Here is a 65,649-nt window from a genome sequence, read left to right on the forward strand (position 1 = left end):
AATCCATAAATGTGTCAGTGTCACCCATGCCCGCCTATGCAGATCATCATTTTATATTTTTTCTCAATTAGAACAAAATAAATTATATAAATACATCTATCTCATTAGAGCTCTTTTTTAATTTTTTTTTATTATTATAAATAATCTACATACTCAGATAGAACTTTAGTCCTAAGTTTAAACTTTGGAAATATTCATAATAATATATTAGTAAATTATTGATGTCATTGTTAACAAAAAAAAAGTCATGCTTATTGAAACAAAAGTAATAATAATAAAGATCACTTTAACAAAAAAAAATAAAAAAAATAAGAAGTTAAACTTTTATTGTCTTTATAAAAAAAATGCAACACTTCAACAATAACTAAGATTAATCTATTTTAAACAATTTACTTCTAATTCTTAGTGATGCTTGATAGATGTCAACAATATGTTTTGCATATGATAGGTATGTCAGCGTACGATGGGTACATGACCAATGTGCTTTACCACCATAATAATAGCATGAATTCTCTTGTTCGTTATTCTGTCACTTTTCTCATTCTTCTTGTTAATTATTTTACCACTTCCTGTGGTAATTCATTTTGTTCATTATTTTTCCACTTCTAGTGGAATGATGCGCATTTTCTTCATTACCATGTTCATATAACAATAATTTATATTCATATGGCTTCAGGCCATTAACAATATAATCAGATGGCTTCAGACCATTTTATTAACATAATGTAATGTAAAAGATAATATATAAACTTAGAATATTTCTTGAATCTTTTTCGGAAAGATTACATCTTTAAAAAAAAATTCCACATCATATAAACCATATTGAAATCTTTTTCAAGAAGATATATTAAAATCTTCTCATATTAATCTTTGTGAGTTGCATAAATCTTCTTCAGGAAGATTACTTGAAATATATATATATATATATATATATATATATATAAATCTTCTTCCTTGGAATTTTCTTCAGGAAAATATCTTAAAATCTTCATGAACAAATTATATTTCTTAAAGATTAAAATTATTGATAAATAATATCAATATGAACATCATATAAATTTTGCGCATCAAAATTTCTCGAAATCTTCTTCAAGAAGAACTTCTTAATATCTCTTGAAATCTTTTTCAGGAAGCTAGGACCTTCTTAATATATTTTGAAATTTTTTCTTCGAGATGATTAAACTATTGAGAGAAAAAAAAACAAAAAAAACATCATACAAAATTTGTATATCATATAATTCTTCTTCAAAAAGATTTTTTAAAATCTTCTCAGATTAATTTCCTATATCATATATATTTTCTTCTCGAAGATTTCTTTAAATCTTCTTCTCGAAGATTTCTTTAAATCTTCTTCTCGAAGATTTCTTTAAATCTTCTTCTCGAAGATTTCTTTAAATCTTCTTCTCGAAGATTAAAAAAAAAATTGCATTTCATATAAAATTATATGAACCATACTAAAACTCTTAAAAATAAATGTAAATAAATTGATAATTTATTTTATTTAGCAATTACTAAGAAATATTATTTATATAAATTGAATTGAAATAAAATATATCAAAGTTATCTCGAATCTTCAACTAGTAGAGCTTTCGGGCTGATAACGTGTTATAAAATAAAGATAAATAAGCATAAACAATAATAAACAAGATAGAGAGAACATAAAAGATGACAATCTCTTATTCATATATTTCTTATGTGTGTACAATACAAAATTACAAAGCCTCTATTTATAAGCTACAAATTGTGAATAAAAAACTATCTAAATTAATTACAATACTAAATGGGAAAATGAATTCCAATAGTAGTGGGGTAGTGGAGAATGAATGTTGAGAGTTATGGACATCCACATTAATAATTTATTCATAACAGAAATTAATTAAATAAATATCCAAAATGAAGAACGAATCTGAGTTTTTTCGAGATATAGGGAAAACGTGATTGTGTATAACGTCATCTGGACGTTATCGACTATCACGGCCAGGATTAGCGATATTAATAAGCCTCTGGACTTGATTATCAATTACGGCCAAGATTTTTTTTAGTTAATTAATAAGTGCGGTGATTAGTATCACTAATCCTGGCCATGATAGTTTATAACGTCCAGGGGACGTTATAAACTATCACGTTTTCCCCATATCTCGAAATCTCAGATTCATTCTCCATTATGGATATTTATTTAATTAATTTCCTATTAATAAAAATTTCGGGTCAAACTAAAATGGTACATTGGTACTTCCTACTGGAATTCACATCCTCTCCAATACCTGATAAGGGAATCTTTTACAATTACTAGATCTGAACCGTTCTTTTTAACTTGGCATGAATCTCAAATCCCAATATATTGTCCCTATGGTGACTCGAATCCCAAACCGATTGAGATTTAATCTCAAACCGATTTTTCTCTTCTTTTGGTATGCAATCAATTATCGGTTCATCTTTTAAATTACGTTTATTATGGTGGGCAAGTTTCTAATTTTTTCATTGGAAAAAATCAGCTGATGGAAAAATATCAATTTTGTTTGAGTATATTCTATTTTAATTATTTTTTATAGTTTTCTTTTACTTTACTTGGGTACGTTTGGGTGACACATGAATAGTGCTAACTCAGAAATAGCTGTTATTCCTGGCGAGCTATTCTCAACACAACACGTTTGGGTGAAAAAAAATGCTATTCTCAAAAAAGAAATAGCTTGGGTTAGCTGCTATTCCGCTATTCTTATGAAAAATATTGGGTTAGCGGCTCTTCCGAACCCAGAAATAGTTGTTATTCCGAGCTATTCTTTGATTCATTCAAACGCATTGCGTAGGATATTTTTTATCTATGACTTTTGCGGTACAGTTAGGGCTGCTAATGAGTCGAGCCAGCTCGCGAATCAATGAGTTGAGCAGCTCAATTTCATAACGAATCAAACTCGAAACTAAAAAAAGTCCAAACTCGTCTCAGTTCAATTTTGAAAGAAAAAACTCGGTTTGACTCGACTCATATAAACACTTAGCTCATTCACGAGCCGGCTCGTGAGCGGACTCATATTTTTAAATTATTAACTAATTTTTTTCAAATAGCTTGGCTCGGCCCAGTGCGGCGTAATATTGTTAGATGCTATCAGTCGAGGAAATATGTTGCCAGTCAAAAACGTGGGTCCCGCAATAATACTTCTTCTATGAGAAAATTGATATGGCTTTTAGAGTTTCTTAATTTTGTCAAAATTTTAGCCGGGACCGTCGTTAGTTAAAAAGTGAAATAGAGAGTTCCATTCTAGTTTGAAATAGAGTGAGAAACTGAGAATAAATGATATTCGGGTATCCGCTTCCTGTGAGAAGTTGAAAGATGACTTGACCGTTGACAACTGTTTTCGGTGTGAAATTATTATTCTTCATGAAAAAGAATAATCCAGGTCAGCTAATTCCAAGAGTGAGAATAAATGATATTAAGTTTGACCGGCAACATATTTCCTTGACTGATAGCATCTAAATTTAAATAAGCTTAATATCATATTATCATTTATTCTCACTCTATTTCAAATTTACCGAATTTAATTAATTGTATGGAATAGAATGGAACTCTCTATTTGACTTTTTAACCATTTCACTTTTTAACCAACGACGGTCCCGGCTAAAATTTGGACAGAAGAAACTCTAAGCCATATCAACTTTCTTATAGAAGAAGTATTATTGCGGACCCACTGGCAACATATTTCCTTCTGATAGCATCTAACAATATTACGCCGCGCCGCGCTGGACCGAGCCGAGCGATTTGACAAAATTTAATTAATAGTTTAAAAATATGAGTTGGCTTGCGAGCCAGCTCGTGAACTCACGAGAGTTCATGAGTTGAACCGAGTTGAGTCAAGTGTTTACATGAATTGAACCGAGCCGATTTTTTTTTTTTTAAATTGAACCGAGTCAAGTTGGCACTTTTTTCAGTTTCGAGTCTGATTCGTTATGAAATATTGAACTGCTCAACTCATTGATTCGCGAGCCGGCTCGACTCATTGGCAGCCCTAACTGTACGCAAAAATCATGAAAAAAAAATATCCTATGCGCATTTAATTTTTAATATTAAGTAAAGTAACAGAAAACTATAAAAAATAATTAAAATAGAATATAGTCAAACAAAATTGATATTTTTTCCAAAGTTGATTTTCTCCAATGAAAAAATTAGAAACTTGCCCACCATAATAAATACAATTTTAAAGATGAACCGATAATTGATTGCATATTAAAAGAAGAGAAAAATCGACAATTGATTGGCTATTAAATTGAAATTAATTTTTTTAATTAATTGCCATTAAGAACAATAGTAGTAGTTGAAATTTGAAATATTAATGAGATCGAATAATTAGAGATTATAGGAGAAAATTAAGAATACTTAATTCTAAAAATTACTAAAAAATTTGACAGAGCGATAACTCTAAAAACAAATTTATAGTATGTGATGTTTGTATATGTAAACATGTTAAAAATATCAGAGATATAGTCGAATAAAAATATGTAGACTATTCGGTTCATTATAAGATATAGTCATATAAAAATAGTTGAGCAGCTCAGTGTTAATTTGACATATTTGCTGTTATGTAGGCTATTTGATGTTTTGTATCTGTAAACATGATAAAAATATAAGATATAGTTGTATAAAAATATACCTTGCTACTTGGTTTAAAGTAAATATGAAGTACACTACTTGAAAACATCAATTAAAAATATGAGTCGGTTTGCGAGTTCGTGAGCCGAGCCAAGTCGAGCTAAGTATTTACATGAACCAAGCCGAGCTTTTTCTTTCAAAATCGAGCCGAGTTAAGAGCCGAATCATTTTGCTTCTCTCATTGAGTCGAGCCGAGTTTGAGCCGAACCTTAATCAATAACAGCCCTAAGCTAATCATACTTGAGCGAAGAATTTCTTATTATACAAGAATGCATGAAACCTCAGCCCAAGAAACTGGACAGAGCCTTGTCCAAAAACCAGATTAATTATCAGCAGATAAAAGAATGGATTCTGATAACAATCCCTGCAGCTTTATTCCTGCACAAACTGCCAAAAAAATCATGGAGGGACCGCTCAGTCATTAATAAGCGTTTTGTAAACTGTTAATATTTAATTTGAAGTATCAAAGTATTTATCTTGAATTTGCAAAGTATTAATCCTTATGCAATGTTATCTATTTATGAAAGAATAAATCAATTCATCAATTGTCCCTGCACAATTTTTTTTTTAAGTGGTAAGGACATAACTTCTATACAAACATTATATTGGACATTGAGCGGTATATGTTATGTTTTATAACATGAGATTGCATGTGTACAAAATGCAATATGTATATATGTTGCATGAATTGAAATCTATTATGATTTTATATGAATTCATATATAATAATCGGCCCAACAAAAGTTTAATGTATATTTTTCATATAAATAATTTAAACCATATAACATTATTTTTTTTTAATAATCGGTTGTTATCAATTTTTATCAACTTTAAATTGCAATTTTCAGTAAAATATATGTATGTCAAAGACAACGATAAATATTTTTCAGAAGCAATGATAAATATTTTATGTTACATGGATAAATACTTCTCAGACATAATTGTAATTTTTAGTAAAACATATGTACGTCAAAGACAATGATAAATACTTCTTAGATATAATGATAAATACTTGTCAGAACAATAATAAATACGTTATTGAACTTTGTTCTTTAACTTGTCAATAAGTAATGTTTAATCAAATCAAAGTATTTTCATGTCAGGGACAACGATAAATACTTATGAGACATAATAATAAATACTTATCAGAACAATGGTAAATACTTTATTGAACATCAATAAACAGATAAATAATTGTTAGCGGAAATTATTATTTAAGGACAGTATAATTAATGTGGGGATTGTTATTAGAAAACAATATAATTAATGCGATGATGGTTATTAAAAGGACAGTATAATTAATGCAGAAATTGTTATTAAAAGACAGTAATTAATGCGGAGATAAATAGAAATTCTTAGCAGAATTAATGGGGGGATAAAATGTAGTTAAGGAAGTTAATTTGGAGAGAGAGAGAGAGTGGGGGATAAATAGAGGAACAAGGATGAGGGAAATGATATAAGAGGAGGGTTCAAATGCACCAATATTTTCTGCTCCAAATTCGCTCCAAATTTTTGACCGTCCAACTCATTTCAGATTAATGACTGAGATTTTTCTTTGCCCTCCGACTTTTCATTTCCAAAAACGCACGATCAATCCTCTCCAGTGAACACTCCCACCCCCCTCCCTTTATCTGTTTCGCTCTCTCCTCACCCCTCAACCTTGATGCTGAGCTTTCCCCTCGTTCTCCTCAAGCTCTCTCTCCCTTCCGTCGATCCAGCACTTATTTTGGAGCCTTCGTTCCCCTCTCCTCTCTCCATTTCTTGGGCGATCCAGCCCTCATTTTGAGGATTCTGTGCCCCTCTCCTCGTTTCCTTGCTTGCCCTTTAAAAGAGAAATCGACCTCCGGCTTGGCCTTCGTGGCCCTCTCCTCTCTCTGTCTCTCCGTCAAATTAAAGCATGCAAATTCATGAACATTATTTTGCATAGTATTAATCAAGAAAGAAACAATGCTTCCAGTATGATCTAGGACTTTCTATCTGCATCCATAAGAAGCACACAATTTGATTATTTCTTAGCTAGCAAAAAGAAGGAAAAGAATCACATAATCGTTTTTTTGGTTGAACCCAAATTGATTTGATTATTTCTCAGCTATAAAAAAAAAGAATTGAAAACCGTGTGAAATTCTTCATCGTGAAAGGAGAGAAATTTATTTCTTTCACTGGAGAGGAAAGAAATTTAATAGGAACTTAAATAAAGTACGTCAGAGAATGAAGATGAGGGCTCGATGGAGGTTGAAGGCATGGCTGGTTCACTGCTAGGCATGGTAGAGGCCGGGGAGCAAGTGCATCGATAATTTCGTATACTGAAGAAGGATAAATGTTAATTATTTCATCGTGGGAAGGAGAAAGAGCCATGGCGACTTCATTCACAAGAGGGAATCGGAAGTGATCTCCACTGGAGAGGACAATAGGTCGTTCCTGCCTATTTTGTTCATTGGAGAGGAAAGAAAAGAGTTCAACACACATTTTTAGAAATGAAAAGTCAAGGGCGGAGAAAAATCTGAGCCGTTAATCTGAAATGAGTTAGACGGTCAAAAATTTGGAGCAAATTTGGAGCAGGAAATATTGGTGCATTTGAACCCTCCTCATGATATAATTATTTTAAAAGAATAGATATATCATATTCCTATGGTCTTGAGTATTGAGATGTCCAAAAATTATAAGTATCGAGATGTCATTTTTTTGTGTGTAGTCAATTAGCCAAATCGGACTGAAGTGTTTCACAGAGATTTTAGATTTAAAATGATGTAGCTATACCAAACATAGGCTCATTTTCAGAATGATCATCTTGTGTTAGCATGTAAAAATATATATCAGGTACTAATCTATATTAGGCCCTTCTTCATGAATCTCGTAACTGATAGGACCACTGAATTTGTTTCTCGTAACGCGTATGTGCCGAAATGGCATAATTTGGCTGTGTTTTTCTTATGTGCTGAAATGAAAATTCGGCTCGGGTTTTTTTTAATTTAATTTTTAATTTTTAAAAATAAATGGAGAAACTACAATTTGAATATTCTAAAAAAGAATATCAAATAAAATAGATAAAATATCTTAAATTATTTAGATCTATTAAAAATACTACAAAATACTACTTAAAAATACTAAAAAAAAAAAGTAAATGTCAGAAATAATTACAATAAAATACCAAATACTGGTCGTAGCAAACACAAAATTTAAAGAATAAGAACCTCCAAAAAAAAAAAATAGTAAGACCAGAGATCATACGACACATGAAATATCGAGTTTACTAATAAAACTTGCATTATAATATTTAAATACCAACAAACTACAAATATGCAATGTTGATCTCTCAGATCAAAACAACGTAAGTAGCTAGATTGACCTGGTTATTGCACACAAACATATATATAACAAAAATAAAGTAACCTAACACTTAACAAATTACAACTAAATTAAGGTAGATCGACTTTAAATGCCACATTTTAATTATAAGGTGGAGAGAACATCCATCATGACTTGGCGCGGACGATACATGGCTTCAAGTGGAACAGCCTTTGGAAGAGTCAAACCAGAACCTTCACTTGTGTCTATGAGTTCATCTCCAATCCTTTTCCAATCAAAACACTGAATGAAGGTCCCTAATATAAGTCCGACTTCGCGTATCGCTAGGCCTTCACCCGGGCACCTCCTCCTTCCCATTCCAAACGGTATTATCTTCTTGGCACCTTCATTATCGCTTTCAAATCTCTCAGGCATGAACTTGGTCGGCTTGTCCCACAGACTCGGGTCTCTGTGAATGTGATAAGCGTTGACCAAAAGCATTGTACCTTGCGGAATTTCGTACCCTCCGATAGAAACACTTTCCCGAGATTCATGCGGTACGAGAAGCGGGCCACCAGGATAGAGGCGGAGCACCTCATTGAGGATGCAATGAAGATATGGCAGGTTGGGCATATCAGATTCTTGAACGAGCCGCTTGGTACCGACATGTGCATCGATTTCAGCTGATGCCTTCTTGAGTACGTCAGGATTGTTTAATAGAAGGGTGATCGCCCATTCTACTGTATTGGACGAGGTATCAGTTCCTGCTTCCAATAAGCTCTGTAAAAGAAATGGTCTTTCATTTAGCAAACGATAAAAATCATAATAAATCATATTTAAGTTGCAGGAATTTAATATGTAAATTTGAAGTTCTAACTTCTAACTATATATAAAAGTGAGAACGACAATCCATTATTACTCACCAGTGCAATTATCTGGATATTTGTATCGTTGTATTTTTCTGGATTCTCCTTCTGCAGCTCGAGCATCTTTGCGATCATGGTGCCTTTCTTCTGGGCTCCTGGTTTTCGATGCTCGTCGATGAGCTTCTGCGTCATTTCTTTGTTCACCTCAGCCACATGATTCAGCTTTTTTGCTGCTTTTGCCATGCCGAGAAATTTGAGAATTGGCAGGAAGTCCTCTGCATTTGAAGCGCCACCCAAGGAAAAGAAGTCCTCCACTGCCTCTCTAAATTTTTTCGTGTCTTCCAAATCCTCAATGTTGTCTCCGTAGAACCTTTTGCCAGCAATCATTGTCATCAACACATTAAGGGACAGCTCAAAGAGCTTTGCCTTAAGGTCAACTTTCTCAAAATAACTCAACCCCATTGAACCAGCAGAAGCTTTCCAGGAACGGAATAGTCGGCGGGCCATGTCAAGAACCTCCCCGACTCTGACATCTGAGGATGCGAGCAGCTGCTGCGCAGAGAGAAGCTCTGTAGCTGCAATCTGACGAATATTACGCCAATGTGGTCCGTAATTGGCTAAACCGATGTCATTGTAGTCGAAGCTAGCCTCTTTGATAGATGGCAAATGTACTCGGTTGGCGAATGCCATGTCATTGGTGGTGAAACACTGCTCGGCCAAGGAGTAAGAGGAGATGACAAGGGCGTTGCGGGAACCGAATTTGAGAAATGTTGCAGGGCCGTATTTTTCAGATATGGAAACCAGTGTTTGGTGGAGGGGTTTCTTTAAGAGATGGAGGTGACCGATTAACGGAAGTGCCGGTGGGCTTGGTGGGAGCTTTTTGTTGTTGTTATCTTTAGTACGAGAAAGAAGCAGTTTGATGAAGAGAAGAACAGCAATGGAGAGGAGAATGCTTTGGTAAACGAAAAGTGCCATGTTTTTGGCTTTTTGGCTAGCTTAGTAAGTGGTTTAAGGTATGAGTTTGTATGAGTTTGATGATAGATTTGTATCAGGAAGGAGTATTTATAGGAGGGGAGAGAGTAGGGGTGGGATCAAGTGAGAGTGAGACTGGTCATGACTAGGGGTGTCAATGGGTACGGTACGGATCGGGTGGAGACATTTTCATACCCATACCCATTAAAATTGACCTTACCCATACCCTATCCATACCCATTAAAAATTGATCTTACCCTACCCTACCCTTACCCGTTAATATTTTCAGGTAACGAAATGATAGCAGGTGAATAACGGATAATACTAGTATAATAATTAGTTTTATTATATTTTACAAATTAAACATCAAAAACTCATTCATTTTAACACATATATAATTGCATTTCTAATAAAAAATAAAATAAATGTGCAATCAATTCCAACTAAATTATTTTTTATAAAGAATAAAAATTCAAAAACACGAATATACATTTAAGTGGGTTGGAAATTGAATTAAATATACATTTAAGTGGGTTGAAAATTGAATTGAATATATATTTGGATTTTATAATTACCCTATAGGGTAACATAACGGGTACGAAATAGTCATTACCCATACCCTTACCCATTTATTTAACGAAAAAAAATTCTTACACATACCCATACCCAATAAACTAACGAAAAAAAAATCTTACCCATACTCGCCTTATCGAATACGATACGGATCGGGTAAACGGCTAAAAAGGTACCATTGACACCCCTAGTCATGACTCATGAACCTTCCTTCCTGGAGATCAGAGTCAACAAAACTTTTTTTTTTTATTAACAAATAAGAAAATGCTGTTGTAAGCATTTGGGATTTGGCCATCTGTTATCCAGAATTAATTATGATTACTTAGAACGTCAGCTTCCTTCATGCATCTAGAAGCACACACTGATTCTGAAATCATTTGGTTAATTATGTTATCATTTAACTATATATGGTATTTGTAAGGGTATCCTCTAACTGGACAAAAAATAAATGTCAACAATTTAATATGCATTCTAGTTTCAGAATAAAATAGTTGATTTTTAAATAATAGAAAAATTTATTAATAATATCAGATAAAGTTTCTTTTATATAATTTTTTATCACAATTTCATTAATTATGTAGTAAAAATGTTATTTAAATACAATTTATTTTCATCCCCAAAATGTATAGCAAGTTGACAAAAATCCTCGTTTCCAAGAAAAATAATTAAAATTAAATCTTAATTATTAAATGCACTCTAAAATAGACATATGTTAAGATTTTGAATGTGTCCTAGAAGTACTGACCCCAAACCAAATTATATAATTCATGCGGTTCGGTCTAATGGGCTTCTAACTCAGATTCAGTGGGGTGTGCAGTATCATAGGGATTAAATTTTAAGTGGATTTAAGTACTTGCTCTGTTGAATTGAATTAAGAAAAATGTGCTAAGTAGGCAACAAAGATGTTAAGGAGGCTTAATCCAAGAGAAATGAAGCCTTAAGAATTGAAGAAAGAGGGACTTAAGCTTAGGAATTTGAGCAAAATAAGCAAAAGTTAATCCTCACTAAGGAGAGATTGTTCGGACAGACTAAGTTTCTAAGGAGTCTTAAGGAGAGGTTCCGAACACCCACAATGTTGTTAAAAATGGTCATTTAAAATGATTAATTGTCCGTTTAGTTGTTGGTGGCGATCAAATTGTTACAGATTTTTCTGACTACTTGACATATTATTTTTAAATATGACTAATTATTTTTAATTATTCTCAATTAATCACTTAGCAATATGATATCTATTTGACGAATATATACCGTTATTTACAACACTTTCTCTCTGACAAAAGGCCTCCTCCCGGAAACATGAGCAAAAGAGGACGTGTTTGCATTCGTCACACAAATTGTCTCACACAAATTCCGCTTTAAGTCAATGGTATAGATGAGACAAAAGGTAATCAACTTGATCACATCTATAAGAAATTTGAGAGAGAAATGGTTCGCTTTTTCTCTAGCCAATAGCCACCGGTCTAAAAGGAGGGTTTAGTTACAGTAATTCCATTTGTGCTTGAAATTCAATAATATTCTGATTATTATTTTGCAAAATATGTCAATAGCTTTGAATTTTTTTTTTTTTTACGTACATCTAACTCTTATAATACATATATTTAAAAAATATTATAAAATGGTAAATATTTTCTTAATTATTAATTATTAGATAAATAGTGTAACAAATTTGTCAATATTTTAAGTAATTAGTTATTCAACATAAAGTCATTAAAACTCTTATTTGATGGAAGACTAACATCGTTAAATTAATTGATTAAAATTTGGTACACGACAAAATAAAATAAGAGTAAGACTCAGGTGCTATGGATAGTATAAGACCTTTCATGCTACGGTCTAAAAAAATCTACCATATAAGGTTTAAACTTTGATCTAAGTAGCTTAATAAATTAGTTATAAAATGAATTTGTAGAATACCAACTTTTACGATTTTTGTAATTTTTTTTACTATTTTTTATAATTTATGAAAGATGACAAAAAATAACTTAAAACATTGACAATTTTCTTTTATTTTAAACATTTTTTTCATCTTTTATCAATCATAAAAGACAGTAAAAATTGGTATTCTACAAATTCATTATATAACCAATTTACTGATTTACTTAGATCGAAGTTTGAAATTTATATAATAGATTTTTGAGATCGTAGCACGGACATCCTTATGCTTTCCATAGCACCCAAGCCTTGCTCTTTAAATAATTAAGAATATATCTACAATTTTATTTTTGTAATTTGTTTTTTAAATAGATGTACCGTGAGAATTGGACGCTTGATTATCCTTTGAAAATTTGAATATTGATTGATGATACTGCATTGGATTGAACACCTTCTATGTAAAGGTCAAGCTTGAGTCTTACTTAATTTAATTTAGCAATAGTATTGTTCTGTTGTATATTGCTCCTACGTACATGTTTTTTTTGTCATAATTTCCAATTGATTCCATCAAATAATATATCCAGGCAACAGAACTTTGCGTCACATAATAATCATACGAAAAAAATAAATAAAAAATGAAAATTATTTGGAAATGGTATCTATCTATCAAACTCCAATGAAGAGACGTTCTAGAATCCCCATTTTATAGATGCTTTATGCATATAGTAAGCCATCTTGTTTGAATCCTTACAGCATTTCCATTTAGAAAATTAGTTGTTGGCAACACATCAACATCTGCATCTTCTAGATGCTCCGAAATCAATTTGAAATAAAATATGTCTACTTGATCAGTAATTAAAGTCCCGCTTCATAAAAAAATGCAATTACATTACTATTGGCATTTGCTGGTTTCAGCTGAAAGCCGAATTCAAGTCTGGTTCATCATTTTTGTTAGTTGTTACCATGCTCTATCTTCAGTCTTTAATCGGAAGATAAGGTGCTCTACGCGATATGAGATATCTAGTGTACCAGTGTTTAAAAATCTTGGGACATTACATTCATATTTTTCTTGTACGCTCCAAGCCACTGTATTACAACAAATCAAAAAGAACTTGAAGGAAAAGACTGTAAAATTCATAAATTTAGGATGTCCTTCCACACCAGCTGATACAACAGCTGTAGCAGTAAATATAAAGGGCTGCTAATTGAACTGAACAGTCCGTGAACAAACGGGCTGAACAGATAACCAATAAATATTGAACAGGCTATAATCTGAACAAAGCCCGAAGTCCAGTTCAAGTTCAAATTAATTACTACAAACTGAACGGGCCTAAACAATAACTGAGCAGCCCATTGGACCAGCCCATTACCTTGTCCAGTGAACAAACCGGTTCTTGACCATTGAACAGTCCAGTGAACAAACGGCTCCATCTTTCCTGTTTGAGCAGCCTCTAGATTACGAACTTACGCCTCTCTCTCTGCCTCTCTCCGCCTCTCTCTGCACCACTCCGCCTCTCTCTCCGCCACTCCGCCTCTCTACCCTCTTCACCGCCTCTCCTTTTTAAACTCAAATTAATTAAGGGTAAATTTCTTTGTTAGTACTGTGATTTCTATGTATTGTCTCCACCATTTTGCAATTTGATGATTTTATTTATTTGGGACTTGCCAATAGAACCTATATATCTTGGTTAATTGGTACTGGTACAATACTGAAATGAGGAAAGACGTAATGAATGCTGAATTTCATTATTTCTCAATTTCTGACTTTCTGACTGGAATTCTCAATTTCTGACTTTCATTATTTCTCAATTTATGTTAGTTATCTTATTTCTAATAATTTTGTTTGATGGTTGCTTAATTTTCATTTTTCTTGTATGAGGTTGGTATAATTGGAAGATGAATATATAATCAGTTGTATTCTATTTTAGGGTGAATTTGTGAAATATAAAAAGAAGGTACTGGTATTGGATATCTCTGGTACCATGTCCTTGTATTTGACATTACTAAATGAAAACAAAAGAATTAGAAACAATTCATCTTTAAAGTATGTAAAATTACTTCACTTTATTATGTGACTGGTATATATATAGTGATGATTATTGAAATTACTTGGAGCTTACAGATCAGTTAATGGATGGTTTAATTTACTTTAGTAGAAATTGGTACCAACAAAAACATGATTTAATTTTACCAATTTAATTGTTTGCTTATATCCTATCGTGGTTGTAGGGAATAAATGACATATATAGGTTTTTAATTTACTTTTACCCATGGTACTGGTAGGTTTCAGATCAGTAATATATTCTACAGTACCAGTAATATAGATATTCATGGTTTCAGATCAGTAATATATTTTACAGTACCAGTATTATGATGGCTAGAGATGGTCCCAAATAGGTACTTATTGAATTCTAATTAAATACTTGTTCTGGTAAAGACAAAAAAAAGATGCTGATAATGATTTCCTTATTTATTTATATATATATATATATAGAAAAAGTGACAGATATACAGTGGGAAAAAAATTTGTTACAAATTAATTATGTATAAATGTACTTTCATAAAGTTTATGTACCAAGAATTTTTTTGCACTGTAGAGTGGACTCCATTTATTTGTTATATCCTGTCACACACTCAACAATTTGAAATCTAGATAGATATTATTATTGCAAATGATTAACTACGAAATCTCTGACCTTGCTGTACGTAACTGCTTATTAGGTAGTTGCAATTGTTTTTAGGGAAATTTAATTAAGGGAGAAAAGTGCAGAGTATTATAAAATATATCAGTGTGCTTCACTTTGCTGAAGTTGCAATTCAACAATTTTTCCATGAACTACGAGTGCCAACAGGTAAAATATCAAATTGGTCCTTGCAGAAACAAATAGTTCTTCATAATTCTCTTAATTTTTTTTCCAAAGTTCAAGAACTTGGTTCTTTTTCAAAATTTAAAGGATTGATTTCTGCAAATGAATGTCTATGGACTGTTGATTTTATTCTTTTAATGAGTTTGGAGAAACCTGATTATTCCCTTTTTTTTGAGCAGCAACTAGTTGGTTAAGGTGTTATGAGAGGATGATTTTACAAATAACCATCATGTTTCTATTAACAAAAACTTCTTGTTACAAAACATTAGATCAGAATAAATGATTAATTGCTTGCTCTTTTTCTTAGGATTTTGACAAACAAGGCAGTAGAGGCCAATGATGACAAACAAGGCAATAGAAGATTGCTTCAACTTATAAGCATTTTTTTGTTTTTTGTAATTTTAGTAGAGTGCAGGGCTTTTTTTCTGGAAAAATTAGAGGCATCTGCATACCAGCTGTGGGTTTTCTGGTAAAGTGCAGGGTTTTCTCTTACCAGTGCATTTTGATTTTTGTCCGAACAAGGTAAATTGCAAAGATATGTAATGATAACTTTTTCAGTTCACATGGTGCTTTTATTTTATCGGAAAAAAATTGCTGCCAATTATTATAAAGAGAGATATGTAATGATCCAACATTCATACTGTGCAATGTGCATCATTAAAACCGGTTATTGTCCATACAAAACCCGTTGGTTGTCGAATGAATATTCATTGGTTGTCCATCTATTTTTGTCCGAACAGGGTCGGTTATGAACTGGAGTATGTAATGATCCAAGTTGGACGAGCTGAACATGGTCAAAAGCTCCTCAAGTTCGGGCCGGTTATGGACTGGACATTTATCATTCAAATTTCAATACGGGCCGGTTATGAATTGAAACCCGCCCATTAGCAGGTGTCCATGCGAAAATGGACCAAATGTAAAGCCCAATATGGGCAATATACAGTAACGATTAATATAGAAATTCAACAGAACAGCTGTTCACTTTAGCCCTAACTATGCTAAAAATTGAATTGTTGTTCTTATCAGAGATACTATGAACCAAACCCGATCCAATTAGTTTCCTTGCAAGTACTTCCATTAATATATGATACAACACAATGCACAGAACTCATACTAGCAAAAAGTCAAAAAATAAATCCGAATAAATATCATTACAAAAAATAATGTTTTATATAGAACCTTCACATTAAACCTGAAACAAGTGGGGCGTCACTATTAATATTTAAATACTGAGTTGTAATAAAATACCAGTAGTTCTTTTACCAATAATGGTGCCAAGCCAATCTTCTAAATTTTTAAAAATTGTTCTGACCAGCTAATATCAATTGGCCAGGCAATATGTTGTTTTAATACCTATTTCATCCTACTCCGGGTCTCAGTATAGGGGCATACCAATTACCAAGTTGCTACCAGGTGGTTCTCATGTTTTCCTCGGTTATCAATTCTTCCTCTCTTTTAAATTATTGAGATTTAGAGACATAAATTAGCAAATTCTTATTTCCATAAGACTATTTTTAACTACTAATGTATAGTAATTACGGTGAAAACGGATCAGACAGTGGCTAGACCATATCCGTATGCCTTTTTGTTTTTTTTTATTCATTTGTCGAATATAGAAACAATTGAACACAAGATATATATGGATTCAGAAGATATATATTAAATGGATAGAATACAATTATGTATATAATTTGGATGTTAAAGTAAAATTTATTCAAATCTTATGCAATGAATGGAAATTATTGTGAAATAATTATTTGGTAGTACAATATATAAAAAAAATATAAATATTATAAATAAACTAGCATCCATATCAGGTATCCAATCATGATAGTGAGCCACCTAACTGTTTTCCGTTAGAAGTTATTAGTTAGATAAAACATATATCTTGCTAATTAGATATCCAAATATTCTGAATGTCGAAATTATGTCGGTATCCATTTTAACCTGTATTCACATCCTTATCAGTATCCACAAATGTTCGGATAATGGATATTCTATTCGTAAATATTCGAATAATATGGATGACTAATATCATTTTAGAGTTTCTTTTGTCCAAATTTTAGCCGGGACCTTCGTTGGTTAAAAAGTCAAATAGAGAGTTCCATTCTATTCCATACAATTAATTAAATTCGGTAAGTTTGAAATAGAGTGAGAATAAATGACATTAAGCTTATTTAAATTTATAAAAAAAATCACACTTTTATTATTAACTTAATTATTCGTAGAATATTAGAGTGAAATAAAATGAATTCAGATGCAAAAACTAATATTTTCAAATAAAATATGCAGATTATGTTGAATAGTTTGAATCGATTCCTTGGAATTAAAAAAAATAAAACCAAACTATGGGTCACTTTACAACATATCTTATTCACTGCATATTAGTTTTACTTGAATTTACTTTTAGATTCAAATCTTCACTTTTTTAAGAAAATAAACTGATTATTGTTGTCACTATTTAGCAGTGTATACATTTTCATTCAATCCATATAAGATATTTTAATGATATATTTTTATCATAATGTGTAATTTTTTTACAGCTATCTTATGTAATCAAAGTTTTTAATAGTGATTATTTCTGTACCGCAAAAGTCATGAAAAAAAAAATCCGACAACATTTAATTTTTAATATTAAATAAAGTAACAGAAAACTATAAAAAATAATTAAAATAGAATATACTCAAACAAAATTGATATTTTCCCTCAGTTGATTTTCTCCAATGAAAAAATTAGAAACTTGCCCACCATAATAAACACAATTTAAAAGATGAACCAACAATTGATTGCATACCAAAAGAAGAGAAAAATCGACAATTGATTGGCTATTAAATTGTAACTTTTTTTTAATTAATTACCGGTAAGAACAATATTAGTAGTTGGAATTTGAAATATTAATGAGATCAAATAATTAGAGATTATAAGAGAAAATTAAGAATACTTAATTCTAAAAATTACTAAAAAATTTGACAGAGCGATAATTCTAAAATCAAATTTAGAGTATGTGATGTTTTGTATATGTAAACATGTTAAAAATATAAGATATAGTCGAATAAAAATATGTAGACTATTCGGCTCATTATAAGATATAGTCGTATAAAAATAGTTGAGCAGCTTAGTGTTAATTTCACATATTTCACATATTTGCTGTTATGTAGACTATTTGATGTTTTGTATCTGTAAACATGCTAAAAATATAAGATATAGTTGTATAAAAATATACCTTGCTACTGTAAACTCGAGGTAGCCGCACAATAACACAACACGATACCGAGATAAGCAAGAGAGAGAGAGAAAAAAATAATAGAACACTAGAATTGTGGAAAACTAGACGGGTGGTGAAAAACCACAAACTTCGCTGGCCTAATATTGTTTATAGAGGAAAAATAAATTATAAGCTTAAGAAAGCTATTCTGTAAGTGATAATCACAAAAGTTAGTAACTGTACATGACCCACAAATTGACAACTTTTGAAAACTCAAGAACCACAAATTGAATTTACTTAAAACAAGACTTAGCGGTACAGATTAACTGTACATGACCCACAAGCCTACAACACCACACAACAGGAATCAATCTGAAGAGGATACCGAACAATGACCTGCATGTCTGCTCCACATATTTGTAAAAATGCAAATAAAGCAGCCCTAACTGTACGCAAAAGTCATGAAAAAAAATATCATACGCGACAACATTTAATTTTTAATATTAAGTAACAAAAAACTATAAAAAATAATTAAAATAGAATATAGTCAAACAAAATTGATATTTTTTCCTCAGTTGATTTTCTCCAATGAAAAAATTAGAAACTTGCCCACCATAATAAACACAATTTTAAAGATGAACCGATAGTTGATTGCATATCAAAAGAAGAGAAAAATCGACAATTGATTGGCTATTAAATTGAAACTAATTTTTTTAATTAATTACCGGTAAGAACAATAGTAGTTGTTGGAATTTGAAATATCAATGAGATCGAATAATTAGAGATTATAAGAGAAAATTAAGAATGCTTAATTCTAAAAATTACTTAAAAAATTGACAGAATGATAACTCTAAAAGCAAATTTAGAGTATTTGATGTTTTGTATATGTAAACATGTTAAAAATATAAGATATAGTCGAATAAAAATATGTAGACTATTCAGCTCATTATAAAATAAACTATTTGACTCATTATAAGATATAGTCGTATAAAAATAGTTGATGAGCAGCTCAGAGTTAATTTCACACATTTCACATATTTGTTGTTATGTAGACTATTTGATGTCTTGTATCTGTAAACATGCTAAAAATATAAGATATAGTTGTATAAAAATATGCCTTGCTACTTGGTTTAGTAAATATGAAGTACACTATTTAAGTAGGTGAAAACATCAATTAAAAATATGAGTCGGCTCATGAGCTCTTGAGCCGAGTCGAGTCGAGCCAAGTGTTTACATGAGCTGAGCTGAGTCGAGCCGAGCTTTTTCTTTCAAAATCGAGCCGAGTTAAGAGCCAAATCATTTTGCTTTTCTCATTGAGCCGAACCGAGTTTGAGCCAAACCTTAATCATCAGCTGCCCTAAGTACAGTAATAATCACTATTAAAAACTTTGAATACATAAGGTGACTGTACAAAAAGTTACATATTATGATAAAAGATATATCATTTAAATATCTTATATGGACTGAATGAACATATATACACTGCTAAGTAGTGATAACAATAATCAGTTTATTTTCTTAAAAAGTGAAGATTTGCCTCTAAAAGAAAATTCAAAGCTAATATGCAGTGACTAAGATATGTTGTAAAGTGACTCATACTTTGGTTTCATTTTTTTTAATTCTAGGGAATCGATTCAAACTATTCAACACAATCTGCATATTTTATTTGAAAATATTAATTTTTGCATCTGAATTCATTTTATTTCACTCTAATATTCTACGAATAATTAAGTTAAATAATAAAAGTGTGATTTTTTTTTTATAAATTTAAATAAGCTTAATATCATTTATTCTCACTCTATTTCAAACTTACCGAATTTAATTAATTGTATGGAATAGAATGGAACTCTATTTGACTTTTTGACCATTTCACTTTCTAACTAACGACGGTCCCGGCTAAAATTTGGACAAAATTAAGAAACTTAAAGCCATATCAATTTTCTTATAGAAGAAGTATTATTGTGGGACCCACGTTCTTGACTGGCAATATATTTCCTTGTCTGATAGCATCTAACAATTTTACGCCGCGCTGGCCGAGCCGAGCGATTTGACAAAATTTAATTAATAGTTTAAAAATACGAGTCGGCTCGCGAGCTAGCTCGTGAATTCGTGAGAGTTCACGAGCCAAATCGAGTGGAGCCAAGTATTTACATGAATCAAACTGAGTCAATTTTTTTTTTTCAAAATCGAGCCGAGACAAATTTGGATTTTTTTTTCAGTTTCGAGTCCGATTTATTATGAAATATTGAGCCGCTTAATTCATTGATTCGCGAATCGGCTCGACTCATTAGCAGCCCTAACTGTACTGCAAAAGTCATGAAAAAAAAAATCCTACGCGGCAACATTTAATTTGAATATTAAGCAAAGTAACAGAAAACTATAAAAAATAATTAAAATAGAATAGAATCAAACAAAATTGATATTTTTCCTTCAGTTAATTTTCTCCAATTGATTTTCTCCAATGAATAAATTAGAAACTTGCCCACCATGATAAACACAATTTAAAAGATGAACCGATAATTGATTGCATATCAAAAGAAGAGCGATAATTGACTGGCTATTAAATTGAAACTAATTTTTTTTAATTAATCACCAGTAAGAACAATAGTAGTAGTTGGAATTTGAAATATTAATGAGATCGAATAATTAGAGATTATAAGAGAAAATTAAGAATGCTTAATTCTAAAAATTACTAAAAAAATTGACAGAGCGATAACTCTAAAAGCAAATTTAGAGTATTTGATGTTTTGTATATGTAAACATGTTAAAAATATAAGATATAGTCAAATAAAAATATGTAGACTACTCGGCTCATTATAAGATATAGTCATATAAAAATAGTTAAGCAGCTCAGTGTTAATTTCACATATTTCACATATTTGCTATTATGTAGACTATTTGATGTTTTGTATATGTAAACATGCTAAAAAAATATAAGATATAGTTGTATAAAAATATGTCTTGCTACTTGGTTTAAAGTAAATATGAAGTACACTGTTTAAGTAGGTGAAAATATCAATTAAAAATATGAGTCGGCTCTCGAGCACGTGAGTCGAGCCGAATCGAACTAAGTGTTTACATGAGTCGAGCCGAGAAATTCTCATGAATCTCGTAACTGATAGGACCATTGAATTTGTTTGTCGTAACGCATATGTGCCGAAACGGCATAATTTGGCTGTGTTTTTCTTATGTGCTGAAATGACAATTAGGCTTGGGTTTTTATTTTATTTAATTTTTAATTTTTAAAAATAAATGGAAAAACTACGATTTGAATATTCTAAAAAAGAATATCAAATAAAATAAATAAAATATCTTATAATTTAGATCTATTAAAAATACTACAAAATACTACTTAAAATACTAAAAAAAAGTAAATGTCAGAAATAATTACAATAAAATACCAAATACTGATCGCAGCAAACACAAAATTTAAAGAATAAGAGCCTCCAAAGCAAAAAAAGAAGAAGTAAGACCAGAGATCATACCACACATGAAATATCGAGTTTACTAATAAAACTTACATTATAATATTTAAATACTAACAAACTACAAATATGCAATGTTGATCTCTAAGATCAAAACAACGTAAGTAGCTAGATTGACCTGGTTATTGCACACAAACATAACAAAAATAAAGTAAGCTAACACTTAAACAAATTACAACTAAAGGTAGATCGACTTTAACTGCCACATTTTAATTATAAGGTGGAGAGAACATCCATCATGACTTGGCGTGGACGATACATGGCTTCAAGTGGAACAGCCTTTGGAAGACTCAAACCAGAACCTTCACTTGTGTCTATGAGTTCATCTCCAATCCTTTTCCAATCAAAGCACTGAATGAAGGTCCCTAATATAAGTCCGACTACGCGTATCGCTAGGCCTTCACCCGGGCACCTCCTCCTCCCCATTCCAAACGGTATCATCTTGTTGGCATCTGCATTATCGCTTTCAAATCTCTCAGGCATGAACTTGGTCGGCTCGTCCCACAGACTCGGGTCTCTGTGAATGTGATAAACGTTGACCAAAAGCATTGTACCTTGTGGAATTTCATACCCTCCGATAGAAACACTTTCCCGAGATTCATGTGGTACGAGAAGCGGGCCAGCGGGATAGAGGCGGAGCACCTCATTGAGGATGCAATGAAGATATGGCAGGTTGGGCATATCAGATTCTTGTACGAGCCGCTTGGTACCGACATGTGCATCGATTTCAGCTGATGCCTTCTTGAGTACGTCAGGATTGTTTAATAGAAGAGTGATCGCCCACTCTACTGTATTGGACGAGGTATCAGTTCCTGCTTGGAATAAGCTCTGTAAAAGAAGTGGTGAAAAGTCATTTAGCAAACAACAACAAAAAAATCAGATAGAATAAATCATATTTATGTTGCAGGAATTTAACATTTTTAAATTTGAAGTTCTAACTTCTAACTATATATAAAAGTGAGAACGACCATCTTACTCACCACTGCAATTAGCTGGATAATTGTATCGTTGTATTTTTCTGGGTTCTCCTTCTGCAGCTCGAGCATATTTGCGATCATGGTCCCTTTCTTCTGGGCTCCTGGTTTCCGATGATCGTCTATGAGCTTCTGCGTCATTTCTTTGTTCAACTCAGCCAAATGATTCAACTTCTTTGCTGCTTTTGCCATGCCGAGAAACTTGAGAATTGGCAGGAAGTCCTCTGCATTAGCGCCAGCCAAGGAAAAGAACTCTTCCACTGCCTCTCTAAATTTTTTCATCTCTTCCAAATCCTCAATGTTGTCTCCATAGAACCTTTTACCGGCTATCATTGTCATCAACACATTAAGGGACAGCCCAAAGATCTTCGCCTTAAGGTCAACTTTTTCAAAATAACTCAACCCCATTGAACCAGCAGAAGCATTCCAGGAACAGAATAGTCGGCGGGCCATGTCAAGAACCTCCCTGACTCTGACATCTGAGGATGCGTGCAGCCGCTGTGCAGAGAGAAGCTCTGTAGCTGCAATCTGACGAACATTACGCCAATGTGGTCCGTAATTGGCTGCACCGATGTGATTGTAGTCGAAGCTGATCTGTTTGACAGATGGTAAATGTGCTCGGTTGGCGAATGCCATGTCATTGGTGGTGAAACACTGCTCGGCCAAGGAGCGCGAGGAGATGACAAGGACGTTGCGGGAACCGAATTTGAGAAATGTTGCAGGGCCGTATTTTTCAGATATGGAAGCCAGAGTTTGGTGGAGGGGTTTCTTGAAGAGATGGAGGTGGCCGATTAACGGAAGTGCCGGTGGGCCTGGTGGGAGCTTTTTTTTGTTGTTATCTTTAGTACGAGAAAGAAGCAGTTTGATGAAGAGAAGAACAGCAAAGGAGAGGAGAACGCTTTGGTAAACGAAAATTGCCATGGTTTTTTTTTGCTTTTAGGCTAGCTTAGTAATTAAGTGGTTTAAGGTATGAGTTTGTATGGGTTTGATAATACATTTGTATCAGGAAGGAGTGTTTATTGGAGGGGAGAGAGTAGGGGTCGGATCAAGTGAGACTGGTCAGGAACCTTCCTGGAGAGAGTCAACCAATTTTTTTTTTTTTTTAATAATAACAAATAAGAAAACCGAATTTTTTATTAATAGAAATAAAATAAAATAAATATTTAAAAAGAACATAACTTTAATTTTTTTGTCAAAACTAGGTAGATCGGGTTGTAACAACCCGTCCCACCGGACGGATCCAAATACCCCATCCCGTTAATCATCTTACCCTTAATCACGGAAAAAAAAAAAAAATTCTGGACGGGTTTACTGGTCCCGTCCCGCTGCGTAAAAAAAAAAAAAAAAAAAGACCGGACGGGAGTACACAACCCGTCCCGGGTTTTTTAAAAAAAAAATGTGGACGGTCTGCTTTAACCCGTCCCGGGTTTAAAAAAAAAATTTAATACCCGGACGGTTTTGTTAAACCCGTCCCGTTCATTTATTAACTCCATGCAGAGAGCTCCCATTTTCAGTTATCGCTCTTCCTCCACGGCTCCCTCATTTTCAGTCAGATAGCATAAGACGTTCAGACAGAGACAGAAGCTCATCACACTCACACAGAAAGAAGTAATTGTTGGTAATTGCAAAATCAAATTTCAAACAGGTAACTCAATTATATTTTGTGTTATATCATTCAGTAATTTTTATAAAATAATTTAATTAATATTAGTTTTTATTAACATAATAATAATAATATGTAATTTATTCATTATTGTGTAGGTTATGTAATTTTTATTTAATTAATATTAATTACGAATATATTTCAATAGGTAAATTTTGTAATGGTATCACTAAAATGTTATCAAACTTAATTTGTTTTTACGTAACTATTGAACTTTATGTTTGTTCAATTAAATGATTTTGTTATTTTCTGCTATGTCATTCAGTAATTTTTGTAAAATAATTTAATTAATATTAGTTATTATTATTATAATAATAATAATATGTGATTTATTTATTATTGTGCAGGTTAATTTATAAAATTAATTAATCATGTTGATGTTGAGGATTTATTTTGGTGGTGAAATACGACAGGGTCGTAAAGGAGTAGAGTATAGTATTTGTTACATTCCGAAATTTTAAAACTTGATTAAAATTGATAAATCGATCAATTTTGCTTAAATAAAAAGTTTAATTAACTTAACGATCGTTCCGAATTTTTCTGACCGACTAAAACGAAACTAAAATTTCGAAATATAAATAACGTATGACATTATGTATAATGGAATTTAGAGATTTAGAAATCAAATAAAATATAGCTCTAGGAATAAAATTATAATTATTCGGTAAATTAGAAACTTAGAAAATTCGTTAAAAATTCCTTTTAATTGTTAGGAAAGAAGAAATTGATTTAATTAGATTCGTGTGAACAAATAGATAATTGAATTCTGAATAAGTGTATAATTATACGAAATTATTCGTACAAATAAATTATAGAAATTATAAAACTCGTTCATTCAGGATGTTTAGAGATTTAATCGAATATATATAATTATATAAAAAGGAGATCGAATTGTTCGAATCTGGAATTTAGAATTTAGAATTTAACATCTGAAATATTATGAACCTTCGATTCGAATTTATAAAAGAAACGTAATTCTTAGATCAAACGCTCAAGTCATATAACTTCTGAAATTTATAACCCTTTGATCTAATCTTGCACGAATCCTGATATTTATTCATTCCTTTGATTTTTGAATAGAATTGAAAATGATGACTTAATCACATTTAATTAAATTTACGGGTCCATGGAATTCACACCATCTGACTTATCTCATATTTGCGTGACTTTTTGGAAAATCTCAAACCGTTTAGATATGTTCAGCACGAATCTTAAAGCAGTACAAATAATAAAACCCTTCTCTCTTTCTCTCCTCTCCCTCCCTGTCCGTGAGCCCTCCCCTCTCTACGCCAAAAAAAGAGAAGAAGAAAAAAAACAGAGGGGCTCCGCCCCCTCTTCCGTCGCCGGCGAACCCCACCGAACCCGCCTCTGATCTCTCCTCTCTTCCTCTCTACCCGTGAGAGCCCAGGCCGCCCCCTCTCTCTCTCGGTTTCTGCCCTCCCCTCCCCTCCCTTGAAACCCTAGAAACTAGGGTTTAGGTTTGGTGCTGCCTTGGTGCTGCTATGGTGATTGCTAGTGCTCAAGTTAGACGGCTGCAAGGCGGAGCGAGATGAAACCCTCGAAATCGACCGTTCTCCTTTGACATCCTCTCTTTCGGTTAATTTTTAAATTAAATTATAAACTTCTTGAATTGTGTCTGGATGAATTGATAAATGTCGTAGGATGTGAATTTGTTAGTTTTCGAGTACGGGTTGTTGATTTTCCCAACTCGATCGAATTGCTCGAATAAATTAAGTATAAGGGGTTATATTGTAAAATGATTTTATTAATGGTCGGAATTGTAAAATATAGAACCATGGTGATTTGTATGAATTAAAGGGGCTAAAATGTAAGAAATGATTTGTTTGAAATGGTGGCCGGCCATATGTGAAATTATATTGAATTGGTATTGAACACCTTAACTATTCTAAGTGTTGGTATCAGTTTAATTGTGTTATTAGTTTATTAATTATTTGAAGTTACATGGACTGAATTGTTGAAATTGAAATATAACATAGTTCAAAAATGAATTATGAATCTCAAAATTTAGATTAGAGTTGGACTGTTTTAATTTAAAATGATGTGGACTGTACATATATGGATTGTTAGAGTGAATATGAATTGGAGTGGATTTATTGGACGTGATTTTAGACTATTAGATTTAAATAAATATAAAGGAAACAAATAAAATAATAATTGATAAACCGTGTTCTTATTTATAATGATGAATTGTTGTTAAATTAAATCCAGATTGAGGGTGATTATAGGTGTGACATATTATATGCATGGCTTGATATTATGAAGTCCTATATGGCTCTAAAATGTAAATAAATTAAATTGAGGGTTGTTTTGTGCAAAATACAAGCCTTGGGATATACTTGAATCGAATTGAAATGATTGATTGTTTTGGGCCTTAGTAAATTGGACTTGAATTAAAATGATTATAAATGTGCCGAAAGGTATAAAAGAATTGACGAATTGAAAGACGGCTTTTGGAAATTAAGTTTTGAGAATGTAACCGAACTAAACCAAGTAATCGTATAATATAGGTGTAGGCTCAGTCGAGCCAGATTTCGCGAGGCAATTCGAGACGCCTGATCTTTAAATTAAGCGGTACGCTCGTCATAATAAGGTGCGGGATTCTTGGACTTGTTTGATACTTTATTTTCAGGAATTAAACTGTGTTTTCGTTTGTCATGTTGAATATCATTGATTGCATCACTGAATTGCGTAGAGCATTTGCATAGCCCAATTAAATTAAACTCGAATTGATCTGAATTGAATGATTTGCATGCTGGTATGGTTATAGGTTATGTTGATCTATTGTGATCTGATTTTGATTGAAAGTCACCACGAGCTGTGTATGTGAATGTATGTGAATGGATTTACGAAGTTAAGCACTTGGATCCAATGAATTTGCCAAGTCGGGCTGTATGCTGACTTGGATTCCCAGGATCCTAAATGGCCTTAGGTGAACGGCCCTCGATATTCCCAGTACCGGTTGGGACGAGGGAGGGTGATTATGTTATGAGATGTGATTGGAAATTGTGGGTGACATGTGTAACGTCTATGGATCTGTGGCATTTTCCTACGTGTTAATGCATTTGAACGGTCGATTGAATATGACGAATATTGGAAACGATTCTAAAAAGGATTTTCTTTATGTGATTCGAACCAGACCTTAATAAACGGTTAAGCCAAGTGATTACAGATGGGTGTCAGATAAAAGGTCCAGCGGTTGGCCTTCTGTAGGTGTCTGTAACCCTACAGATGTGGGTTTGATAATGGTTCAGCTCGAGAGAACATCTGTAATTGCTACAAGCCCTATTGAATTGAGTTAAGCCAAAATATATATGTTGTGTTTGAAATTCATCTTGGAAATTCCGTAAACTGTGTTGCAGGTTGATTTAACTGTTGTCGTGCATTGGCATTCTGTTATTTATGTTATTTATGAAAATATATCTGTTTGAACTACTATTGTTTGGGTTTCAATTTTGAATATAGAGTTTGATTGCAAGTCCAATAATTCAACTGTGGCAAATTCGCACTGAGAATTTATTCTCACCCCCACCCTCCCGATTATTTTCAGGTTCGTTATGCGGACGCAGCGAATGAGGATATTGGTAATGCATATAAAAGATCCACTGCCTTGCGTGTATATGTGACGCTTGATTTATACACGCGGCAGGCTGTCAGACCCGCGGGATTTGGGGTGTGACAGTATTAGTCCTCAATTTTCATTGAGTGTGACTGATGAACACGGTTGGTATGATGTGAAAGGTGAAATTTATCGCCAACTTGGATATTCCGAGAATGAGTATAACCTAAAAGCACATACACGGGTTAATGTTGGTACAACAACCCGACGTTATTATGAGAAAATTGAAATCGTGTGCGATCAGAGTTGGAGAGGTATTTATATCCAAAGTATACGTGCCCAAACCCAGTATACTTTTCTTGATTTATACATTGAGTTGGTTCCAATCATCGGTGAAATACAACCGCAGTTATTTGTTAATAGTATGGTACCAGAACCAAATCCAGAACCTCGACAGACCCAACATAGTGATAACTATGCGGGTCTCAATTTCTTTGAACCCTATCAGACACAACAAACACCGAGGCAAGACCCTCAACAGACCCAATATAGTGGTAACTATGCGGGTCCCAGTTTCTTCGAACCCTATCCAACACAACAAACACCCAGGCGAGACCTTTATCTGCATCCTTATCCCAATATGAACGAGTTGTCACCGTCTGTTCAGACAGAATACAGTAATCATAATAGCCCATGGATCGATCCATCGGAGGCAGCTGATCCTAATACTGATTTTGATGATGTGCCGCAAAGTGATGATGAAGATGACGCTGACTCATGCGAGGATGACGCTGACTGGGATAATGAAGATGATTCAGAAGGGGATGTCCGGGATGATACCTCAACACAATCACACCAAACACCACGCGTTCAGGCTGAACATTTTCCCATAAGTGACCGCGGTGTAAGTCACCCTGTGGCAAGCTTCAATGATACCTCAGCATTTCAACCCGCAGATGTCAACTTCTTCAGTAGGTCGAAACATGTTCATGATACACTTGCTGTAGGTAATGAGTTCTCTTCAAAAGAGGCTCTACAATTGAAAATAAATAGTTATCACATCAAAAAGAATATTGAAGTAAAAATTACGGGGAGCAATAGAACTAGCATGGTAGTCAATTGCAAGGACACCAGGTGTACGTGGCGTTTGTATGCTAAGTCTGGATTATTTTCATCTAAGTGAGAAATTAGAACAATTTCAGGACCACATACATGCCATGCCGATGCTTCTCGTACCGATCATGCACAATTAACTGCAAAAATTGTCGCCGATGTTATACGAGAAGATATTAAGGAGAATGTTGCCTTAACCATTAAAAGCGTTAAAGGGCTAGTCCGTAAAAAATACAAGAGAATCATTCCCAAATATAACAAGTTGTGGCGTGGTCGAGAGCTGGCAATCGCACAACTATTCGGTAGTTGGGAAAAATCTTACGACCTTCTCACTCCATTGTTGGAAGCAACTAAAAAAGACAATCCAGGAACAAAATTCAGAGTTGCGCACGAACCCACAGGAGATCCAACAGAAAGGTTGTTTAAGGCAGCTGCGTGGGCTTATGGTCCGTGCATTGCTGCAGTGCCTCATCTCAGGCCAATCATTAGTATTGATGCATGCTTCCTTTCTAAGTAGTTTATTTTTGTAGTTTATTTTTGTTATTTGGTTTGTTATTGGAGATTATGTTTGTAGTTTGTATTATGCGTTGAATTTTTTTCTATGTTGTAAGTAATATATCCATGTTTACATCATAATAATCCTTATTTGCATTAAAAAAACTATTTTGGCATTTCAAGAAACATAAATCATAATATTCTCAAGTAGCATTCATGAAGCTAAGTATCATTCATACAAATAACAACAACTAAATTAAAGTAACATTTAAATTTCAAGAAACAGTCCATTTATTACAGTCCATTTAAATACCTAGTCAAAAGTGAACAAGTCTGGTGCTCGGTGCTCTCGTCGTGGGTATCTTCGTTCAGGTCTTGCTTCCTGTTGGTCTACTCTCCTACGCCTGACGTAAACATTATTGTACGACGGGAAAAAGTGATTCACTGCTTGTGTACGTGGCGTAACGACCGGACTAGGTCCTGTGTTGTCTTCTGCACCAGTAACATCTAGCGGGGCCAGCCTGATATGATCCGAATCCTACAACAATCATTTTAGTATTCAGTACACATGATCGATTACTGTTTAAATAAAACTTAAAATTTTGAAATTACTACCTGATATACCGGACTAGGTCCTGTGTCACCCGTGTATTGCGCATCCTGATGATAGGCCTGATCGTATGTCTGGTCCCAATTGACAAACACGTTCACTCCCTGTAATAAATATTTTATTATTTGTAAGAAACATAATAAACAATTATTTAATAATTATTTCAAGAGAGATAAAATTACCTGATAGACCTGACTAGGTCCTGTGTTGTCTTGAGCGAACGTGATAGGAACCTCTGATTCCTACAATAATTATTTTAGTATTCAATAAACCATTACAAAAATAATTAAAATTGAACATCATAAGTGATGAAATTATTACCTGATGGACCTGACTAGGTCCTGTGTGATAAACTGGGGCTTGCTGGTACACCGAGCTGTCTAACAACTCTGACATGAACTGCCCAACGTCATCCGTTCTCTATAAAAATAATGTAGTATTGTAATAAACAAACTCGACGATTATTTGTAATTTCTTGGAGTATTAAATAATTACCTGATAGGACTGGTCAGATCCCGTGTTGCCTTGTGTGGACGTGCCATGATCTTCCGCTCCCTACAATTAATATTTTGCTATCTTAATAAACATAATCGACAACTAATTACAGTATTTTTTTTTATACTTACCAGATCAACCTGACTAGGTCCAGTTTGAAAGCTTCTGAGATATTCATTTAATCCGTCATTTGTTTCTATCCATCTCTCATGATAGTTGGGATTTATGTCTTGTGGCAATTCAGGGATGTGTTCTGGATTATCACCATCTGAGATGTCATCGATATTGTCTGGAAGATCGGCCGCTCTCAACATACTTTGCAATTTAGCATCCATACTGTTGTCTCTGAGAAGGCCACAACTTGCTTTCAGAAAAAATTTCCCTATTTTCTTGAGTGCCCTCGATTTTGTCAATCTCATAGCTGCTGATATTATCTTTATCCCTCGTAATGTCTATAAAAAAAAGTGATAAGTAAATTGAAAGAATAATAACATCTCATAAATTTTTATAATTTATAAAACTTACATCACGTGTCGATTTCGGGGCACCAGGAATGTACCCTACTTCGCCAATCTCATCTCATAAATTTCCTAAGAAGATATTGAACATGCCATTTTCCTGGAACCAACTTCGATATGGCAATATGTCGTAATGACTCCAATACCCGGTTGGAACAACCAAGTGGTCTCCTGGATTAGATACCTCATTTACGTAATTCTGGTGCACATTAGACCAATTTATTACTCCCACATTGGAACTGTGAACAAATTTATGTAACCGACGTACCTCATCCTCGGGGAGCGGCAGTGGTGGCGGGAGCGGCTGTGTATACCCAAATTGCCTCATCACACGATCTGGATAATAATGCTCAATTATCCAAAAATGCACAAGTGGCACACGAGCTAGCCATACACCCCTTTCGTCATTAACTCATGATGGCAGCTTACACGGTATCTGATTTAACAATGCGTTGTAGGGCTCCCAATTTACCATGTAATCTTCGAGCTTCTGCAGTTCGTTGCGGAAGTAACTAACTCCACTCCGATTGTGACCTTGGCGATAATCATGGAGACAACACCACTTATCTCCGAATGCTGGACACTCTTGCTCATTTGGATTGGCCCAATTTGGACTCCAATCATTGAAGGGACGAGGACGGCCGGTCGGTAAATGAGACCAACACCAATGTTGTAGAAGCACAGTTGGCCCTGACATGAGCTTTGTTTTACGCTGAACCGCAACACAAAGGCTTCTGTAGAGATAAGCTAGAACAGCCCCACCCCAGTTGTACTGTTCCGGGGAATCAAGATCTTGTAGAAATTGCAAATACATTGCTGGAACCGAATCTCCCGACGAATCAGCAAAAAACATAGACCCGAACAAATCGAGTACATACGCCCTTGTGTACTGCCGTATCTGCTCCTCTGTCGGCTCACCCGGGTTCGTATTTGGCATTGCAGCAAATCAAATACGCAACTCCTTCAAACTTATAGCATACCCAGAAATTGTTCGAACCTCTTGCGTTTCGTTTGGCCCCGATCTCTTTTTCTTTTTAAGCACCGCACTTGCGGTCCCATTTCCAAGAAGTTGATCCACTAAGATAGACCAAGTACGGTCTGAAGGACCTGTCACCGGTAACCCTACGATCGGCAGCGCCCAGAGACAAGAAACATCCTGCAGAGTAATTGTCATCTCTCCTACGGGAAGATGAAAACTGTGGGTCTCTGGCCTCCATCGCTCCACGAGACCAGCGAGGAGTGCTGGATCAATTTTTATGTGAGTCATTTGAGAAATCTGATACAAACCGAGTCTAAGCAAGAATGGTTTGCAAAGGTCGTTGTACTTAATCCCAGTCCAGATACCTCGAGGGTCCACTCCTACATCTCTGTAATCCTGTCAATGTTATACAATTTAATTAAAGTAAAATATTGTAATTCAAATAGTTATATCATTCTATAAAAAAAACAAAATTATATGATTCATGGAGTAACTTACATCATCATGGATTCGTGAGACCTTATGTTGGTCATGCGGCATCCATAATAATTTGCTAAAATTATTTGCTGACCATGCCGATTCAAAACCAAAATCATCATGTGCAGCTGCAGCATGTGAAGGGCCACCCTGATCACGACTGCTTGACATTCTGCATGCATGCATGATATTTAAAAAAAAATTAATAAAAATCTAAATTTACTAACCACTAATATTATTAAATAAATTACTAAATTAAGAATAGAACCGAACCGAACCAAACCGAACTTGGCAAACCACTAATAAAAATTAAGAATATTATTAAATAAATTACTAAAATTACTAACCACTAATAAAAATTAATGACATTCTGCATGCATGATATTCTTGAAACCGAACCGAACTTGGCAAACCACTAATAAAAATTAAGAATATTATTAAATAAATTACTAAAATTACTAACCACTAATAAAAATTAATGACATTCTGCATGCATGATATTCTTGAAACCGAACCGAACTTGGCAAACCAAAGTTATCATTCAGTTTTAAAAATAGAACCGAACTGACCCGAATTAGCATTGCAACCAAACCGAACCAAAGTTTTATTTCGGTTTGCTCGGTTTGTTCGATTTAATTTCGGTTTTAAATTTTTTTCAAACCGAACCGAACCCAAGTTATAATTCGATTTTGAAAAACCAACCGAATTGATCTAATAAACTGAAATAACCGAACCGATCCAATAAACCGAAATAACCGAACTAATTCGGTTTGATCCAAAACCGAACCGTTTGAACACTCCTAATTAATTCTTTTAAAATGCATTTCTATACTAATTACTATAATCAATAGTTTGATAACAAATCAAATCAGAAATTAACACATTTCTATACTAATTTAATTTGATTATATTTAAAACAAACCTGAAATAATCAATGACAGAGACGGTTTGAGATGACAGAGATGGTGCGGTGGAAAATTTTAAAAAAATCCGGACGGGTTGCGTTAATCCGTCCCAGCGCCGATCTGCTGAGGAGCGGAGCGAAGAGAAGCAGAAGCAAGCCGCTGCGGAAGAAGGGGGGAAGTAAAAAAAGAGTGGGGGACGGGTTAAGAGGACCCGTCCAGGTTTTTTTTTTTTTTTTTTCCGGGTTGGGACGGGACCAGTAAACCCGTCCAGAGTTTTTTTTTTTTTTTTACGCAGCGGGACGGGACCAGTAAACCCGTCCAGAATTTTTTTTTTTTTCCGTGATTAAGGGTAAGATGATTAACGGGACGGGGTATTTGGATCCGTCCGGTGGGACGGGTTGTTACAACCCGATCTACCTAGTTTTGACAAAAAAATTAAAGTAATGTTCTTTTTAAATATTTATTTTATTTTATTTCTATTAATAAAAAATTCGGAATAAGAAAATGCTGTTGTAAGCATTTGGGATTTGGCCCTCTGTTATCTAGAATTAATTATGATTACTTAGAACGTGAGCGTCCTTCATGCATCTAGAAGCACACACTGATTTTGGAATTAATCATTTCGTTAATTAATTATGTTATCACTTATCACTATATAATTAAGTTGTAGCTCATAATTATCGAGAGATGCATTTAACCATCGTATTTGTTCGGGTCTCCTCTAACTGGACAAAAAATAAATATCAACAATTTAATATGCATTCTAATTTCAGAATAAAATACTTGATTTTTAAATAATAGAAAATTTTATTAATAATATCAAATTAAGTATCTTTTATAAAATTTTATATCACAATTTCATTAATTATCTAGTAAAAAATGTTATGTAATGCATACAATTTATTTTCATCCCCAAAATATATAGCAAGTTGACAAAAATGCTCGTTTCTGACAAAAATAATTAAAATTAAATCTTAATTATTAAATGCACGCTAAAATAGATATTTGTTAAGATTTTGAATGTGTGCTAGAAGTACTGACCCCAAACCAAATTATAGAATTCATGCGGTTCGGCCTAATGGGATTTTAACTCAGACTCAGTGTTGTTAAAAACGGCCGTTTAAAATGATTAATTGGCCGTTTTTTGTTACTGATTTTTTTTTTACTATTTGACTTGTTATTTCTGAATATGATTAATTATTTTCAATTATTCTCAATTAATTACTTAGTAATATACTATCTATTTGAGTAAAAGAGGCCTCATCCCGTTATTTACAATACTTTATCTCTAACAAAAGGCCTCATTCCGAAAACATGAGTAAAAGAAGACGTCTTTGCATTCGTCACACAAATTTTCGCTTTAAATCAATGATGTAGATGAGACAAGAACATAAAAAAGGTAATCAACTTGATCACAGCTTAAGACCGATTTTTTTTTTTAATACCATAATAAAAAATTTAAAAAAAAAAACAAAACACCTCTGTTTTGGGGATTTCGATTTTTACCCGAGCCGCACAGCCAATTTGTGATTCATTTATGGGGGACTGCAGATTAGCTTAGAGGTCCCCAAAAGCACAAAAAATGCAATGTAATATTAAATATATTTATGTTTAGGGACTTCTAAGCCAATCTGCGGTTCCCATAAATGGGCCGCAGATTGACTGTACGGCCTGAGTAAATGTGAAAATTTCTCAAAACGGAGGTGTTTTGGTTTTCTTTTTTTTAATATGGTAAGAATAAAAATTTCGGTAGCTAAGAGATTCGAGAGATAAATGGTTCGCTTTTTCTCTAGCCATCGATCTAAAAGAAGGGTTTAGTTACAGTAATTCCATTTGTGTTTGAAATTTAATAATATTCTAATTATTCTTTTGCAAAATATGGACTGTTGTAAAATCAATAGCTTTAAAAAAAGAGTAATTTTCACGTACATCTAACTCTTATATATAGGAATATGCTAGCATGCTATGCATAGCATAGAGCCCCTCCATGTAACGCTTTGGATTTCGACTTTTTAAAATTCTAACGGTCGATCCGAACCGTTTATCTTGTTCTCCATATTAATATGTGTTTGGGGACCAAATTATATATTTTTTTGAATTTTTTTACTATTTCTTTAGATTTATTGAAAATCACTGTTTTCAGCAAATCTGGACCATAAAAAATAGCGATTTTCAATAAATCTAAAGAAATAGTAAAAAAATTCCAAAAAATGTAAAATTTGGTCCCCAAACACATAATATGGAGAACAAGATGAACGGTTCGGATCGACCGTTAGGATTTTGAAAAGTCAAAATCCAAGGCGTTGCATGGAGGGACTCTATGTTATGCATAGCATGCTAGCATATTCCCTTATATATAATACACTAGCACAGCAACACAGTATTATGTTTTTCTCTGTTGCTCCTCAGCCCCTAAGATGGGGCACTAAATGCACTGTTTGTAGCTATTGTAAAAGATCAAGGAGTTTGAAAGGTAAAGGATACCTTTCGTGTGAGAATCAATGGTGGCTAATAATGAGTAGAACTACGGTGTTCTTAAGTTCATCAAGCTCTTTGGTGAATTCAAATAAAAAATTCGTCAAATCAGTTTTAAATGACGAATCTGAACCGTTGAAATCCACCTTACGATTGATGCGTCTACATGTGAAAATTTATTACTTTTAGTAAAGATAACCAACACTCACTTTTAGTATAACGCTCAGAAAAGTATAACTAATAATAGAAATCAATGAAAGAAATGAAATTGATATTTTTGAATGATTGGAAACGAGTTAAAAATCCTTAAAATCCGATGGAAGGGAAGGTCGGATGGGCGCAAGACTTGTTAAAATCCTAAAAATCGGGTGGAAGGGAAGGTTTGTCAAACTAAGACTCGTCAAATCGGATGGAAGAGAATTGAATGGGATGTGAGTAAATTGGATTTAATTGAGATGTGCCAACTAATGAACAAAGTCAAAGCTTATAGATTTTTCTGATTATACTTTTCATTTATATAATATCCCGATTTGACAAGTCCAGTCTTATCTAAATTAAGTCTTGTCAAATAAAAATATATTCATCAAGTTTTTACCGTCATCAAAAATTTTATATTGTTTGTAGTATTAAATTGAAGTAGACGAATTATATATAATTGATTAATTAATTATATGAACCATATATTAATATGAGTCAAATTAACTTTAATTTATTCGGTTGAAACTTTTTAGGTAATACATGGTTTGCAATATATTATAAAAAATATATATATGTACGGATTTAAATGTGAATCTGGTATGTTTTTAAGGTCGAACTTTGTACGTATTTAAATGTGAATCTTATAGAAATTTTATTTTATTGGTATTACATATCTGGTTTGCACTTTATATAAATTTAATTTCTTCAAACGGTTACACTAATTGTCACAAATTCTGAATTTAATTAGAAGAACCATGCATGTATAACTATATACATATAAATTTAATTCCAAAAAAGGGTAAATCATACAGGAATATGTGATGTCTTATATAAATTAAATCTCACTAGTATCGTGTTCGTGCGTTGCAACGGGAAATCCATACACTAATTTTTATTTGACATTCACACAAAATAAAGTAGAAATATTTAAATGAAAATAAAAGAGAAATAAAAAAAGTGGAAATCCAAATAATAAATAACAATAAAAGAAACAACAACAAATGAAAAAAAAGAATCAAATATAACATAAATAATTTTTTTTGAAGTATCATTGGGATTTAATATCTAATTTTTCCCACAAACAAGACATGTCATTAAACGATTTAGAGGAGAAAGAATATGTAAAGAAACAAAATTGGAAAATATATAATTAAATGATTCAAATAAGGATTTTCTCTACGTATATATTCTTGATGAAATTTTTTTTTAACAATGAAAATTTCTCTAAATATCATTTTTTCTACACGAAAGTTCTAGATATTCTTTATTTTCTCTTCAAATTAGAAAGATATGATTGTTTTCATCTGCACAAGATTTGTAATTAATCTATTCACAAAGACAAAATTCGAAAAGATATGATTATTTTCATTTTCATTGTCGAAACTATAAAGGAAGAGGAGAAATGAAATGGAGGAAATAGAGAAATAGAGAAATAAGGAAATAATTTAATTGTAAGAATTGAAGGAAATAATTTAATTGTAAGGAGTAATAAAGAAACTGATTGCTAGGGATTTAATCAATTTTAATGTGATATACCATGTAGCAGTTTATGTGGCGAGTATATTTTTAACTAAATTTAGACTTCTACACATAAAATAGATGTATTTAATAAAAAAAGACAAATTATGTGATTGGAGGGTTGATATTCAATTCGAAAATTCATTTTTCAATCTCAGCCGTTGGTGGATTAGAACAACTATGTGCATAATATAAGAATGGAAATATATTTAAAAAATATTATAAAATGGTAAATATTTTCTTAATTATTAGATAAATAGTGTAACAAATTTGAATCAATTAAAATAATTAGTTATTTAACATAAAGTCATTAAAACTCTTATTTGATGAAAGACTTGATACACGACAAAATAAAATAAGAGTAAGGCTCAGGTGATATGGGTAGTATAAGGTCTTTCGTGCTACGATCTCAAAAATCTATCGTATAAGATTCAAACTTCGATCTAAGTAGCTTAGTAAGGCTACCATGTTTTGGAAATTAAAGTTGGCGTTTTAATTTGCGCTCATATCTTTAGTTTTAAAGTTCAAATAGTCAATTCGAACTTTTTAACATGTTCTTCATATTTAAATGTGCTTGGAGACCAAATTTTACTATTTTTTTAGAATTTTTTAAAATCAGTGTTTTTCAGAAAATTCCGGACCATCAAAAACAATAATTTTCAAAAAAAATTAAAAAATAGTAAAAAATTTCCAAAAAATATAAAATTTGGTTTCCAAGCACAATTTAATATGGATATCAACTTGAATGGTTCGGATTGATGTTTTGAACTTTGACACTAGAGATATGAGCGCAAATTAAAACACCCACTTTAATTTGCAAAGCACGGTAGCCTTACTCCTTAGTAAATTAGTTATATAATGAATTTGTATAATACCAAATTTTACGATTTTTGTAATTTTTTACTATTTTTTTATGATTTACGAAAGATGACAAAAAATGACCTAAAATATTGACAATTTTCTTTTTTGTTAAACCATTTTTTTTATCTTTTATAAATCATAAAAAAATAGTAAAAATTGGTATTCTACAAGTTCATTATATAAACCAATTTACTGATCTACATAGATCGAAGTTTAAAATTTATATGATAGATTTTTGAGATTGTAACACAGAATGTCTTATGATATCCATAGCACCTAAGTCTTACTCTTTAAATAATTAAGAATATATCTACAATTTTATTTTTGTAATTTTTTTTTAAAAGTAGATGAACCGTGAGAATTGGACGCTTGATTAACTGTCCTTTGAAAATTTGAATATTGATTGAACACCTTCAATGTAAAGGTCAAGCTTGAGTCTACTTAATTTAATTTAGCAATAGTATTATACTGTTGTATATTGCTCCTACATACATGTTCTTTTGTCATAATTTCCAATTGATTCCATCAAATAATATATCCAGACAACAGAACTTTGCATCACATAATAATCATACGAAAAAAATTGAAAATTATTTGGAAAAGGTACCTATCAAACTCCAATGAAGAGACGTTATAGAATCCCCATTTTATAGATGCTTTATGCATATAGTAAGCCATCTTGTTTGACCCGAGGGAGAGAACCATAATAATATCATTACTCAGTGCTTCCGCATGATCCGTACAGCATTTCCATATAGAAAATTAGTTGTTGGCAACACATCAACATCTGCATCTTCTAGAAGCTCCGAAATCAATTTGATATAAAATAAGTTTACTTGATCAGTAATTAAAGTCCCGCTTCATAAAAAAAATGCAATTACATTACTCTCGGGCTCTCGGCATATCCTGGTTTCAGCTGAAAGCTGAATTCAAGTCTGGTTCATTATTTTTGTTAGTTGTTACCATGCTCTATAACCATCTTCAGTCTTTAATCTGAAGATAAGGTACTGCACTATGGGATATGAGATATCTTGTGTACCCAAGGTTCTAAATAGCGATTGTAGTGGCATAGCGGGGAGACCAAAAAAAAAAGTTATTGCGAATAGCGTAGCTATAGTGGAAGCTATCACACATAGCGATTTTCCCTTTTTAAACTTTATATTCTATATTTCTACTAATTATCAACATAATAAATATTAGAGAATTGATGTAACAACTAAATGACAACTAATCTAAGTCTATACTTTTTATCAATTACGCAAATAAGAAGGAAAAAAAATCTAAAAAATAACATTATTTAATAGTTTGTACTTCATGGTATTACATATTATAATAGACAAAGAGCAATTAATTTTATAAGGTAAATAAAGTCAATATACATATTTAAACATTTTATAATTATAATAATAATCAAAATCAGCTTTCAATTGAAACTAATGATAATAATTTTACAAATGAATACTATAAAAAGAGTAATCAAAATGAAGAATTAGTATTTGAATATTTCTTGATATAGAATGATAGAATAAATCACAAATAAAATAGAAGCATATAGTTTGATTTAGTATACTTATCGTAGAAGACCATGTAGCATTAGAAATAAGAATAGAAGTACAGAAATTCGTATAAATTGCAAAAAAAAAATCATGTAGCTATAGCGGGTCTCATATAGCAGTAATAGCGGTCAGCTATTATAGCTATAGCGGTCGTAGCTGAGTTAGCGCAATTTTATCTCATAGCTTAGCATTTATGGTCCGAAAAAACTACAGCGTAGCTATAGCGCCGCTATAGCTAGCTATTTAGAACCCTGAGTGTACCAGTGTTTAAAAATCTTGGGACATTACATTCATATTTTTCTTCTACGCTCCAAGCCACTGTATTACAACAAATAAAAAAGAACTTGAAGGAAAAGACTGTAAAATTCATAAATTTAGGCAGTGTTTTAAAATGCGGCCGCATGGGCCGCATATGCGTATGCAGTCGGCAGCCGTGCTCAGAATGCCCATGCGGTTTTTTCATGCGGTTTTTTCATGCGGCCGCATATGCGGTCCGAATATGCAGTCATGCAGATTAAAAATGTGCTCATGTGGTCCGAATATGCGTCCATGCGGTCTGAATATGCGGCCATGCGGACTGAAATATGCGGCCATGCAGTCTTCCCATGCGGTTTTGATAATTTGATTGTATTTTAATTAAAATTTATATTAAAAAAATTAAAAAATTATTGTTAGTTATGTTATTATGTAAAAATAAATTCAAATATATGAATATGAATATATATATATATATATATATATATATATAGAGATGGGCTATGGTGCATTGCAATGCATAGGCCAAGGTGTGCATTGGACCATAAATCACCGATTCAAAGTCCAAATGACCGATCCAAACCGTTCATCTTGTTCTCCATATTAATATGTGCTTCGAGACCAAATTTTATATTTTTTGGAATTTTTTTACTATTTATTAAGGTACTTTGAAAATCGCTGATCCAACGGTGGCTTCTGATTTTACTGTTCCAAACAGTCACCGTTGGATCAGCGATTTTCAAAGTGGCTTAATAAATAGTAAAAGAATTCCAAAAAATATAAAATTTGGTCTCCAAGCACATATTAATATGGAGAACAAGATGAACGGTTTGGATCGGTCATTTGGACTTTGAATCGGTGATTTATGGTCCAATGCACACCATGGCCTATGCATTGCAATGCACCATAGCCCATCTCTATATATATATATATATATATATATATATACGTGAATTTTTATTTTAAAATCCGCATGAAAATCCGCATATGCGTCCGCATACCGCATATGCGGTATGCAGTGGCCTTCCGCATGCATGAACAAAACCGCATTTTAAAACACTGAATTTAGGATATCCTTCCACACCAGCTGATACAACAGCTGTAACAGTAATAGGTGTCCATGCGAAAATGGCCCAAATTTAAAGCCCAAGATGGGCAATGTATAGTAACGATTAATATAGAAATTCAACAAAACAGAAATGCTAACAAAACAGCTTTCCACTTAGCGCTAACTATGCTAAAAAATGAATTTTTGTTCTTATCAGAGATACTACGAACCAAACCCGATCCAATTAGTTTCCTTGCAAGTACTTGCATTAATATATGATACAACACAATGCACAGAACTCATACTAGCAAAAAGTCAGCAAATAAATCCGAATAAATATCATTACAAAAATTGATGTTTTATATAGAACCTTCACATTAAACCTGAAACTAAGTGGGGGTCACTATTAATATTTAAATATTGAGTTGTAATAAAATGCCAGTAGTTCTTTTACCAATTATGGTGCCAAGCCAATCTTCTAAATTTTAAAAAATTGTTCTGACCAGCTAATATCAATAGGCCATGCATGTAATATATTGTTTTAGTACCTATTTCATCCTACTCCGGGTCTCAGTATAGGGGCTTACCAATTGAACTGAGAGCATACCCAAGTTGCTACCAGGTGGTTCTCATGTTTTCCTCTCTTTTAAATTATTGAGATTTAGAGACACAAATTAGCAAATTCTTATTTCCATAAGACTATTTTTAACTACTCATGTATAGTAAATTACAGTGAAAACGGATCAGATAGCGGTTAGACCATTATCTGTATGCCTTTTTTTTTCTCATTTGTCGCATACAGAAACAATTGAACACAAGATATATATGGATTCAGAAGATATATATTAAATGGATAGAATACAATTATGTATATAATTTGGATGTTAAAGTAAAATTTATTCAAATCTTATGCAATGAATGGAAATTATTGTGAAAAAATTATTTGGTAGTAAAATATATAAACAAATATAAATATTATAAATAAACTAACATCCATATCATGTATCCAATCATGATAATGAGCCACCTAACTGTTTTCCGTTAGAAGTTATTAGTTAGATAAAACATATATCTTGCTAATTAGATATCCAAATATTCTGAATATCGAAATTATGTCTGTATCCATTTTAACCTGTATTCACATCCTTATCAGTATCCACAAATATTCGGATAATGGATATTTTATTCGTAAATATTCGAATATGGATGACTAATATCATTTTCACCCTTATTAAATTAACATCATATTTGGCTAAGAAAGAAGCAATTTAAAATTTACTTTTATTTATGCTTCTAATCAAGTTTGTCAGCAGTAATAATTTGCTCGTAGGAATTCTGGACTCAAGAAGAATTCTGATTTTCTGAACTATCCAGAGCCCAATAAAAAAAATAACAACATACTTTTACAGGGACTTCTTCCTTTTAATATAATAGAATTTTAAATAGATGATATTGCTATAATTATATTTTAAATAACTTACAGCCTGCTCCACGAAGTGTGTAGAGGAGGGAAGGATTGGGTCTGGGAAGGGTGACTGATGCTTCCCAAAATCAAATCACCTTTGCTCAACAAAATAAATTTGAATATTTGCACCAGGCAAACTCTATAGCCTTTCTACCCCCAGTTAGTAGGTCTTCATTTTTTTCTAAAAAGTTTCAAGTTAGCTCTCAATTGGATAAAAAAAATATATTGTGAAGTTTCAACACAGGTGACAGGACATTAATAATTCCCTTCATGCAATGTCAATCTCCAACTTAGCCAAAATTGATCCTACTGTGAATTATTTCCTAACCAACTGAATATGGCTAGTTAATCCCAGGGCAGAACCATAAAACTTACATTGGAAGGATTGAAATGCAAAATGTATAACGTGGTGGCATCTAGGAGTTGAACTCAAGCCCCCATATAAACACTTTTAAAAACTATAAAGGATAAAATTGCTAATTTGAAATAAAAATTGAAATTTTTTTTTTTTGAAAAAACAATTTGAAAAAAAAATTGAATTTTTTTTTTCATTTTTACATATATTTAAAGTGGTCCTAGTTAATTATTAGTTTTAAAAAACTATTAGAGATCTTCTAGATGTGGTCCTGATCAAAAGTCTAAAAGTGAACCTGATCAAAACAGTTAAAATGGAAGTTATTGGAGACCACACAGAAATGAAAATTTTTTATGTGGATAGAATTCGTTGAATTGATTTACAAAATTTAGTATTGAAAATATCTAAATTTTTTTGGAGAATTGAAGTCCGGAGACTATTAGCTGCTTCCATATTCAAATACCAACAAACTACAAATATGCAATGCATTCTACATCAAACGAATTTCTCAGATCAAAACAACGTAAGTACCTAGATTGACCTGGTTATTGCGCATAACTCATAACAATCGGTGGGGTAATCGTGTGAAGATCAGTAAATGGTCTATAACATACCTTAGACTTGGGTTTTCTTATTTTCAATTTTTCCATACGGAAGAGGAGCTATCTCTCTCAGACACCCTCTCAAGTATATTTACCTTTATTTACCATTTTCGCAATTTTATTTTAACAATGAGCTATGTAACACTACTCATGTAACATCTCATTCTTCGGTCAAATAGAGGCTAGACCTCTGTTTCACTCAAAAAAAACAAATAAACCTAACCTGACTTAAACAAATTACAACACAATCCTTACACCAAACATGAGCAAAAAAAAAAAAGGAATAAACTATCTAAAGGTAGATCGACTTTAACTGCCACATTTTAATTATAAGGTGGAGAGAACATCCATCATGACTTGGCGCGGACGATACATGGCTTCAAGTGGAACAGCCTTTGGAAGAGTCAAACCAGAACCTTCACCTGTGTCTATGAGTTCATCTCCAATCCTTTTCCAATCAAAACACTGAATGAAGGTCCCTAATATAAGTCCGACTTCGCGTATCGCTAGGCCTTCACCCGGGCACCTCCTCCTCCCCATTCCAAACGGTATCATCTTCTTGGCATCTGCATTATCGCTTTCAAATCTCTCAGGCATGAACTTGGTCGGCTTGTCCCACAGACTCGGGTCTCTGTGAATGTGATAAGCATTGACCAAAAGCATTGTACCTTGCGGAATTTCGTACCCTCCGATAGAAACACTTTCCCGAGATTCATGCGGTACGAGAAGCGGGCCACCAGGATAGAGGCGGAGCACCTCATTGAGGATGCAATGAAGATATGGCAGGTTGGGCATATCAGATTCTTGAACGAGCCGCTTGGTACCGACATGTGCATCGATTTCTGCTGATGCCTTCTTGAGTACGTCAGGATTGTTTAATAGAAGGGTGATCGCCCATTCTACTGTATTGGACGAGGTATCAGTTCCTGCTTCCAATAAGCTCTGTAAAAGAAATGGTCTTTCATTTAGCAAACGATAACAAAAAAAAAAAAAAAAGTCATAATAAATCATATTTAAGTTGCAGGAATTTAATATGTAAATTTGAAGTTCTAACTTCTAACTATATATAAAAGTGAGAACGACAATCCATTATTACTCACCAGTGCAATTATCTGGATATTTGTATCGTTGTATTTTTCTGGGTTCTCCTTCTGCAGCTCGAGCATCTTTGCGATCATGGTCCCTTTCTTCTGGGCTCCTGGTTTTCGATGCTCGTCGATGAGCTTCTGTGTCATTTCTTTGTTCACCTCAGCTACATGATTCAGCTTTTTTGCCGCTTTTGCCATGCCGAGAAATTTGAGAATTGGCAGGAAGTCCTCTGCATTTGAAGCGCCACCCAAGGAAAAGAAGTCCTCCACTGCCTCTCTAAATTTTTTCGTGTCTTCCAAATCCTCAATGTTGTCTCCGTAGAACCTTTTGCCAGCAATCATTGTCATCAACACATTAAGGGACAGCTCAAAGAGCTTTGCCTTAAGGTCAACTTTCTCAAAATAACTCAACCCCATTGAACCAGCAGAAGCTTTCCAGGAACGGAATAGTCGGCGGGCCATGTCAAGAACCTCCCTGACTCTGACATCTGAGGATGCGAGCAGCTGCTGCGCAGAGAGAAGCTCTGTAGCTGCAATCTGACGAATATTACGCCAATGTGGTCCGTAATTGGCTAAACCGATGTCATTGTAGTCGAAGCTAGCCTCTTTGATAGATGGCAAATGTACTCGGTTGGCGAATGCCATGTCATTGGTGGTGAAACACTGCTCGGCCAAGGAGTAAGAGGAGATGACAAGGGCGTTGCGGGAACCGAATTTGAGAAATGTTGCAGGGCCGTATTTTTCAGATATGGAAACCAGTGTTTGGTGGAGGGGTTTCTTTAAGAGATGGAGGTGACCGATTAACGGAAGTGCCGGTGGGCTTGGTGGGAGCTTTTTGTTGTTGTTATCTTTAGTACGAGAAAGAAGCAGTTTGATGAAGAGAAGAACAGCAATGGAGAGGAGAATGCTTTGGTAAACGAAAAGTGCCATGTTTTTTGCTTTTAGGCTAGCTTAGTAAGTGGTTTAAGGTATGAGTTTGTATGGGTTAATTTGATGATAGATTTATATCAGGAAGGAGTATTTATTTATAGGAGGGGAGAGAGTAGAGGTGGGATCAACTGATCAAGTGAGAAAATGCTGTTGTAAGCATTTGGGATTTGGCCATCTGTTATCCAGAATGAATTATGATTACTTAGAACGTCAGCTTCCTTCATGCATCTAGAAGCACACACTGATTTTGGAATCATTTGGTTAATTATGTTATCATTTAACTATGGTATTTGTACCGAATTTTATATAAATATATAAAAAAAAAATTAAATTTCAAAAAATAACCAAAGTTGAGCAGGATTTCGAAATCTACTCAAACCGGAATTTTTTTTCAAAAATTTAAGTTGTTTAATAATTGTTATTAAAAATAATTTAATAACAATCATTAAATAACTTAATTTTTTTTCCAAAAATAGATACCACTTTTTACAAATTAAATGTACTAGAAAGATGACAATATTTTATGCATTTACTTAGAAGTGACTTTTGAACCGGGATCAATAACTGAGAATCCAAACATTTTTTTTTCCAATAACACATAAATAAATATATTAATTTTTCTTACAACCGCAAAAAATCCAGCATGAAAAATGTTGATCTGGGTTATTTGTAGTAGCATTTCTAATAAATCAAATTATATAGTATTCAATCTATTTTTAAAGAAATATATTAAATATTTTTAATATTTCAATACAAAAAATAAATAAATTATAAATATTTCTATTTCAATAAAAAAAATCTTAAAAAAGAAAAAAATATTGAAACCGGAAAATTTTTACGGTATCTTTTTTTTTTAGAAGCTGGCTTTGGAATACTAAAACCGGAATTTTTTTTCCCGGTTTTAGACTGAATTACCAGAATTTTTTTTTTCCGGTTTGAGTAGATTTTGAAATCTTGTCCAATTTTGGTTATTTTTTGAAATTTAATTATTTTTTTGAATATTTATAAAAAAATCGGGTATTTGTACGGGTCTCCTCTAACTGGACAAAAAATAAGTGTCAACAATATGCATTCTAATTTCAGATTAAAATAGTTGATTTTTAAATAATAGAAAATTTTATTAATAATATCAGATAAAGTTTCTTTTATATAATTTTTTATCACAATTTCATTAATTATCTAGTAAAAATGTTATTTAAATACAATTTATTTTCATCCCCAAAATGTATAGCAAGTTGACAAAAATGATCGTTTCCAAGAAAAATAATTAAAATTAAATCTTAATTATTAAATGCACTCTAAAATAGACATTTGTTAAGATTTTGAATGTGTGCTAGAAGTACTGACCCCAAACCAAATTATATAATTCATGCGGTTCGGTCTAATGGGCTTCTAACTGATCAGACTCAGTCGGGTGTGCAGCATCATAAGAGGGATTAAATTTTAAGTGGATTTTAAGTAGCACTTGCTATGTAAAATTGAATTAAGAAAAAGGTGCTAAGTAGACAACAAAGGTGTTAAGGAGGCTTAATTCAAGAGAAATGAAGTATTAAAAATTGGAGTAAGAGGAACTTAAGCTTAGGAATTTGAACAAAAGGAGCAAAAGTTAATTCTTACTAAGGAGAGTTTGTTCGGACGTACTAAGTTTCTGAGGAGTCTTAAGGAGGAGTTGCCGAACACCCACAGTGTTGTTAAAAATGGCCATTTAAAATGATTAATTGACCGTATAGTTGTTGGTGGCAATCAAATTGTTACTGATTTTTCTGACTATTTGACATATTATTTCTGAATATGACCGATTATTTTTAATTATTCTCGATTAATCACTTAGCAATATCCTATCTATTTAATGAATATAAACCGTTATTTACAACACTTTATCTCTAACAGAAGGCCTCCTCCCGGAAACATGAGCAAAAGATGTCTTTGCATTCGTCACACAAATTGTTACACAAATTTCCGCTTTAAGTCAATGGTGTAGATGAGACAAGGACATAAAAAAGGTAATCAACTTGATCACAGCTACAAGAGATTTGAGAGAGAAATGGTTCACTTTTTCTCTAGCCAGTAGCCACCGGTCTAATTAAAAAAAGGGTTTAGTTACAGTAATTCCATTTGTGCTTCAAAAATATTCTGATTATTCTTTTGCAAAATATGAACTGTCGTAAAATCAATAGCTTTGAAAAAAGAGTAATTTTCATGTACATATAACTGTTCACACAAAAGTGTATGTACAAATGATGAACCATAATTTAATCCATTATTTGACATATGATTAAGCCCAAAAATTGGTCCTAATTACCTTGTTTTATTGCATTTTATTTATCATTTCATTTAATTTTAGTTAATGTTAGTCAAGACACAAGATACTGCGCAAGTTATTAATTATTGCAGAATTGAAGCATAAAACCATGCGATTAGTATGTGCACAGAAGATCAGAATTGTCAAGCCGAATGGAGAAATAAATGAACGAAAATCTTACAAGGAAAGATTTAGAGAGTAATCGGCAGGGCATCATTCATTTTTGGACCTTTGTTTGGATTACAACTTATTTTGATTGCCAATTATTATATTTTATTCGGCCAATTTTATTTAGCTAATTTGATAGCTGGCGCATAGCAACAGGGGGATTTCTTACCAAAATTTGATTTAATCAAATTAGGAATATATTGGGCTGGGAACGAAAGGAGAGATATCTTCACTTTAGCATTCTTTTTTATTTTTGGTGACTGGGAATGATTGAGAGAGGTCGGCCAGAGGGAAAACGAGGGGAGAACATTTCATTTTGATAACGAGAAGTCAGAGGCAAATCGAAGGAACTGCACTTGATTAAGGGAGCCCTTATTCTTCTCTTTTTCTTTTATTTCTCTGATTTTAATGGAATCAAATATGATTTGTGCTTGTGTCGAAATTATGCTTGGCTAAACATTTTATCTAGGGATATGGGAGTAACTTGATATTTTTGTTATGTTAATTTAATTGTTTGAATTATATTTGTGGTTGTGATGTTGATTTGTTTATGAATGTTTGCTTGGTTTGTTTAGTTATTTCTTATTTTATTAAGGGATCCACTAATAATAAATTGAGACCGAAAGGAGAAATTTATATTAGAAGTACTTTTTAAAATAGTGATAATTATGCAAATAATATTAGGTAAATTTGGTGATGGACCGAAAGGAGAAATTGAATTGCTAGAACAACATAAACAAACTTAAGTATTCGGAGCTACGAAAGTAGTCCAAAAGGCTTTTGGGAAAAAACACGGGTTATCAAATAGCTTAATGGGTTTAGATTAAAACTGGTAAGCCACGAACGTAGGAGACCTATTTAATCTAGATACGGTGCGAAGCCACGAAAGTGGATAAACATATACCTTAGGATAACACCCCCTCAATAATTGCAACCCAAATATTATAAAAACAATTAGAAATACATAATTAAAAGTATCATAGTGAAACCATAACCCTAGATATCCATTCTCTCTGATTTTTCTCGTTATTTACTGTTTCTGGAGTTCAATCTGCATTCTGTTGCATTCAGATAATTCAATCTGCATTCTGTCTGGAATTTAGGCTGAGTTTCTGGAATTTAGTCTGCATTAGTTTATAATTTATTCTGCATCTAGTTAATTCATCCAGCATTTTTATTCAGTTTATAAAAAAATCACTCAATATCTGCTTGTCTAGATTACTGAAAACCGGTAAACCAGTACTTGCAATACCTCTCTGTGGTTCGATACCCAAATTACTAAGCGATAAGGTCATGCGCTTGTGACCGAATTGTATTAGGATTAGGGATTAAATTGTTAAGCTATTAAAATCACATCAACAAAGTTTCAGTATAGCAAACTATACCTTTTAAATCTTAATTACACCTTTCGAATCAGATCACAAGTGCACAATCTTATCGAGCAGCATATTCAGGTATCGATCCACATGACGGTTTAAGTATTAACTGGACTCTACTTAAATTAATTAAAAACTAGAAGTGAGAAAATTTTGATTTAGTTTGTTTAAGGTTCTAAGTTCAATAACAATAATTAGAATGACAGAAAGTAAAATTGAGTTTTAATCAGTTATAAAAAGACGTTTCTAGGGTTTCTGACTTCATTTTCAATTATGCCTCTCGGCACCTGATGCGGGCTGCATCATTTCTGAAGCGGGGCGCATGGCCTCGAGTTAATACAGCATGCTACTCGTTTCTGTATTGATAGTTGTGTGTAGGATTCTATTAATCATACCCGATGTTCCTAAACCTCAACTCTCGTTTATTGGCTTTAATAAACACAATACTGGAATTGCAATTTCTACCCTCTTAGGTTTCTAAACCTCAACTTTCGTTTATTGTTATTCCACCTAAGTTACTTGTTTGATTTACTAAAGGTATCCATTATCTCTCGATATATGGAAAGTTTCTACAATTTTATTTTTGTAATTTGTTTTTCAAATAGATGTACCGTGAGAATTGGACGCTTGATTATCCTTTGAAAATTTGAATATTGATTGATGATACTGCATTGGTTGAACACCTAAATGTAAAGGTCAAGCTTGAGTCTTACTTAATTTAATTTAGCAATAGTATTGTACTGTTGTATATTGCTCCTACGTACATGTTTTTTTGTCATAATTTCCAATTGATTCCATCAAATAATATATCCAGACAACTGAACTTTGCGTCACATAATAATCATACGAAAAAAATAAATAAATAATGAAAATTATTTGGAAATGGTACCTATCTATCAAACTCCAATGAAGAGACGTTCTAGAATCCCCATTTTATAGATGCTTTATGCATATAGTAAGCCATCTTGTTTGACCCGAGAGAGAAAACCATAATAATATCATTACTCAGTGCGTCCCCATGATCCTTACAGCATTTCCATATAGAAGATTAGTTGTTGGCAACACATCAACATCTGCATCTTCTAGATGCTCCAAAATCAATTTGAAATAAAATATGTCTACTTGATCAGTAATTAAAGTCCCGCTTCATAAAAAATTGCAATTACATTACTATTAGCATTTGCTGGTTTCAGCTGAAAGCCGAATTCAAGTCTGGTTCATCATTTTTGTTAGTTGTTACCATGCTCTATAACCAACTTCAGTCTTTAATCGGAAGATAAGGTGCTCTATGCGATATGAGATATCTAGTGTACCAGTGTTTAAAAATCTTGGGACATTACATTGATATTTTTCTTGTACGCTCCAAGCCACTGTATTACAACAAATCAAAAAGAACTTGAAGGAAAAGACTGTCAAATTCATAAATTTAGGATATCCTTCCACACCGGCTGATACAACAGCTGTAACAGTAAATATAAAGGCTTCTAATTGAACGGAAACAGTCTGTGAACAAACGGGCTGAACAGATAACCAATAAATATTGAACGGGCTATAATCTGAACAAAGCCCGAAGTCCAGTTCAAATTCAAATTAATTACTAGAAACTGAACAGGCCTAAATAATAACTGAACAGCCCATTGGATCAGCCCATTACCTTGTCCAGTGAACAAACCGGTTCTTGACCATTGAACAGTCCAGTGAACAAACGGCTCGTCGGCTCCATCTTTCCTGTTTGAATTGAGCAGCCTTTGATTACGAACTTAAGCCTCTCTCTGCCTCTCTCCGCCTCTCTCTGCACCACTCCGCCTCTCTCTCCTCTTCACCGCCTCTCCCTCCTCTTCACCGCCTCTCCTTTCTGAACTCAAATTAATTAAGGGTAAATTTCTTTGTTAGTACTGTGATTTCTAGGTATTGTCTCCACCATTTTGCAATTTGATGATTTTATTTATTTGGGACTTGCCAATAGAACCTATATATCTTGGTTAATTGGTACTGGTACAATACTGAAATGAGGAAAGACGTAATGAATGCTGAATTTCATTATTTCTCAATTTCTGACTTTCTGACTGGAATTCTCAATTTCTGACTTTCATTATTTCTCAATTTATGTTAGTTATCTTATTTCTAATAATTTTGTTTGATGGTTGCTTAATTTTCATTTTTCTTGTATGAGGTTGGTATAATTGGAAGATGAATATATAATCAGTTGTATTCGATTTTAGGGTGAATTTGTGAAATATAAAAAGAAGGTACTGGTATTGGATATCTCTGGTACCATGTCCTTGTATTTGACATTACTAAATGAAAACAAAAGAATTAGAAACAATTCATCTTTAAAGTATGTAAAATTACTTCACTTTATTATGTGACTGGTATATATATAGTGATGATTATTGAAATTACTTGGAGCTTACAGATCAGTTAATGGATGGTTTAATTTACTTTAGTAGAAATTGGTACCAACAAAAACATGATTTAATTTTACCAATTTAACTGTTTGCTTATATCCTATCGTGGTTGTAGGGAATAAATGACATATATAGGTTTTTAATTTACTTTTACCCATGGTACCGGTAGGTTTCAGATCAGTAATATATTCTACAGTACCAGTAATATAGATATTCGTGCCATCTATATCACATGGTACTTATATATTCATGCCAGTAATATAGATATTCATGCCATCTACACTACCAGTAATATAGATATTCATGGTTTCAGATCAGTAATATATTTTACAGTACCAGTATTATGATGGCTAGAGATGGTCCCAAATAGGTACTTATTGAATTCTAATTAAATACTTGTTCTGGTAAAGAAAAAAAAAAGATGCTGATAATGATTTTCTAACTTATTGAAAATTGCTGATCCAACGGTGGTTTAACAAAACAGTAAAATCGTTGGATCAGTGATTTTCAAAGTGGCTTAATAAATAGTAAAAAAATTCAGAAAAATGTAAAATTTGGTCTCCAAGCACATATTAATATGGAGAATAAGATGAACGGTTCAGATCAACTTTTTGAATTTTGAAATTTCAAATTTAGACCGTGTGTATTTCGGTCCATATGCTACCGAAAGCACATTAGCCTATCTCTCTCTCTATATATATATATATAGAAAAAGTGATAGATATACAGTGGGAAAAAAATTTGTTACAAATTAATTATGTATAAATGTACTTTCATAAAGTTTATGTACCAAGAAATTTTTTGCAATGTATAGAATGGGCTCCATTTATTTGTTATATCCTGTCACACACTCAACAATTTGAAATCTAGATAGATATTATTATTGCAAATGATTAACTACCAAATCTCTGACCTTGCTGTACGTAACTGCTTATTAGGTAGTTGCAATTGTTTTTAGGGAAATTTAATGAAGGGGGAAAAATGTAGAGTATTATAAAATATATCAGTGTGCTTCACTTTGCTGAAGTTGCAATTCAACAATTTTTCCATGAACTACGAGTGCCAGCAGGTAAAATATCAAATTGGTCCTTGCAGAAACAAATAATTCTTCATAATTCTCTTAATTTTTTTTCCAAAAGTTCAAGAACTTGGTTCTTTTTCAAAATTTAAAGGATTGATTTCTGCAAATGAATGTCTATGGACTGTTGATTTTATTCTTTTAATGAGTTTGGAGAAACCTGATTATTCCCTTTTTTGAGCAGAAACTAGTTGGTTACGGTGTTATGAGAGGATGATTCTACAAATAACCATCATATTTCTATTAACAAAAACTTCTTGTTACAAAACATTAGATCAGAGTAAATGATTAATGGCTTGCTCTTTTTCTTAGGGTTTTGACAAACAAGACAGTAGAGGCCTATGATGACAAACAAGACAATAGAAGATTGCTTCAACTTATAAGCATTTTTTTTGTTTTTGTAATTTTAGTAAAGTGCAGGGCTTTTTTTCTGGAAAAATTAGAGGCATCTGCATACCAGCTGTGGGTTTTCTGGTAAAGTGCAGGGTTTTCTCTTACCAGTGCATTTTGATTTTTGTCCGAACAAGGTAAATTGCAAAGATATGTAATGATAACTTTTTCAGTTCACATGGTGCTTTTATTTTATCGGAAAAAAATTGCTGCCAATTATTATAAAGAGAGATATGTAATGATCCAACATTCATACTGTGCAATGTGCATCATTAAAACCGGTTATTGTCCATACAAAACCCGTTGGTTGTCGAATGAATATTCATTGGTTGTCCATCTATTTTTGTCCGAACAGGGTCGGTTATGAACTGGAGTATGTAATGATCCAAGTTGGACGAGCTGAACATGGTCAAAAGCTCCTCAAGTTCGGGCCGGTTATGGACTGGACATTTATCATTCAAATTTCAATACGGGCCGGTTATGAATTGAAACCCGCCCATTAGCAGGTGTCCATGCGAAAATGGACCAAATGTAAAGCCCAATATGGGCAATATACAGTAACGATTAATATAGAAATTCAACAGAACAGCTGTTCACTTTAGCCCTAACTATGCTAAAAATTGAATTGTTGTTCTTATCAGAGATACTATGAACCAAACCCGATCCAATTAGTTTCCTTGCAAGTACTTCCATTAATATATGATACAACACAATGCACAGAACTCATACTAGCAAAAAGTCAAAAAATAAATCCGAATAAATATCATTACAAAAAATAATGTTTTATATAGAACCTTCACATTAAACCTGAAACAAGTGGGGCGTCACTATTAATATTTAAATACTGAGTTGTAATAAAATACCAGTAGTTCTTTTACCAATAATGGTGCCAAGCCAATCTTCTAAATTTTTAAAAATTGTTCTGACCAGCTAATATCAATTGGCCAGGCAATATGTTGTTTTAATACCTATTTCATCCTACTCCGGGTCTCAGTATAGGGGCATACCAATTACCAAGTTGCTACCAGGTGGTTCTCATGTTTTCCTCGGTTATCAATTCTTCCTCTCTTTTAAATTATTGAGATTTAGAGACATAAATTAGCAAATTCTTATTTGCATAAGACTATTTTTAACTACTAATGTATAGTAATTACGGTGAAAACGGATCAGACAGTGGTTAGACCATATCCGTATGCCTTTTTTTTTTTTTTTTTTTCATTTGTCGAATATAGAAACAATTGAACACAAGATATATATGGATTCAGAAGATATATATTAAATGGATAGAATACAATTATGTATATAATTTGGATGTTAAAGTAAAATTTATTCAAATCTTATGCAATGAATGGAAATTATTGTGAAATAATTATTTGGTAGTAAAATATATAAACAAATATAAATATTATAAATAAACTAACATCCATATCATGTATCCAATCATGATAATGAGCCAACTAACTGTTTTCCGTTAGAAGTTATTAGTTAGATAAAACATATATCTTGCTAATTAGATATCCAAATATTCTGAATATCGAAATTATGTCTGTATCCATTTTAACCTGTATTCACATCCTTATCAGTATCCACAAATATTCGGATAATGGATATTGTATTCGTAAATATTCGAATATGGATGACTAATATCATTTTCACCCTTATTAAATTAACAGCATATTTGGCCAAGAAAGAAGCAATTTAAAATTGACTTTTATTTATGCTTCTAATCAAGTTTGTTAGCAGTAATAATTTGCTCGTAGGAATTCTGGACTCAAGAAGAATTCTGATTTTCTGAACTATCCAGAGCCCAATAAAAAAAATAACAACATACTTTTACAGGGACTTCTTCCTTTTAATATAATAGAATTTTAAATAGATGATATTGCTATAATTATATTTTAAATAACTTACAGCCTGCTCCACGAAGTATGTAGAGGAGGGAAGGATTGGGTCTGGAAAGGGTGACTGATGCTTCCCAAAATCAAATCACCTTTGCTCAACAAAATAAATTTTGAATATTTGCACCAGGCAAACTCTATAGCCTTTCTACCAGTTAGTAGGTCTTCATTTTTTTTCTAAAAAGTTTCAAGTTGCTCTCAATTGGATAAAAAAATATATTGTGAAGTTTCAACACAGGTGACAGGACATTAATAATTCCCTTCATGCAATGTCAATCTCCAACTTAGCCTAAATTGATCCTACTGTGAATTATTTCCTAACCAACTGAATATGGCTAGTTAATCCCAGGGCAGAACCATAAAACTTAGATTGGAAGGATTGAAATGCAAAATGTATAACGTGGTGGCATCTAGGAGTTGAACTCAAGCCCCCATATAAACACTTTTAAAAACTATAAAGGACAAAATTGCTAATTTGAAATAAAAATAGGAATTTTTTTTTTTAAAAAACAATTTGAAAAAAAAAATTGAATTTTTTTTTTCATTTATACATATATTTAAAGTGATCCTAGTTAATTATTAGTTTTAAAAAAACGGTTAGAAATCTTCTATATGTGGTCCTGCTCAAAACAATTAAAGTGGAAGTTAAAATGAAAATTTTTATGTGGATGGAATTCGTTGAATTGATTTACAGAATTTAGTATTGAAGTTTACTAACTTCGCTTCATTAGTTTAGATTTTTAAAACTATCTAAATTTTTTTGGAGAATTGAAGTCCGGAGACTATTAGCTGCTTCCATGCTTCCATATTTAAATACCAACAAACTACAAATATGCAATGCATTCTACATCAAGCGAATTTCTCAGATCAAAACAACGTAAGTACCTAGATTGACCTGGTTATTGCGCATAACTCATAACAATCGGTGGGGTAATCGTGTGAAGATCAGTAAATGGTCTATAACATACCTTAGACTTGGGTTTTCTTATTTTCAATTTTTCCATACGGAAGAGGAGCTATCTCTCTCAGACACCCTCTCAAGTATATTTACCTTTATTTACCATTTTCGCAATTTTATTTTAGCAATGAGCTATGTAACACTACTCATGTAATATCTCATTCTTCGGTCAAATAGAGGCTAGACCTCTGTTTCACTCAAAAAAAACAAATAAACCTAACCTGACTTAAACAAATTACAACACAATCCTTACACCAAACATGAGCAAAAAAAAAAAAGGAATAAACTATCGAAAGGTAGATCGACTTTAACTGCCACATTTTAATTATAAGGTGGAGAGAACATCCATCATGACTTGGCGCGGACGATACATGGCTTCAAGTGGAACAGCCTTTGGAAGAGTCAAACCAGAACCTTCACCTGTGTCTATGAGTTCATCTCCAATCCTTTTCCAATCAAAACACTGAATGAAGGTCCCTAATATAAGTCCGACTTCGCGTATCGCTAGGCCTTCACCCGGGCACCTCCTCCTCCCCATTCCAAACGGTATCATCTTCTTGGCATCTGCATTATCGCTTTCAAATCTCTCAGGCATGAACTTGGTCGGCTCGTCCCACAGACTCGGGTCTCTGTGAATGTGATAAGCGTTGACCAAAAGCATTGTACCTCGCGGAATTTCATACCCTCCGATAGAAACACTTTCCCGAGATTCATGCGGTACGAGAAGCGGGCCAGCGGGATAGAGGCGGAGCACCTCATTGAGGATGCAATGAAGATATGGCAAGTTGGGCAAATCAGATTCTTGAACGAGCCGCTTGGTACCGACATGTGCGTCGATTTCAACTGATGCCTTTTTTAGTACGTCAGGATTGTTTAATAGAAGAGTGATTGCCCATTCTACTGTATTGGATGAGGTATCAGCTCCTGCTTGGAATATGGTCTGTAAAAGAAGTGGTGAAAAGTCATTTAGCAAACGATAACAAAAAAAATCATAATAAATCATATTTATGTTGCAGGAATTTAATATGTAAATTTGAAGTTGTAACTTCTAACTTATATAAAAGTGAGAACGACAATCCGTTATTACTCACCACTGCAATTATCTGGATAGTTGTATCGTTGTATTTTTCTGGGTTCTCCTTCTGCATCTCGAGCATATTTGCGATCATGGTCCCTTTCTTCTGGGCTCCTGGTTTCCGATGCTCATCGATGAGCTTCTGCGTCATTTCTTTGTTCAACTCAGCTACATGATTCAGCTTCTTTGCTGCTTTTGCCATGCCGAGAAACTTGAGAATTGGCAGGAAGTCCTCTGCATTTGAAGCTCCTCTAAAGGAAATGAACTCCTCCACTGCCTCTCTGAACTTTTTCGTCTCTTCCAAATCCTCAATGTTGTCTCCGTAGAACCTTTTGCCAGCAATCATTGTCATGAACACATTAACGGACAGCTCAAAGAGCTTCACCTTAAGGTCAACTTTCTCAAAATAACTCAACCCCATTGAACCAGCAGAAGCATTCCAGGAACGGAATAGTCGGCGGACCATGTCAAGAACCTCCCCGACTCTGACATCTGAGGATGTGTGTAGCCGCTGTGTAGAGAGAAGCTCTGTAGCTGCAATCTGACGAATATTACGCCAATGTGGTCCGTAATTGGCTAAACCGATGTCATTGTAGTCGAAGCTAGCCTGTTTGACAGATGGCAAATGTACTCGGTTGGCGAATGCCATGTCATTGGTGGTGAAACACTGCTCGGCCAAGGAGTAAGAGGAGATGACAAGGGCGTTGCGGGAACCGAATTTGAGAAATGTTGCAGGGCCGTATTTTTCAGATATGGAAACCAGTGTTTGGTGGAGGGGTTTCTTTAAGAGATGGAGGTGACCGATTAACGGAAGTGCCGGTGGGCTTGGTGGGAGCTTTTTGTTGTTGTTATCTTTAGTACGAGAAAGAAGCAGTTTGATGAAGAGAAGAACAGCAATGGAGAGGAGAATGCTTTGGTAAACGAAAAGTGCCATGTTTTTTGCTTTTAGGCTAGCTTAGTAAGTGGTTTAAGGTATGAGTTTGTATGGGTTAATTTGATGATAGATTTATATCAGGAAGGAGTATTTATTTATAGGAGGGGAGAGAGTAGAGGTGGGATCAACTGATCAAGTGAGAAAATGCTGTTGTAAGCATTTGGGATTTGGCCATCTGTTATCCAGAATTAATTATGATTACTTAGAACGTCAGCTTCCTTCATGCATCCAGAAGCACACACTGATTTTGGAATCATTTGGTTAATTATGTTATCATTTAACTATGGTGTACGGGTCTCCTCTAACTGGACAAAAAATAAATGTCAACAATTTAATATGCATTCTAATTTCAGAATAAAATAGTTGATTATATCTAACTGGACAAAATAGCCGATATCAAGAAGAAGATATTCAATTCAAAAGTGGAGAGCTTCTCGAAACAACTTATTGGATCTCCATATATAAAAGAAAATTAGATAGATGGAAAACCTTAGTTTTAATTTTTTAAAGATGTATGACAAAGTTATATCTAATTGATGTTATGCATAGTATAATCACACTATGTTGTAATGTTGTATTTATCTTCGTATTTATCTAATTGATGTTATGCACAGTATTGCATTGTTTAACGAAATCACTGAATAATTATGAAAAATGTTTCTAGTTTACTCTTTCATTCATATATTGTCTTTTAAAATAAACTATGCTATTTAGTTAATTTCAACTAGTCTATATTACCTCTACATATCTGTTATACTTTAAGAATTCTTACATCACACCAAAATTCCTTGTTAGATTTTTGTGTTTTTATGCATTTGTGCCAGCTGTACCAGCTCTGAACCAGCTATATCAATTTTTGTATTTTAAAGACTGAACTTTGAATCTTCACCAAAAATTATAAAAAAAATTCAAAAAATGTGAAACTTCTTTCTTTGTACTCATGGGGATGTCCTCTATTATCCTGTGAAATAGTTTGACTAAATTCGATCTCTATATACCCGTTTAATTTATGTTTGTTACTGATGTCTGATTTTAGTTTTTCATTTGTACTAATTTTTTTTTAAAGGCTGAACTTTGAATCTTCACCAAAAATTGTAGAAAAAACCAAAAAAATGTGAAACTTATTTCTATGTACTCATAGGGATGTCCTCTGTTACCCTGTGGAATAGTTTGATCAAATTCGATCTCTAGATACCCGTTTAATTTATGTTTGTAACTTATGTCTGATTTTGATTTTTTCTGTGTACCAGTTTTTTTTTTTTTTTAAGGCTGAATTTTTAATCTTCTCCAAAATAAAATATAGAAAAATCCGAAAAATGTGAAACTTATTTCTATGTACTCATGGGATGCCCTCTATTACCATGTGAAATAGTTTGACCAAATTCGATCTCTAGATACCTGTTTAATTATGTTTGTAACTGATGTCTGATTTTAGTGTTTTTGTGTAGTAGTTTTTTTTTTAAGGTTAAACTTTGAATCTTCACAAAAAATTATAGAAAAATCCAAAAAACATGAAACTTGTTTTTATGTACTCATGGGGATGTCCTCTATTACCCGGTGAAATAGTTTGACTAAATTTGATCTCTAGGTACCCGTTTAATTTATGTTTGTAACTGATGTCTCATTTTGGTTTTTTATGTGAACCATTTTTTTTAAAGGCTGAAATTTGAATCTTCACCAAAATTTGTAGAAAAATCCAAAAAATGTGAAACTTATTTCCGTTGTGGGAATCGTTGCAACGGTTCCTGGACCGTTACAACGGTATGCCTCACTTAAGTCAATTTCAAGCTTATTTTACTAATCTTACAGATTAATTATCCATAATCTTGAGTTAATGCTTTTGCTATCCAGTGTCTTGTGTTTCATGACTATATCCTTGATGTTGTATTGCAGTTCATTAATTCATCTTCAATTATCATGAACCTGTACAAATTCTCAAGAAGAAAAATTGTAAAATGCAATTATATATGTTTTGCAAATCCAGTCAAATGGATAAGTTGAGGGCTCCCAAGACCAACAAAGATATGTTGTAAAGTGACCCATACTTTGATTTCATTTTTTTTTAGTGTTCCAAAGAATCGAGTCAAACTATTCAACACAATATGTATATTTTATTTGAAAATTTTAGTTTTTGCATCTGAATTAATTTTATTTCACTCTAATATTCTATGAATAAGTTAAATAATAAAAGTGTGATTTTTTTTATAATTTTAAATAAGCTTAATATCATTTATTCTCTCTATTTCAAACCTTTTTTTTTTTTGTTTACCCTCTCTATTTCAAACTTACCGAGTTTAATTAACTGTATAGAATAAAATCGAACTCTTTATTTGACTTTTTGACCATTTCACTTTTGAATCAACGACGGTCCCAGCTAAAATTTGGACAAAATAAAACCAAAAAGCCAAATCAATTTTCTTATAAAAGAAGTATTATTGCGGGAACGACGTTCTTGACTGGCAACATATTTCCTTGACTGATAGCATTTAATTAAAAATATTCCGCGGCGCTGGGCGCAGGATTTGACAAAATTTAGTTAATAGTTTAAAAATATAGGCCACCTCGCGAGCCAGCTAACGAGCTAAATTAAGTCGAGCTAAGTGTTTACATGAGCCGAGTCGAGTTAAGTGGTTCGCCAAGTAGTTCAGCTCGGCTCGACTCATATAAACACTTGACTCGTTAAAAAAAATTATTAATAATTTCTTGACTTATTTCTGAAAAAAAAATTATATAAAAATTTATCAAAAACAGAAATTCTTGACTTGGGAGTCATATATTGATAAATAGACACATCTTTGGAGAAAATTTTATTTTATTTTTAGAATTTTTAATATTTTTAGATGGTAGGTACAAAATTATTGATTTTGGATGGTTTGAAAACAATAATTTTTTATCTAAAAAAAATAGTAAATAATTTTCAAGAAAATATAAAATTTAATCTCTAAGTACATTTTAATATAGAAATCATACTGATTAGCTCGGATTAAATGTTGGAATTTTAAAAACGAAAATAAAGAATATGAGACAGAAGAATTGACATAAAAACCATTTTTTTTTATTTTTATTAATAAATTTTCTGTAAAAAAAAGGTTGGTGCCGCAGAATCATTCTTCAGACTCTCGGCTGGGGCCGCAGAACGCCTGTGCGGACTTTAGTATTTGAGGCCGTTGACCCAACAGCCTGGATATTTGTCGAATTCTGACCAAACGACAATATTTTGTTTTTTTATTATGGTACAAATAAAAACTTCGGTTTTCTTATGGAAGCGGTCTTTTGACGTACCATTAATTTACTTACAAATATAATCCATTTTCGATTCAAAGATAAGTTATTACGCCGGTCTTTTAACGTACCATTAATTTAATTTAATTCAACCATATTTAAGATGCTATGTTTTGAAAATCAAAATTGTCAATAACAGTAAGGAATTTTGACTGCACACTGCATGCACCATGCAATGCGTCACTCTACCAAACACAACATGAAATTCTTTTAATTAATTCATTCATTTATTAATATGTCAACATCAAAAGGGAGCCCATTAAATAATTGAATAGCTACTCATTCATGTGATCACCTTAATTAATTAATCATTGGCAACATTCAACTATGTAATGATTTGGATTAATTAATTATATGTAAATTAACAAACAAAGTCCATATTGTCCTTCATGGAAAAAAAAATCCTTTGTGAAGTAATTAAAAATTAATGAATAAAATTATCTATTTGATGAGAATTATGTCTAGTCTGATACTAATAATCGTCATTTGTATAAGAGGTTGCAGATTTAAAATTCAGTGCTTACAATAAAAGTAAGTTGATTTTTTTTTTGGTTTTATCATACTAAAAGAAAATGTGTCTCTGGTTAAATTTACTTATCTAGCTATTAGTCTATTCATGCTTCATAATTAATTACTTCAATCTAGTTACTGCATGCATTTACCAAACTTAGTTTTGTAATGCTGAAAGGAATATATCAAAGCACCAAAAAGTATTGTCCACATGTGAATTTCATATTTTTTAGGACTCCATAAGACACTTGTCTTATAACAATCATTCCACGTAAATAGAAAAGATATTTACTTTGTCTTACGTTTGGATGAAACAAGAAACAGAGTTAATCTCAAATTTGAGAATAGTAACTAACCTAACTTTTGGTTGGGTTAGTAGAATAGTGAGCTAACTCATATAAGACAAACAAATAATAATGAGTTAGTGCTATTCTTGCTCCATCCAAACATCGAATAGTTCAAAAGAATAGTGTTATTCTTGCTCCATCCAAACGCACCACGTTTGGATGGAGCAAGAATAGCACTAACCCGAGAATAACACTATTCTTTTGAGTTATTTGATATTTGGATGGAGCAATTAGAATAGTACTAACTCACTATTATTTGTTTGTCTTATATGAGTTAGCTCACTATTCTACTAACCCCACTAAAAGTTGGATTAACTACTATTCTCAAACTTGAGATTAGCTCTATTCCTTGTTTCATCCAAACGTCAGAGTCTTGTTAAACACCTATGATATGTGCTTATATATGGACATATCAAGTATGCAATGAACATTTTTTTACCACTGTTTTAATTTTGGCGTATTTATTCCTTTCATATAAACTTTATTTTCGGATTTTGAATTTGCAACCTCTCATATAAAAGATATGAATAAGACTATTTTACTTTTCAATACGCGGATTGTTTCGTGCTTTGAATTCATATTTCCATTTTCAAAATTCAAATAGTTGAATTCGAAATGCTCAACATTATTATCATATGAAAATATACTCGGAGACCAAATTTTATATTTTTTGGAACTTTTTTACTATCTTTTATGGTAGGTCAAAAATCATTACTTTCGGATGGTTCAGAATTTTTAGATCAAGTGATTTTCTAATTGTCCCAAAAAATACTAATAAAATTTCAAAAAAATATATATAAAATTTGATCTCCAAGTATATTTTCATATGATAATAATATTGAATTGTTCGGATCAACTATTTGGACTTTAAAAATAAAAATATGAATTCAAAGCACCAAACAATCTACGCATTGCAAAGTACCATAGCCTCATATTGTCACTAGATCAAACCCATTTTTATGCTTAACGAAACTTGTTTCGTTATAATTGTAAATATGCCCAGTAAAAATAAATTATTTCCGTATCATGATGGTCACAATATTTCCAAAGAAAATTCAAAGGTACCAGATACTTTGACTGATTGGTTTGCGTTCCATTTCAGTCATTGAGTTATTGACACGGGGGTTCTTGCAATGTAATTATTTAAAGGAGGTTTTGAGATTCATCTACCAGATATCCATTGACATTCAATGCCGGTACCAACTAACATTATGAATGTGCACTGAATTAATTTACTATATTATTTTTACCTCTTGATGTTTCAATTTATATTTCTTTTTTTTTCTTGTTTGAAAACCTTAGCAGAAACTGTAAAGTTGTGAGGGAGAAGTGAACTCTCAATCTTTGAGTAACAAATAATTTTAGAACCTTTTTCCTAACTAACTGTGCTACCTCACATTTCTCTCAATTTATATTTCTTAATTCTGATTCTATGTGACAATATTCTAAAGAGGTCTTGACATGTGCTTCTAGAAAGAGATGGTGAATATAATTAAATGATGGAAATGTAGGGACTAACAAGCATTTTTTATTCTCCTGTGCATGTCCAGTCCCCTTGAATTTTTTAGACGAAGCTACAGCATTTTTTATTATTATTATTGAAGATTATATGGTGCTATTGAAAATGAGGCCAAAACAGTTGTCAATAGAGTGATCACAATCTTTGAAAAAAAAATTTTTTTTTTTTTACTAAAGGAAACTATTACTTAAGTCCATAATATTTTGTTAATTTAGAAAATCAAATTTGTACAATATTCACACTTGAAAAACAAACTTGCACATAATTCACGCTTGATCAAATAAATGTGTAAATAATTCACACTTAATAGACCGCAATTTTTATTAATATCCAAAAAAAATTCAAAGTTTCCAAATCTACACTTCATTTGCAAAAAATTTGAAATCTTTCCAAACCGGAAAATAATTTTGCGGATCGAGGGACTTCGAAATCTTTTCAAACCGGAAAATAATTTTCTAGATCCATTCCCTGGATCCACAAAATAATTTCAGGTTTAAAGTAAATATGAAGTACACTATTTAAGTAGGTGAAAACATCAATTAAAAATATGAGTTGGCTCGCGAATTTGTGAGCCGAGTCAAGTGTTTACATGGGGAAATTTTACAAATTGCCTTACTTTCTAAAATTTTCAAACAAAATACCCCTCCTCTAAAATAATTAACAAAATGCCCTTGTGGGCCCCTTATTTTCCCCTCTCCCTCTCTCTAGCCCTGCTTCCTATTTACTCTCATCAAATTTGACACCTCCTTATCTCTCATTAGACTTTAATGAATGCATAAAGATTTTTAAAAAAATATGTAATTCAAACAATAATTTTTTTGTAGACTTGCAACAAAATTTTCAGTTAGATAAAATATATATCGAATACATATTTTTTTCTATAAAAGTATTTTATACTAATCTGCATCATCATGAAATTATTTACACGATTATACAGTATGTTATAAAAAAGATAAACTCTTAAATTTATATTTTTCTTATTTGATAGTATTTCATTTAATTAAATTTTCTTATAATCAATAAAAAATATATAAAATTGAAAACCTTACAAAAAAAAATATATAAATACTTTTGAGATTTAAATAAGAAGTACAAAATATGAGATACAAAAATAATTTATCTCCATATTTTAACACAAAAAATTATATGTTGTCAAGATATTTTCTTCTCCGTTTGATTACAAATAAGACAGTACTTAGATGAAAATGACAATTATCTTCGGTATTGATGGTGTCCAATTAGTAGATTGAAATGGGAATATATATTAGTGTTTGATTCTTGTATTTGGGATAGGTTCATTTTTGTAAATTTAAATCGCAATACATCAAATTAATGCATATGTACTCATCAATAATTAAAAAAGAAATTCTCAAAATATGATTATTATAATTAGTCTTTTAAAAAATAACAAACATATGATCCTATTCTTCAAATAAGTAAAATACAAATTTAAGAGTTTATTTCGTATAATTGTGAAAAT

At 32.6% G+C, this 65,649-nt stretch overlaps 4 protein-coding genes and 2 long non-coding RNA genes across 6 annotated transcripts; 2 read left to right on the forward strand and 4 right to left on the reverse strand.

Annotated features, from left to right (window-relative positions):
* Nucleotides 1-8,043: 8,043 nt before the first annotated feature.
* On the reverse strand, nt 8,044-9,812 carry LOC144569465 (cytochrome P450 81Q32-like). Its single transcript, XM_078319832.1, has 2 exons — nt 8,851-9,812; nt 8,044-8,707 (listed from the first exon to the last, which is right to left on the reverse strand). Exons 1-2 carry the CDS (start codon nt 9,766-9,768, stop codon nt 8,093-8,095), a joined length of 1,533 nt encoding a protein of 510 aa, XP_078175958.1. The 5' UTR covers nt 9,769-9,812; the 3' UTR covers nt 8,044-8,092.
* A 3,833-nt stretch (nt 9,813-13,645) lies between these two features.
* On the forward strand, nt 13,646-15,639 carry LOC144569835 (uncharacterized). Its single transcript, XR_013516159.1, has 2 exons — nt 13,646-13,792; nt 15,385-15,639. It is a non-coding gene; the product is annotated as an uncharacterized LOC144569835 (long non-coding RNA).
* A 6,094-nt stretch (nt 15,640-21,733) lies between these two features.
* LOC144569467 ((+)-piperitol/(+)-sesamin synthase CYP81Q2-like) lies at nt 21,734-23,746 on the reverse strand. Its single transcript, XM_078319834.1, has 2 exons — nt 22,748-23,746; nt 21,734-22,595 (listed from the first exon to the last, which is right to left on the reverse strand). Exons 1-2 carry the CDS (start codon nt 23,660-23,662, stop codon nt 21,981-21,983), a joined length of 1,530 nt encoding a protein of 509 aa, XP_078175960.1. The 5' UTR covers nt 23,663-23,746; the 3' UTR covers nt 21,734-21,980.
* LOC144569466 (cytochrome P450 81Q32-like) lies at nt 21,734-45,975 on the reverse strand. The gene is made up of 3 exons (XM_078319833.1): nt 45,007-45,975; nt 44,148-44,848; nt 21,734-21,945 (listed from the first exon to the last, which is right to left on the reverse strand). The coding sequence occupies exons 1-2, from the start codon at nt 45,922-45,924 to the stop codon at nt 44,234-44,236; spliced, it is 1,533 nt and encodes a 510-aa protein (XP_078175959.1). The 5' UTR covers nt 45,925-45,975; the 3' UTR covers nt 21,734-21,945; nt 44,148-44,233.
* A 5,531-nt stretch (nt 45,976-51,506) lies between these two features.
* LOC144569173 (uncharacterized) lies at nt 51,507-53,823 on the forward strand. The gene is made up of 2 exons (XR_013515991.1): nt 51,507-51,646; nt 53,569-53,823. It is a non-coding gene; the product is annotated as an uncharacterized LOC144569173 (long non-coding RNA).
* Nucleotides 53,824-56,786: 2,963 nt separating this feature from the next.
* On the reverse strand, nt 56,787-58,562 carry LOC144569862 ((+)-piperitol/(+)-sesamin synthase CYP81Q2-like). Its single transcript, XM_078320335.1, has 2 exons — nt 57,594-58,562; nt 56,787-57,442 (listed from the first exon to the last, which is right to left on the reverse strand). The coding sequence occupies exons 1-2, from the start codon at nt 58,509-58,511 to the stop codon at nt 56,828-56,830; spliced, it is 1,533 nt and encodes a 510-aa protein (XP_078176461.1). The 5' UTR covers nt 58,512-58,562; the 3' UTR covers nt 56,787-56,827.
* Between the last annotated feature and the right edge of the window lie 7,087 nt (nt 58,563-65,649).

This window comes from Carex rostrata, chromosome 18, assembly GCF_964058835.1.
Source record: "Carex rostrata chromosome 18, lpCarRost1.2, whole genome shotgun sequence".
Taxonomy (NCBI): domain Eukaryota; kingdom Viridiplantae; phylum Streptophyta; class Magnoliopsida; order Poales; family Cyperaceae; genus Carex; species Carex rostrata.

What these genes read in the sequence shown, in the direction of transcription:
- LOC144569466 (XM_078319833.1), bottom strand. Translation starts at nt 45,924, where the DNA reads ATGGCACTTTTCGTTTACCAAAGCATTCTCCTCTCCATTGCTGTTCTT. An exon ending in ATATCCAGATAATTGCACTG is followed by an intron (nt 44,849 to 45,006) that starts GTGAGTAATAAT and finishes TTTCTTTTACAG; the next exon opens with AGCTTATTGGAAGCAGGAAC.
- LOC144569465 (XM_078319832.1), bottom strand. Translation starts at nt 9,768, where the DNA reads ATGGCACTTTTCGTTTACCAAAGCATTCTCCTCTCCATTGCTGTTCTT. An exon ending in ATATCCAGATAATTGCACTG is followed by an intron (nt 8,708 to 8,850) that starts GTGAGTAATAAT and finishes TTTCTTTTACAG; the next exon opens with AGCTTATTGGAAGCAGGAAC.
- LOC144569467 (XM_078319834.1), bottom strand. Translation starts at nt 23,662, where the DNA reads ATGGCAATTTTCGTTTACCAAAGCGTTCTCCTCTCCTTTGCTGTTCTT. An exon ending in TTATCCAGCTAATTGCAGTG is followed by an intron (nt 22,596 to 22,747) that starts GTGAGTAAGATG and finishes CTTCTTTTACAG; the next exon opens with AGCTTATTCCAAGCAGGAAC.
- LOC144569862 (XM_078320335.1), bottom strand. Translation starts at nt 58,511, where the DNA reads ATGGCACTTTTCGTTTACCAAAGCATTCTCCTCTCCATTGCTGTTCTT. An exon ending in CTATCCAGATAATTGCAGTG is followed by an intron (nt 57,443 to 57,593) that starts GTGAGTAATAAC and finishes CTTCTTTTACAG; the next exon opens with ACCATATTCCAAGCAGGAGC.